This window comes from Coregonus clupeaformis, chromosome 15, assembly GCF_020615455.1.
Source record: "Coregonus clupeaformis isolate EN_2021a chromosome 15, ASM2061545v1, whole genome shotgun sequence".
In the NCBI taxonomy this organism is placed as follows: Eukaryota; Metazoa; Chordata; class Actinopteri; order Salmoniformes; family Salmonidae; genus Coregonus; species Coregonus clupeaformis.
The window spans coordinates 43,325,830-43,397,918 of NC_059206.1; the positions used below are offsets into that span (position 1 = coordinate 43,325,830).

Sequence of the window (72,089 nt, forward strand, 5' to 3'; positions counted from 1 at the left end):
CTTTTCTTTGTGTTTTCTTTCTGATCTGGAAAGCAGTATTTAGGGTCAGCTGATGCTAGCTGCTGCTACAAGTCGAAATATGCGCAAGAAGTCCTCCCAATGTTATGCCCTCCTGCTTTGCTGCGAAGCAATTACATGTAGGCCGCGTTCCAGACCGTATACAAAGCAGTCGTGTTGCACAAATAAGAACACTTCACTTTTTTTGGCATGATGTGAGGTATTTGTTGTAAGAATAGTTTTTTATTTCATGTATTTAACCTTTATTTAACCAGAGAAGTCACATTGAGATTTAAATGTATTTTTCAAGTGAGCCCTGGCCAAGAAAGCAGCATACATAAAGTTACACATGAGACACAACACAACATAAAACATAACAATGAATGCAAGTTTAAACAGTGCAAAGTGCATCAGATAACTTAAAAGGTTTAAAAACATGTGCAATCTGTGGTCAACAGCCATCCAATCTGGGATTTTAAATCATCAATCAGAATAAAATGATCTAGTTTTATGTCCTTTTGAGAAGTGTTCCAAGATGATGGGGCAGCAAAGCTAAAGGCTCTTACCAAACTCAGTTATTGTGTTGGGAACATTATATAAAAATACTGTCCTGTGTCCTCAGATGGTAATGTCCATGATGCTGTAGGGTGAGTAAAGTGCTTAAATATATTGGCAGCTGCCCTAAGATGGCCTTATAGACAACCATGTACCAGTCTGTGGACCTACAGTTAAGGATGGCCATCCTGCTAACTGATAGAACGTACAGTGATGTGTAAGAGGTCTTGTGTTGGTTACAATTCATAATTGTATGGGACTGGATAATTTTGTTTTCAGCAATAGTCAGGTATTTTGTTAAAAACTAACATTTTGTTAGACTTGGGTTGATCAGAAATTAGGAATTGAATCAAACATAAACAAGTTCTGGATTGAATTTAATGACGATTGATTTATTTTCTTATTCTCTCCACCCCAGTTTAGTATTTCCATGTGTAATAACATTCAATCTACTTCATGTGCACTACAAGTTGACGGGCATTGGCACATTTACACTTTGGCCACTAGATGTCTGTATTCTGCTTGTGATTCAGTGGTAGGCTATGTGCAACAAAAGGAATGGAGGGTGTGTTCGTAAATTCACTCTTGAGTGCCACAGTGCGCTCAGAGTGTGCTCTGGGTGTTCGTAAATTCAGAGCATTGTCAAATTGTCTGTTTTTGTAAATTCAGAGCGTTTCGCTCTCGAAGCGTTCAGAGCACAAACTGGACGCTCTGGCCAAGGAGTAGGGTTGATCCGAGCCTTTGGACCTCACAACGTCAGTCAAGCACCCAAGCAAACTGGCTAAAGTTGGCTAGCTTGCTAGTTACTTCCAGATACAAATAAGAGACCACCTCACACTGACAATTATACTCGCCCTAGCAGAACTGGTTAGGCTGTTTTCATGTTATCTTACTACAACTCGCTGTTGGCTGGGTTCCCTGCCTGTGCCATTAAACCCCTACAACTTATCCAGAACGCTGCAGCCGTCTGGTGTTCAACCTTCCCAAGTTCTCTCATGTCACCCCGCTCCTCCGCACACTCCACTGGCTTCCAGTTGAGGCTCACATCTACTACAAGACCATGGTGCTTGCCTACGGAGCTGTGAGGGGAACGGCACCTCTTTACCTTCAGGCTCTAATCAGACCCTACACCCAAACGAGGGCACTACGTTCATCCACCTCTGGCCTGCTAGCTCCCCTACCTCTACGGAAGCACAGTTCCCGCTCAGCCCAGTCAAAGCTATTCGCTGCTCTGGCACCCCAATGGTGGAACAAGCTCCCCCACGACGCCAGGACAGCGGAGTCACTGACCACCTTCCGGAGACACTTGAAACCCTACCTCTTTAAGGAATACCTGGAATAGTATACAAGTAATCCTTCTTCCCCCACTCCCCCATAAATATTTTTTAAAAAGTGGTTGTCCCACTGGCTATCATAAGTTGAATGCACCAATTTGTAAGTCGCTCTGGATAAGAGCGTCTGCTAAATGATGTAAATGTAAATCTACAGCGTTCTTGACTAACTGTGCTGCTGGCAACAATTTAATAACGTTTTTTTTGCCGAAGTTTACTGACACCGGTCATATCAACATTATTCTGCGCTCTGGCACACAGACGAGAGTGCTCTGAAATCGGAGCACATAGCCAGAGGGAATTTACGAACGCACCCTAAGTTATCCTTTGTTTACGTTTACGTCATTTAGCAGACGCTCTTATCCAGAGCGACTTACAAATATTTGTGACATCACAGAAGGCTGAGACACTTCAGTTGACACAGTGACACGATTTCATTAACATCCCCACCAACAAGGTAAGTCATTTTTTGGGAATTCCCAATATGGACCCATAATTGGTAGATAATCAATTACCTCCATACTTTATCACCATTCTGCAGAGTGCCTACTAGGCTAAAATAAACATGTCTTTTCAAGGACACATCCCACAACCCCCTCTCCAGGAATGGCATTGCCCAGCTTGCAGCACTATGTGGACATGGTGATGTTTGAGGGCCAGTGTGCAGACTGTGCATTGGTGAACGTCCGTACCCACAGGGTGATTGCGGCCACCCCAGGGGATCACTGGAACATCTGACCCGGCGTGAGATTAGGAGGCTGCTGGCCAGGGAGAGAGAGGCCATCCAGACCCATTGAGTGAGCCTGGGGGGTTGCGCTGTGCTCTGGTGAGGGACAACATGGTCACCCCTAGGGAGAGGTCCATGGACCTGCGCACCAAACAGAGGCCCAGCCGGGGTGTGGCCGTGCGCCGGACATGCTATCTCCTCCTGGTTCTCCTCGGCAACAGAGGGATCAGCAGTGGAGTCCTCAACCACAATGTAACGATCCCGGCGGTCTGAGTCGGGTCCTGTCTGGTGACGAGTGTTTCTGGTCGTAGCTCCTGTTTCCCGAGGGTTCGGGAACGCTCCGGGGAGCGCGCTTGTTTCCGCACCTGCTTCCCATCAGCAATCGGCACACCTGGGCCTAATCATCACCCTTCTTAGGGTCTGGCCCAACATCCAGTTCCTGCCGGATCGTTAGCCATGAACAGTATGTTTTGCCGGCGTATCAGCCTCAGTACTAGAGTTAGTTTTTGTTGTTTTGTTGCACCCTGTTGACCTGCCTGGTACTTACCTCCGTTTGTGTTCTCCCCCACAGTCACTCGTCCGGAACCTCTACCCAACCTCTGCCTGATGGTCGGCGGCTGCCGAGCCATCATCGGATCAACCACTGGACCCTCTACAACTCCTCCACGCCGCCGCTCTGTTCCCTGGATTATTTCCCTTCACCCTTGGTTCAGTAAATAAACACTCACCTTTTGACACCACTTACCTTGTCCTGGTCTGCTTCTGGGTTCTGGCTTAGTAAACCGTGACAGAACGATCCGGCCAGTAATGAACCCAGCGGACCTGGACTCTGTTCGCCATGCTATTACCCAGCAGGAGAAGATGTTGGGTCATCATAGCACGGTACTACAGGAGATCGCGTTGTCAGTTCGGAACCTTTCTACCGGTCTGACGGAGGTCCAGAACCAACGCAAGTGGCCGGTGGAGGATCCACTACCGGTTTCATCCATCTCGCCTGCCGCTTCTGAAGCTGTGGCCATCCGTGAGCCCAAGGTTCCGACGCCGGATAAATATGAGGGGGAGCTGGGAAGATGCCGTTCCTTCCTTATGCAGTGTGGACTAGTGTTCGATCTACAGCCCTACTCTTATGCCACAGACAAGGCTAGGATAGCCTTTGTGATTGAGTTGCTGCGTGGTCGTGCGCTGGAGTGGGCTTCAGCCGTTTGGGAACGACAGGATCCCTGCATGGCTTCATACCAGGGGTTCACGACCGAGATGAGGAAGCTCTTCGACCATTCCGTCCGAGGGAGGGACGCAGCTAGGCGCCTGTTTTCGCTTCGCCAAGGAACTCGCAGCGTGGGCCGACTTCGTGATTGAGTTCAAGACGTTGGCTGTGGAGAGTGGGTGGAACGAGGAGTCTCTGCAAGCGGCCTTTTACCAGGGTCTGTCGGAGCAGCTCAAGGATGAGTTGATCTCCTATCCGGAGCCTAGTGACCTGGACAGCTTGGTAGCCTTGTCCATTCGGGTGGATAATCGAGTCCGAGAGCGAAGGAGGGAGAAGCAATGGGGGTCCGTCCAATCGATCAGTTTCTCAGTTCCCAGTCGGGTCGGGTGGTGGACCAGAACACATCGATCATTCTCCACCACAGTGGATTAGTGGAGAGGTCCTCTCTCCCGATTCGGAACCCATGCAAGTGGGGCGGCACGGGTTAACCAAGGAGGAGCGTCAACATAGACGTAAGACCAACTGCTGCCTCTACTGTGGTAGCTCGGGACATTACATCTCCACTTGTTCCCGGCGGTCGTCAAACTGCCCGGCTCGCTAAAGTTGGGAGGACTTTTAGCGAGCCAGTTTCAACCTCTCAGTACCTCTGTCAGACCCCGCTTCCCGGCTACCCTTGTGAACAGGAATCAGAGCTTAGCGCTTAACGCTTTTATCGATTCAGGTGCCGATGGAAGCTTTCTTGATGCCGAGTTGGTGGAACAGCTGGGGCTTTCCAAGGAGCAATTGCCGGAAGCCATTGAAGCGACCACTCTGAACGGCAGTAGTCTGGCACGTATCACGATGAGGACTGAACCGGTTAAGATGCGGTTGTCAGGGAATCATTCTGAGATGATTTCATTTTTCATTCTGCCGTCTTCCCATGTTCCTCTGGTCCTTGGATACCCCTGGCTGAAGGAACACAATCCCACGTTCGATTGGGTGACGGGCAAGGTAACGAGTTGGAGCCTGGATTGTCATGCTAACTGTCTCAAGACTGCCTGCCCCCATTCGGTTCCCAGTCAGGTGATTGAGGCTAAACCTCCAGATTTGTCCCTGGTTCCCGAGACATATCACGATTTGGGGGAGGTTTTCAGTAAGCAGAAGGCTCTGTCACTCCCTCCCCACCGACCATATGATTGTGCCATCAACCTGGTCCCTGGAGCTGTCTACCCCAAGGGAAGGTTATACAGTATCTCCCGACCTGAACGTGAGGCGTTGGAGACCTACATCAAGGAGTCCCTAGCTGCTGGTCTCGTTCGTCCCTCGTCATCACCCCTGGGGGCAGGATTCTTCTTTGTGGGTAAGAAGGATGGCTCTCTTCGACCATGTATTGACTATCGGGGGTTGAATGACATCACGGTCAAGAACAAGTATCCCCTGCCCTTGATGAGTTCTGCCTTCGACTCCTTACAGGGTGCTACGGTGTTCACCAAGTTAGACCTACGCAATGCGTATCACCTGGTCCGGATCAGAGAGGGGGGACGAGTGGTTGACGGGTTTCAATACACCGATGGGGCACTTCGAGTATCAGGTGATGCCGTTTGGACTGACCAATGCTCCAGCGGTATTCCAGAGTATGGTGAACGACGTCCTGAGAGATATGATCGGTCTCTTCGTGTTTGTTTACCTGGATGACATTCTGATCTTCTCGAAGGAACCTACCGACCACGTCCAGCATGTCCGGCAGGTTCTGCAGCGATTGTTGGAGAATCGCCTGTTCGTGAAGGCCGAGAAGTGCGAGTTTCACGCCCACACAACATCCTTTCTCGGGTACATCATCTCCAGGGGAGAGATTAGGATGGACCAGGAGAAGGTTAGAGCGGTTCTGGAATGGGCCCAGCCCGGTACGAGATTGCAGCTCCAGAGATTTTTGGGGTTTGCGAATTTCTACCGCAGATTCATCCGGGATTACAGCCGTGTGGCCGCTCCATTAACTGCCTTGACTTCCAGCATCAGGACCTTCAAGTGGAATCCGGAGGCGGATCGAGCGTTTCTGGATTTGAAGAGGCGATTCACCAACGCACCGATTCTCTCTCAACCGGACACGGCCCGTCAGTTCGTTGTTGAAGTGGGACGCGTCTGATGTGGGAGTTGGCGCCATCCTGTCGCAGCGATGCTCCACGGACAGTAAACTCCATCCCTGCGCCTACTACTCTCGTCGCCTTTCACCTGCGGAGAGGAATTACGATGTGGGTAACCGGGAGCTTCTCGCGGTGAAACTTGCCTTGGAGGAGTGGCGCCACTGGTTGGAGGGGCGGAGCAACCGTTTATTGTCTGGACTGACCACAAGAATCTTGCTTACGTGCAATCGGCGAAACGTCTCAACTCCCGTCCAGGCCAGGTGGGCGTTGTTCTTCGGACGATTCAAGTTTGTCCTGACGTTCCGACCTGGGTCTAAGAACGGCAAGGCGGACGCCTTGTCCCGGATGTTCTCCAAGACGGAGGAGAGTGGGTCCAAGACCGAGACTATTCTCCCCGGAACTGCGTCGTGGGAGCAGTCATGTGGAAGATTGAGGAGGAGGTGCTGGCGGCCCTTCGGACTCAGCCCGGTCCCGGTAACGGTCCACCCGGTCGGTTGTTTGTGCCTGAGTCGGTTCGTCCTGCTGTTCTCAAGTGGTCCCACGCCAGTAAGATGGCTTGTCACCCTGGCGTGGCTCGGACTATGGCGTTTCTTCGCAGACGTTTTGGTGGCCTGCCATGGCCGAGGATACTCGGGGTTTTGTTGCTGCCTGTCCAGTGTGTGCGCAGAATAAGAGTACCAATCGGCCCAGCTCTGGACTACTTCACCCCCCTTCCTATTCCCCGGCGTCCATGGTCGCATCTGGCCCTGGACTTCGTCACGGGGTTGCCCGCTTCTGAGGGGAACACGGTCGTTCTGACTATCGTGGACAGATTCAGCAAGTTCGCCCACTTTGTGCCGATTGCCAAGCTTCCCTCTGCCTCGGAGACGTCCGAGATCCTGGTTAGGGAGGTTTTCAGGGTCCACGGTTTGCCCAGTGATATCGCTTTCCGACCGTGGCCCTCAGTTTACCTCTGCTGTCTGGAAGTCCTTCTGTTCGGCCATTGGAGCTACAGTCAGTCTCACATCTGGTTTTCACCCCCAATCCAATGGTCAGGCGGAGAGAGCCAACCAGAAGATGGAATCCACGCTACGCTGTCTGGTCTCTTCCAACCCCACCTCCTGGGCCTCTCAGTTGCCTTGGGTTGAGTATGCCCACAATACTCTCCCTACATCTGCCACTGGGATGTCTCCCTTCCAGTGCCTGTATGGCTACCAACCTCCCCTGTTCCCTTCTCAGGAGAAGGAGCTCTCAGTGCCTTCTGTTCAGGCCCACATTCGTCGTTGCCACCGGACCTGGCATCGGGCCAGAAAGGCACTCCTTAGAGGTTCGGACCGGTATCAGCTCCAGGCGAATCGTCGCCGGATCCCCGCTCCCACCTATACCATCGGAGATAGGGTTTGGTTGGCCACACGGGATCTTCCGTTACGGACTGAGTCTAGGAAGTTGTTACCGAAGTTCATTGGTCCGTTTGTGGTGGAGAAGGTGATCAATCCAGTGGCAGTTCGACTCAAACTACCGAGGACGCTCAGAGTCCATCCCACCTTTCATGTCTCCTGCCTCAAGCCTGTCCTCCTCAGTCCTCTGTTGCCTCCTCCGCCTCCTCCTCCTCCTCCTCGGATGATCGGAGGTGGTCCTGCCTACACGGTGCGGCGCATCATGGATTCCCGACGGCGGGGCCGGGGTTTCCAGTATCTCGTGGACTGGGAGGGGTATGGTCCTGAGGAGAGGAGTTGGATTCCGCGGCGACAGGTCCTAGATCCGGATCTCCTCAGGGACTTCTACCGCCTCCATCCTGGCGCTCCGGGAGTCCGCCCGGTGGCGTCTCGTCGGAGGGGGGGTACTGTAACGATCCCGGCGGTCTGAGTCGGGTCCTGTCTGGTGACGAGTGTTTCTGGTCGTAGCTCCTGTTTCCCGAGGGTTCGGGAACGCTCCGGGGAGCGCGCTTGTTTCCGCACCTGCTTCCCATCAGCAATCGGCACACCTGGGCCTAATCATCACCCTTCTTAGGGTCTGGCCCAACATCCAGTTCCTGCCGGATCGTTAGCCATGAACAGTATGTTTTGCCGGCGTATCAGCCTCAGTACTAGAGTTAGTTTTTGTTGTTTTGTTGCACCCTGTTGACCTGCCTGGTACTTACCTCCGTTTGTGTTCTCCCCACAGTCACTCGTCCGGAACCTCTACCCAACCTCTGCCTGATGGTCGGCGGCTGCCGAGCCATCATCGGATCAACCACTGGACCCTCTACAACTCCTCCACGCCGCCGCTCTGTTCCCTGGATTATTTCCCTTCACCCTTGGTTCAGTAAATAAACACTCACCTTTTGACACCACTTACCTTGTCCTGGTCTGCTTCTGGGTTCTGGCTTAGTAAACCGTGACACACAAAGCCTATCAGATGGCTGCATGCCTCCGCAAAGTAGGATAATAACTTGCATGAATGTACTGCTTACCTGAGCTCTTGCTTTTCTCCTGGGAGGACATTCCAGTGTCATCGACAGTAAAGGATCTATAACAGAGTAAACTGTGTTAAAACTGTCCAAAACGGGCTACACTGTCTCCTAAGGTTACTGACATATTTGTGCTTCTTTAACTGCAGTGACCTGGTATGCAAGTACTCACTAGTCTGTATGGTCATGCTCCACATTGTTATTACATTATTATATGTCACCCACAGAGAGACCAGTATAAACACGCAATGTGACAATAACTGACAGTTTAAGGGCTAAGAGTCAGACACTCAGTTTATCAAGTAGTAGGCTAATTATTCTTGTTGTTTGGAACACTAGACACCAATAGCAGAGTAAATACGTACCCTGTCAAGCGTCTTGGAGAAATGGTTGCATATTGTGCTCATAACCTGCATAATAGCATAACCTGAGTCTAAGGTAGATACACATTCAGAACAGAATGTATTAGAGCCGTGAACAATGAAGGGAGAAGTATGACTCATGCATGCTGTGCTTAAGGTAGTAGAAATAAAAAAGAGCATGCTCAAAGTATGAAATCAACCCATAGTGTTTAACAAGATGTTTGTCTACAGTGGAGTAAATTTAAAGGCCCAGTGCTGTCAAAATTGTGTTTTTCCTGTGTTTTATATCATATTGTACAACAGCTGATGAAACTAACACTGAAAAAGTGTGAAATAATTTGATCAGTGTTATTTCCTGATAGTTGCTTGTTGAAAATACAATCTACACAGGACCTTCTAATCTGCTGGTTTGCATGGGCAGGAGTTTTGGCTTTCCATCGTGACATCACCATGCGGTAAATTGGTTAAGAGTTCCCAACCTCTTTGTCAATAACAGCTAGTTTTCTGATTTCGCTCCCCACTTGGACCACTCCCAAACAATCCTAGCAAAATTCTTGCTTGAGAAATAGTTTTTTGCTAAAAAAGCCATTTTTGCCCATTTTCTATTACAGTAAGGTACTTAATTGTTACCCAGAAATGATTTTATATTGATATACAGTATAAACGGCTGCATTGGGCCTTTAATAGAAAGTAGCTAGCGCAGGCTGACACTGTACTGGTACTGTAATTGAACATTATTGCTTTGAACTAGACTAATAACGTCACACACTATTGGAAACTTAAACATTTTCTGTGAATAGTGATGGCTGTTTTCTCTACATTTAATTTCATTTCATTTCAGTCATTTAGCAGACGCTCTTATCCAGAGCGACTTACAGTTAGTGAGTGCATACATTTTTCATACTCTACAATCTCATTGTGCAGGAGTTGGCTGTAGCTGCATTCTCCAGGAAGTTACCCAGCCCTATTATCTTGGCATTGTCATAGCCATGTCAATAACCATTTGCGGTAATTGGTGTTTTGATTATTATTTTTTCAACCAGCTAAAGAGGAAATAGGGCACATCTGTTTTGACTCACATTTTGCACATAATGTAGGCCTAAACACAAACACACACACACCCACACACACACCGCCCTAACTTCTGACTGTTTTTCTGACGTCAGAGGGGGAGTTTAGAAGGGGGCCCACAAATCACCCCTGCCTTTTTGGGACGGAACAAGAGACAGAGGCCGCCTCCTCACCAGCCCCTTCCTTTCCCACAGTCAACAGGAAGACTGAGCCAAGTCAGACCAGAGACCAGAGAGAGAGGAGCCAAACACTCAGGAGAAGGAGGACGTCTCAACAGCTGCAAATCCAGCACAAAGAAAAGAGAAGTCTGACAAAAGGAATGAACATAAGGAGTAAGAATCACAGAGAGGTGGAGAAACTCCAGTTAACGTCTCAACACAACGTTGAGGTGGAGAAATCAGATAAGAAAAGTTTTAAATACAGGGAGGGGGAGCTTTCAGAGCAAACTACAAAGGAAAAGCAGAGGCCGTCTACTATGGCTGGGCAAGTATCCAAGAGCTCAGCACAGCGACTCAGCCGAGACCTGACCTGTTCTATCTGCCTGGACCTCTTCAAGCAGCCTGTCTCCCTGCCCTGCGACCATACCTTCTGCCAGGTATGCATCGCTGGCTACTGGGCGGGCCCCAGAGGCCAGGTCCAGGGGGGGTCTGGATCCTGTCCCCAGTGCAGAAAGGTGTTCCCTGGCCAGAGCTACCGGCCCAACCGCATCGTGGCCAACATAGTGGAAAGCTACTGCCAGGGCCTGGAGGAGAGCGGGGGGCTGCTGGGGGACGTGGGGGTAACAGAGAGGACCCCTGCCCCTGCTCCTGCCCCACGCTGTGGGCGGCACCGAGAGGAGCTGAAGCTCTACTGTGAGGACGACCAGGAGCTGGTATGTCTGGTGTGTGGACTCTCTCAGGAGCACAGGAACCACACCATGGTGTGTGTCCAGGAGGCACAGCAGAGATACAGGGTAAGTCCACATTTTAATTGACTTGTTTTGCCTTTTTACACTGTTAAATTTCCCAAAGAATGCTTGTAAAAAGCTTAGCTCAGGGCAAAAAAATACAATAAGCCAAAGGGTCACAGACGCAGGAGAAATTGAGGACAGGAAAAAACATTGAGGGGCCATGAATGGAGCAGCAGTATTATGCGTGGGAGGAATTGAAGCAAAACATTTTGGGGATTAAATATGGCACAGAAAAACTTGAAGTGACTTGGCATCAACAACTAAAATGTCAATGATTTGTCACACCACTTCAGGTGTCACTTTATTTCTGTACGACAAACCGCTCATTATCTTCCCCTCTTCGTCTGGCTTGAAGTTGCATCCGGCTCTTTTCCTGTAACATTGTTTTTGCCAGCCTCATTCCCAGGGCAGATTACTGTATTTACTGTGTATGAGCTCTGGTGTACTGTAGAGAACAGAAGGCTGATGACGACTTACAGTAATGCTGCTGCTTTGTTCTGGCTATGCAGGCGTCTCTCAACAGCTCCATGGACTCTCTGAAAGGGGAGTTGAACATGGCCCTGCAGTGTGAGAGAGAGACTGAAGAAGAGGTCAACAAGCTCAAGGTAAGAAAAACTATAGTATCTCATATCTACACCTGGTAACAATCTATACATCGCACTTAAACCTTGATCTTCTCAAACTAGGAGCACACGGCGGACCTGAAGCAACGCATCGAGGCCCAGTTCAGTGACCTGCACCAGTTCCTTTACCAGGAGGAGAAGCTGCTGCAGGTGAAGCTGAAGACAGTGGAGCGCAGGGAGCTGATCAGGCTGGACGAACACAAAGCCCTGCTCTGTGTGGAGGTCTGCCGTCTGCAGAGGGCCCTGAACGAGATCGAGGACAAGCTGAAGGAGCAGGACCCCTTTACACTGCTGCGGGTGAGAGACAGGACAGGGCTACTGTTTACCTACTGGAGAATTCTTGAACGATTACACTGAACAAGTTTAGGTCAGATGTAGTTTTTTTGCATGTGCTGTTTGAAAAAAATATGGATGGGAGGACAAACCTAGCTTGCACACCTCTGGACATTTACATCTGCTATAATAATGCAGTAAGTATCTATTCTAGACATCGCTGTAAGCAATGGACCCCAGAGTGCAGGGAGGAACCCTTTAGGGTGGAGCACAGGCAGAATGTGCGCCCATGACCTCACTCCTGGTCGATGGTGAGGATAAGGAGATTATAGGGACAGGCTCAGACCCAGGGACTTTCCCCCAACTATGGGGAGATCCCAGATGGAGGGATAACGTCAGCTCAGACATTGATGTCATATGGAAAACTGCTTTTCCTCTTTTTAACCACTGCCAAAACTAATGATCACTCTCTCCCCTCTGTTTTTCCTGTCGTGTCCCAGAATATCAAGATCCTGCTCCAGAGGTGAGAGCGTGGCGGGACGTGGGTTGTTTTAGCTTTCAACATGTTATTCCATAATGGGGTTTTCCTGTTTCTGATATGTCTTGTCTAAAGCTTGTGTTGTCTTTGGCAGGCCGTCTCCGAAGTTTGAGAAGCCTACTCTCACGGCTCCCAGTCTGTGTGAGGGCCGGTTCGCAGGGCCCCTGCAGTACCGAGTGTGGAAATCACTGAAAGGAAGCATCTACCCAGGTACTGTAATTTAAATAACTAATCTTTAATAGAGTGAATGTCGATTACAGCACGCAGGAGCTGCAATTCAGGAGCTTTCAGCTACTATTCTTGCTCTGCAACATAGGTGATTTGCAGTGTTGTAGTACAGTCTCGAGACCACATATTGAGTGTCTCGGTCTTGTCTCGGTGTTGGACACATTTGTATTCTGTATTAACTCGGTTCTCGGACATTGAGGACTCACCATTTCTTCCCGAGGTCAGCCGAGACCAGCGGAGTAAAACAATTTTAATTATCAGCTTCCATTCAGTCAGCGCATAAAAGCGCTTCGGCAGGCCAAATATATACACTACTTTCTTGAAACATTAATATCTTAACAGCCTTTATATCTATTATAGACATGTTTGAGCAGTGGCGAACCTATAGGCCTTCAGTGTGTGACAGGTTCGTGATTCTGAAAGGACAGCAACCGTAATACCAGCGCACTCATGTAGGAGTGTGTACTTTTTGTAAAACACAAAGGGCCAGTGGTGTAGTGGAGGGCATAAACCGTATACCCACTTTTATTCAGTGGGCATTGCTTATACTCACTTCTTAATCCCTACTGATGCGTATCGCACACATAGCCTAGTTTCAACGGAATATAATCTGCAGGCAGCAAGTGTGTGCACCTCTTACCTGGTTTTGGCATGGAGCAGCTCACAGAAGAATGACATCGGTAGCTGGTAGGGTATAGGAAAGGCATTTCAATTGATGATATCTACCAGTAAATGCTATCTAAGGCACCAATGGGTATGCAAACCAGGTATTGAAAAAGTTTAGTCTAAAGTGTTGGTTAGTAGGCTATTTGTGATGCGCAATTGTCATCATGAGCTGTTTGCATCAGGGGCGTAGACATGGATGGGCCTGGGTGGACAGAGGCCCACCCACTGGGGAGGCAGGCCCTGACAGATTTGAAGTGATTTTAGCATTGTTTAAGCATTGTGATGGTTTAAGACCATCACATTTTTGTATTTTTTTCACACAAAAAGAAAAGTGATTTTGAGAGTGAAAATCTGAAAAATCTATAGGAAAACTAATAAAAAAGGATTTTTCAAACAGGGTGCCTTTCCTTCGCTGAGTGGGCCATTTGGGAAGTTTCTGGCAAAATTAGAGTATACCTACTTCTCCAGGCACCACTACACCACCGCATAGGGCCGATGGAAAGACAGCAGTCACACACAGCATGATGTTAAAGGATAAGCAGTCCATAAACTCGAACATATTAAGCCAAAAGGTCCAAATCATAAGAATACAAAAACACAACCATTAAGCATTTCCCAATCGAAATGTACAACTATTACTTCCCATTGCACGTTTAGCACACAAAGTAACCAGTGACTTAAAGTTTAAAGTGGAACTGACAGCGTTTTAACTACTTTGCAGATATGAAACAAACAGACAATCATAATTTCAGTCAAAAATATATATATATTTTTTTAATAGTTTCTATATGACTCAACGTTCCATGACGTACATGAAGGCATTAATGGCAGAATAGATGGATGCAGTTAAATGCATGATTAATATAATTCACCAATACATTTCTTGGTAGTCGAAAATATACAGTGGGGAAAAAAGTATTTAGTCAGCCACCAGTTGTGCAAGTTCTCCCACTTAAAAGATGAGAGAGGCCTGTAATTTTCATCATAGGTACACGTCAACTATGACAGACAAAATGAGAGAAAAAATATCCAGAAAATCACATTGTAGGATTTTTAATGAATTTATTTGCAAATTATGGTGGAAAATAAGTATTTGGTCAATAACAAAAGTTTCTCAATACTTTGTTATATACCCTTTGTTGGCAATGACACAGGTCAAACGTTTTCTGTAAGTCTTCACAAGGTTTTCACACACTGTTGCTGGTATTGTGGCCCATTCCTCCATGCAGATCTCCTCTAGAGCAGTGATGTTTTGGGGCTGTCGCTGGGCAACACAGACTTTCAACTCCCTCCAAAGATTTTCTATGGGGTTGAGATCTGGAGACTGGCTAGGCCACTCCAGGACCTTGAAATGCTTCATACGAAGCCACTCCTTCGTTGCCCGGGCGGTGTGTTTGGGATCATTGTCATGCTGAAAGACCCAGCCACGTTTCATCTTCAATGCCCTTGCTGATGGAAGGAGGTTTTCACTCAAAATCTCACGATACATGGCCCCATTCATTCTTTCCTTTACACGGATCAGTCGTCCTGGTCCCTTTGCAGAAAAACAGCCCCAAAGCATGATGTTTCCACCCCCATGCTTCACAGTAGGTATGGTGTTCTTTGGATGCAACTCAGCATTCTTTGTCCTCCAAACACGACGAGTTGAGTTTTTACCAAAAAGTTCTATTTTGGTTTCATCTGACCATATGACATTCTCCCAATCCTCTTCTGGATCATCCAAATGCACTCTAGCAAACTTCAGACGGGCCTGGACATGTACTGGCTTAAGCAGGGGGACACGTCTGGCACTGCAGGATTTGAGTCCCTGGTGGCGTAGTGTGTTACTGATGGTAGGCTTTGTTACTTTGGTCCCAGCTCTCTGCAGGTCATTCACTAGGTCCCCCCGTGTGGTTCTGGGATTTTTGCTCACCGTTCTTGTGATCATTTTGACCCCACGGGGTGAGATCTTGCGTGGAGCCCCAGATCGAAGGAGATTATCAGTGGTCTGTATGTCTTCCATTTCCTAATAATTGCTCCCACAGTTGATTTCTTCAAACCAAGCTGCTTACCTATTGCAGATTCAGTCTTCCCAGCCTGGTGCAGGTCTACAATTTTGTTTCTGGTGTCCTTTGACAGCTCTTTGGTCTTGGCCATAGTGGAGTTTGGAGTGTGACTGTTTGAGGTTGTGGACAGGTGTCTTTTATACTGATAACAAGTTCAAACAGGTGCCATTAATACAGGTAACGAGTGGAGGACAGAGGAGCCTCTTAAAGAAGAAGTTCAGAAATCTTGCTTGTTTGTAGGTGACCAAATACTTATTTTCCACCATAATTCGCAAATAAATTCATTCAAAATCCTACAATGTGATTTTCTGGATTTTTTGTCTTCAATTTGTCTGTCATAGTTGACGTGTACCTATGATGAAAATTACAGGCCTCTCTCATATTTTTAAGTGGGAGAACATGCACAATTGGTGGCTGACTAAATACTTTTTTTCCCCCACTGTATTGCTATCAGGATGTAAATCACAGCTGGCCTGGTACATTGTTTGCTGCCTCCATTCGGGATGCACTGTTTCAGTTTCAATGACTCAATATTCTGGACAGAAACTGACTAATGTAACTAAGGCTGGGAATGTCAATACAATCAAACTAGCAAGGGCAATGATCACAAGTCAGTCATAACATATTTATGTAGCAAGCTAAAAACATATAGCCTAATGTTACCTATATAGCTAGCTGATAGAAGGATGTCATGTCATGCCATTGGAGGAGTGGGTGAGTGACTGACTTTTTCCCCTCATATCGTTTTTTGTTGGCTATACACAGCTAGAGATGCAGGTGTCATTTGGTTAGCTAGCAAGAACTTGAACGACTGTTATACAGTTAGCATATCTCTTGCGTTCGCAAATTCACTCTGGCTATCTACTACGATTTCAGAGCACTCTCATATGAGTCTCAGAGTGCAAAATAACTGATGAATTTACAAACACACAACACCCGCTGAATATGACCGGTGTCAGTAAAAGTAGGCAAAAAAAGTAATAGTTAGTCAAGAATGGTCTAGATAACATGTAAACAGCCTAACCAGCTTTACAATGGTGAGTAAAATGGTCAGAGTGAGGTGTTTTCTCATTTGTGTCTGAAAGTAGCTAGCTAGCAAGCTAGCCAACTTTAGCCAGTTAGCTTGGATGGTTGGTAGGGACAAGCATGCATTGGCAGGCAAGCTGCAGAAGGACAAAGAAGCTACAATTCCCCATTGTTTATCAGTGCAAATTTGACGGCCAACAAGCTGAAAAGTTTGAGCGGGTTTACAGTATCTCAAATCAAATCAAATTTTATTTGTCACATCCGCCGAATAAAACAGGTGTAGACCTTACAGTGAAATGCTTACTTTACTTACAAACCCTTAACCAGCAATGCAGTTTTAAGAAAATTAAGTGTTAAGAATGTATTTACTAAAAAAGTAAAAAAAGAAAATAAAAAATGAAGAAAATAGAAAAATAACAAATAATTAAAAAGCAACAATAAAATAACAGTAACAAGGCTATATACAGGGGGTACCGGTACAGAGTCAATGTGCGGGTGCACAGGTTATTCGAGGTAATTGAGGTAATATATACAGTACCAGTCAAAGGTTTGGACACCTACTGCACAGATCCTAGCTATATGGGTCCCTGCATTGTCATGATGAAACATGAGATGACGGTGGCGAATGAATGGCATGACAATGGGACTCAGGATCTCTTCACGGTATCTCTGTGAACCGAGTTTGGGAAACCCTGTGTTAGTGGAAGGGTTAGCTACCATGCTAAGTAGTTGCATAGTAGCTAAAAAGTAGTAAGTAGTTGAAAAGTTGCTAATTAGTTAAAATGCTAAAGTTGTCCGTGATGAGATTCGGGTTGCTAGTCGTTCACGTTATAAGCCTACCCATCCACCCCAACCAACCACTCTACTTTCGTTTTTGCTGTAGCCCTTTCCTGCAGTCAATGACAAAAAGCGCCCTCTTTGGCCTCATGGGTGGAATTAATTAATATTTCTCATAATTAAATGTTTTTTGTTTTTTTCTTAAACAACGAAAATCCGGTGTCTCTATGTCAAACAGTTTTGCTATACTGTATTTCAGTCTTCTCTGATGTACAGTACAAGTCGAAGGTTTGGACACACCAACTAATTCAAAGGTTTTTCTTTATTTTTACTATTTTCTACATTGTAGAATAATAGTGAAGACATCAAAACTATGAAATAACACATATGGAATCATGTAGTAACCAAAAAAGTGTATTTGAGATTCTTCAAAGTAGCCACCCTTTGCCTTGATGACAGCTTTGCACACTCTTGGCATTCTCTCAACCAGCTTCATGAGGTAGTCACCTGGAATGCATTTCAATTAACAGGTGCGACTTCTTAAAGGTTAATTTGTGGAATTTCTTTCCTTCTTAATGCGTTTGAGATAATCAGTTGTGTTGTGACAAGGTAGGGATGGTATACAGAAGATAGCCCTATTTGGTAAAAGACCAAGTCCATATTATGGCAAGAACAGCTCAAATAAGCAAAGAGAAACGACATGAAGGTCAGTCAATCCGGAAAATTTCAAGAACTAGTGCAGTCGCATAAACCATCAAGCGCTATGATGAAACTGGCTCTCATGAGGACCACCACAGGAATGGGAGACCCAGAGTTACCTCTGCTGCAGAGGATAAGTTCATTAGAGTAACCAGCCTCAGAAATTGCAGCCCAAATAAATGCTTCAGAGAGTTCAAGTAACAGACACATCTCAACATCAACTGTTCAGAGGAGACTGCGTGAATCAGTCCTTCATGGTCGAATTGCTGCAAAGAAACCACTACTAAAGGACACCAATAAGAAGAAGATACTTGCTTGGGCCAAGAAACACGAGCAATGGACATTAGACCGGTGGAATTCTGTCCTTTGGTCTGATGAGTCCAAATTTGAGATTTTTGGTTCCAACCGCCATGTCTTTGTGAGACGCAGAGTAGGTGAACGGATGATCTCCGCATGTGTGGTTCCCACCGTGAAGAATGGAGGAGGAGGTGTGATGGTGTGGGGGTGCATTGCTGGTGACACTGTCTGTGATTTATTTAGAATTCAAGGCACACTTAACCAGCATGGCTACCACAGCATTCTGCAGCGATACGCCATCCCATCTGGTTTGCGCTAAGTGGGACTATCATTTGTTTTTCAACAGGACAATGACCCAACACACCTCCAGGAAGGAGAGTGATGGAGTGCTGCATCAGATGACCTGGCCTCCACAATCACCCAACCTCAACCCAATTGAGATGGTTTGGGATGAGTTGGACCGCAGAGTGAAGGAAACAAGTGCTCAGCATATGTGGAAACTCCTTCAAGACTGTTGGAAAGCATTCCAGGTGAAGCTGGTTGAGAGAATGCAAAGAGTGTGCAAAGCTGTCATCAAGGCAAAGGGTGGCTACTTTGAAGAATCTCAAATACACTTATATATTTATTCTAAATGTCAGAATAATTGTCAGTAGCTGAGTGTAGATGCGGTGAGGAATCAAGCGCAGGAAACACGGGCATTCGTCAACAGACTTTAGTAACAAAAATAACAGCACCAAACAGGCGAACAGCCAACCCAACCGGGAGGCAAAATACAAAGTACGCACAACACACACAGTGCGTAAAAATGACGATAGCGCACACAGTGCGGACTCTCGGAAAAACAACAATCCTGAGAGTAATACCAAAGAGCAACAGCTTGACAAATAAACAATACCACATAACACCTGCCCCCACACACGAAAACTAAATAGGCAACCAAATCAAACACTAACAAGGGACAGGTGTACAAACAGACAAAACCAAACAAACATGAAACATCGAACGGTGGCAGCTAGTACTCCGGGGACGACGACCGCCGAAGCCTGCCCGAACAAGGAGGAGGAGCAGCCTCGGCCGAAACCGTGACAATAATAGTAGAGAGAATGATTTATTTCAGCTTTTATTTATTTCATCACATTCCCAGTGGGTCAGAAGTTTACATACACTCAATTAGTATTTGGTAGCATTGCCTTTACATTGTTTAACTTGGGTCAAACGTTTCGGGTAGCCTTCCACAAGCTTCCCACAATAAATTGGGTGAATTTTGGCCCATTCCTCCTGACAGAGCTGGTGTAACTGAGTCAGGTTTGTAGGCCTCCTTGCTCCTTGTGGCAAATTTTCTATAGGATTGAGGTCAGGGCTTTGTGATGGCCACTCCAATACCTTGACTTTGTTGTCCTTAAGCCATTTTGCCACAACTTAGGAAGTATGCTTGGGGTCGTTGTTCATTTGGAAGACCCATTTGCGACCAAGCTTTAACTTCCTGACTGATGTCTTGAGATGTTGCTTCAATATATCCACATAATTTCCCTTCCTCATGATGCCATCTATTTTGTGAAGTGCACCAGTCCCTCCTGCAGCAAAGCACCCCCACAGCATGATGCTGCCATCCCCGTGCTTCACAGTTGGGATGTTGTTCTTCGGCTTGCAAGCCTTCCCCTTTTTCCTCCAAACATAACGATGGTCATTATGGCCAAACAGTTCTATTTTTGTTTCATCAGACCAGAGGACATTTCTCCAAAAAGTACAATCTTTGAGAACCATAGTCTATCTTTTTTATGGCGGTTTTGGAGCAGTGGCTTCTTCCTTGCTGAGCGGCCTTTCAGGTTATGTCGATATAGGACTCGTTTTACTTTGGATATAGATACCTTTGTACCTGTTTCCTCCAGCATCTTCACAAGGTCCTTTGCTGTTGTGCTGGGATTGATTTGCACTTCTCGCACCAAAGTACGTTCATCTCTAGGAGATAGAACGCGTCTCCTTCCTGAGCGGTATGACGGCTGCGTGGTCCCATGGTGTTTATACGTGTGTTCTATTGTTTGTACAGATGAATGTGGTACCTTCAGGCGTTTGGAAAATGCTCCCAAGCATGAACCAGACTTGTGGAGGTCTACCATTTTTTTTCTGAGGTCTTGGCTGATTTCTTTTGATTTTCCCATGATGTCAATCAAAGAGGCACTGAGTTTGAAGGTAGGCCTTGAAATACATCCACAGGTACACCTCCAATTGACTCAAATAATGTCAATTAGCCTATCAGAAGCTTCTAAAGCCATGACATCATTTTCTGGAATTTTCCAAGCTGTTTAAAGGCACAGTCAACTTAGTGTATGCAAACTTCTGACCCACTGGAATTGTGATACAGTGAATTATAAGTGAAATAATCTGTCTGTAAACAATTGTTGGAAAAATTACTTGTGTCATGCACAAAGTAGATGTCCTAACGGACTTGCCAAAACTATAGTTTGTTAACAAGAAATGTGTGGAGTGGTTGAAAAACAAGTTTTAATGACTCCAACCTAAGTGTAGGTAAACTTCAGACTTCAACTGTAGGTAGAGGTAAATTGACTATGCATATATAATAAACAGAGAGTAGCAGCAGCGTAGAAATGGGGTGGGGGGGTCAATGCAAATAGCCATTTGGTTAGCTGTTCAGATTTCTTATGGCTAGGGGGTAGAATCTTTTAAGAAGCCTTTTGGACCTAGACTTGGCGCTTTGGTAACGCTTGCGCTGCGGTAGCAGGGAGAACAGTCTATGAGTAGGGTGGCTGGAGTCTTTGGCTATTTTTAGGGCCTTCCTCTGACACCGCCTGGTATGGAGGTCCTGGATGGCAGGAAGCTTGGCCCCAGTGACGTACTGGGCCGTACGCACTACCCTCTGTAGTGCCTTGTGGTCGGAGGCCGAGCAGTTGCCATGCCAGGCGGTGATGCAACCAGTCAGGATGCTCTCGATTGTGCAGCTGTAGAACTTTTTGATGATCTGAGGACCCATGCCAAATATTTTCAGTCTCCTGAGGGGGAATAGGCATTGTCGTGCCCTCTTCATGACTGTCTTGTTGTGTTTGGATCATGACAGTTCATTGGTGATGTGGACACCAAGGAACTTGAAGCTCTTAACCTGCTCCACTACAGCCCCGTCGATGAGAATGGGGGTGTGCTCGGCCCTCCTTTTCCTGTAGTCCACGATAATCTCCTTTGTCTTGATCATGTTGAGGGAGAGGTTGTTATCTTGGCACCACACTGCCAGGTCTCTGACCTCCTCCCTATAGGCTGTCTCATCGTTGTCGGTGATCAGGCCTACCAATGTTTTGTCGTCGGCAAACTTAATGATGGTGTTGGAGTCATGCTTGGCCATGCAGTCATGGGTGAACAGGGAGTACAGGAGGGGACTGAGCATGCACCCCTGAGGGGCCCCCGTGTTGAGGATCAGCGTGGCAGATGTGTTGTTACCTACCCTTACCACCTGGGGGCGGCAAGTCAGGAAGTCCAGGATCCAGTTGCAGAGGGAGGTGTTTAGTCCCAGGGTCCTTAGCTTAGTGATGAGCTTTGTTCCTTCGTTAGATTTTAGATCATCTTGCTCTGGCTATCATTAGTTGTTGATCTTGTTGTTGTTGAGGGAGAAAATGCCCACCTTTTCATGGTTGTTGATCAATAGGACTGTAAGTTCCCAAATGTAAGACTCCTGTGGTGTTTACATATTTACAGAAATCCATTCAGGTGTATTTTGTGGCTTTTGGCGAATGCGTTCTAATGTTCTAAATTCGGGCTGTTGCAACTGCCTGTAAACACACAGTCCAGTTCAAAGTGAATGATGGTGGGCCCGTATGGAAAATGGCTTGTTTGTATAAAGATCTACTGTAGCTCTGATTGGCTGTAGCACACCGGTTTGTGTAGACTCCTGTCCTGGACAAGACAGATGTTTTTATGCAGTTTTATTTACTGCTGTGTCTATTAATTGTCCAAACGCACGGCCGCTTTCCCACTTTATATTTCCCAAACATTCTAAGAATTTATGAAAATGACCATATCTAAGTGGTCGCTTGTCAGATTTTGTAATATTCTTCCTGGGGGTGTATATTAACAGATTTTAATATAATTTCATGTTGCTAAAATGCTGTCAGTTCCACTTTAAATGCAGCAATGTTTTACACACATAAGTTATTTTCAAAGAGATGGCTAACAACAGCAAGCGCGCTGCAATAAAAAACACAGTTCCACTCACCAGATGATGATCATTTGAAACGTAACTTCTTGTTGAAAGTTATTCTTGAAAAGGGAGAAGCTAACAAATTAGCAACAACATCATCTTTGATAACACCTGCTGCAGCCGCTGCAAACTAGCCAACAACAAAAGCTAGTTAGCTGGACCGTGGGAAAACTACTGCTCGCTATGGCACAGTGACCTTTTGGCCTTCAAGTTTTCATAAGTTTTTGTAAAAATGGTCCCACTCATTAAGTCAAAATGTGATTGGTTGATTCCACTGTCACTCCAAAATGTTGCCCTAATACAGTTGAATGGCAGATGCCTTTATCTAGATTCTGATGGCCTAGCCAATGGCTGATTTAGCTAGCTAGATTTATCTCCCCAGAGTCCAGCAAAGAAAAATACTGATTGGATCTTTTGTTCTCTTTCCAACAAAAACTGAAGAGATTAAATCAGAACATCATTGAAAATAATAATATTATTATTATTATAATTATCATAATTTTATAAATCGTTAGCCCTTCTCTGAAGGCGGAGAAGGCCCATTGTTCCCCACTGTGTTTGGGTTAATAATTTGTAGAGTGGCTCTATTTTCCCACAGCATGCATTTTTTCACTATTCTGAATGTCTAAAGAATCCATATTTTGTTCTGAAATATGAACACAGAAATACTGGACATTTTAAACTCTTATTAGGGTGGTGATTTGACAAAATTACAATCATGGTCTTGAATTGGACTCGCATTCTGCTAGTCTTTGTCTTTTTTATTTTATTTTATTTCACCTTTATTTAACCAGGTAAGCCAGTTGAGAACAAGTTCTCATTTACAACTGCGACCTGGCCAAGATAAAGCAAAGCAGTGCAATAAAAACAACAAACACAGAGTTACATGTGGAATAAACTAAACGTACAGTCAATAACACAATAGAAAATCTATATACAGTGTGTGCAAATGTAGTATGTTATGGAGGTAAGACAATAAATAGGCCATAGTGCAAAATAATTACAATTTAGTATTAACACTGGAGTGATAGATGTGCAGAAAATGATGTGTAAATAGAGATACTGGGGTGCAAATGAGCAAAATAAATAACAATATGGGGATGAGGTAGTTGGGTGGGCTAATTTCAGATGGGCTGTGTACAGGTGCAGTGATCGGTAAACTGCTCTGACAACTGATGCTTAAAGATAGTGAGGGAGATAAGTGTCTCCAGCTTCAGAGATTGTTGCAGTTCATTGCAGTCATTTGCAGCAGAGAACTGGAAGGAATGGCAGCCAAAGGAGGTGTTGGCTTTGGGGATGACCAGTGAAATATACCTGCTGGAACGCATACTACGGGTGGGTGTTGCTATGGTGACCAATGAGCTAAGATAAGGCGGGGATTTGCCTAGAAGAGATTTATAGATGACCTGGAGCCAGTGGGTTTGGCGACGAATATGTAGTGAGGGCCAGCCAACGAGAGCGTACAGGTCACAATGCTGGGTAATATATGGGGCTTTGGTGACAAAACTGATGGCACTGTGATAGACTACATCCAATTTGCTGAGTAGGGTGTTGGAAGCTATTTTGTAAATGACATTGCCGAAGTCAAGGATCGGTAGGATAGTCAGTTTTACAAGGGTATGTTTAGCAGCATGAGTGAAGGAGGCTTCTAGATTTAACTTTGGATTGGAGATGCTTAAAGCCTTGGCCAGGTCGATAAAGACGGCTGCACAGTACTGTCTTTTATCGATTGCGGTTATTATATTGTTTAGGACCTTGAGCGAGGCTGAGGTGCACCCATGACCAGCTCGGAAACCAGATTGCATAGCGGAGAAGGTACGATGGAATTCGAAATGGTCGGTGATCTGTTTGTTAACTTGGCTTTCAAATACTTTCGAAAGGCAGGGCAGGATGGATATAGGTCTGTAACAGTTTGGATCTAGAGTGTCACCCCCTTTGAAGTGGGGGATGACCGCGGCAGCTTTCCAATCTCTGGGGATCTCAGTCGATACGAAATAGAGATTGAACAGGCTAGTAATAGGGGTTGCGACAATTTCGGCAGCTAATTTTAGAAAGAAAGGGTCCAGATTGTCTAGCCCAGCTGATTTGTAGAGGTCCAGATTTTGCAGCTCTTTCAGGACATCAGCTATCTGAATTTGGGTGAAGGATGCTTATTGATAAGAATAGAATAAGCATACGGCTAAAGGCTTTAAGAACTGGTCTTCTAGTGCGTTGGGTACAGAGAATAAAAGGGGCAGATTTCCGGGCGTTGTAGAATAGATTCAGGGCATTATGTACAGACAAGGATATGGAAGGATATGAGTACAGTGGAGGTACACCTAAGCAGTGGGTAACGATGAAATAGGTAGCATCACTGGAGGTACCGATTGAGCCGGTCTCCGCGTGTATGTGGGGTGGGACAAAGGAGCTCTCTGAGGCTGGTTGAGCGGGACTGGAGGTTCTACAGTGAAATAGTATAATAAGAACTAGCCCAAACAGCAATAGGCTAGGCATATTGACATGGGAGAGAGGCATAACACAATCACAGGTGTTATTCGAGAGGGCTAAGACAACAACTGGTAATGGCGACGAAAGTTAGGGCTGAGGCTAAACAGATAAACAGGACAGGGTACCGTATAAAGGAACAGTCCAGCAGGCATCAGCTGTGTAGCTGAGTGATCATAAGGTCCAGTGAACAGCAATAGCTAAGTCCGGGAGCAGTTTGTAGGCTGCTACAGCACAGGCGAGCAGGAGGCATGGCTGTTGATTGCGCGTGCTAGCGGGCCGGGGCTAGCAGATGGATCTTCGTGGTCGTCGCAAAAGGAAGCCTGTTGAAATCACATCAGACGATTACGTCGGCAGACCAGTCGTGATGGATCGGCGGGGCTCCGTGTCGACACTAGGAGGTCCCGTCTGGTTGACAGAGAGTTAGATAGCCGGGAGATGGGCCTGGCTCGAGGCTAGCTCAAGGCTAACTGTGTGCATCGGGACAGTGGTGAATTAGCCAACAACAGCCATTCGGTTGCAGCTAGCTAGTTGCGATGATCCGGTGTTAAGGTCCAGTGATTCAGTGATTCCGGCAGAAAATCTGATATGCTCTGGGTCGATAGCACGCTGTGTAGACCGATAATTGTCCAAGCTAGAGCTGGCTGGTAGGTAGTGCAGGCCACGGACAGTGGTGAAGACCGCTAACGGTGGCTAATAGCAAGTAGCTAGTTAGCTGGCTAGTATCAGCCGTAGGTTCTTGATAAAAATAAAGAAATAATAGAATCCGTTCCACATTGGGTGAGGCGGGTTGCAGGAAAGTATATTTGGTTAAAGGATGGGAAGTGAGATAGAGAAATATATACGAAAAAAAGACAAAAAACAGGGCTATTTACACGAGGACACAACAGAAAACACGACCACACTGCTACGCCATCTTGACTCTGTCTCGGACCCCTTGTCCCCCTCCCGGTCTTGGTCTTGAATCGGTCTCGCTTTAGTTGGTCTTGAACACAACACTGGTGATTTGCACAGAATTCACTACTTTACTACACAGAATTCTCTACTTAACTGTTGTTTTCTTATTTTAGATAGAAAGATGAAACTGTTTAATTGAGAATGACACTGCTGTACCACTTTTATCTGTATTATGGAATGTTATACTTGTTTTCCTTGCTCAGTTCCGGCTGCCATCACCTTAAACTCGAGCACGGCCAACCCCTGGCTCAGCCTGACCTCCTCCCTCACCTGTGTCCGCTACCAGACCTTCAACCACTCTGTCCAGGACAACCCCCACCGCTTCAACGCTGCCCTGTCCCTGCTGGGCAGTCAGGGCTTCACCCATGGCCGCCACTACTGGGAGATAGAGGTCTACAGCAGCACTGTGTGGACCGTGGGGGTAGCCAGAGAGTCTGTATCCAGGAAGGGGGTCATCAAAGCCCTGCCAGCCAATGGCTTCTGGACCCTGTCCCTGTCCTATGGAATACAGTACATGGCCTGTACATCGCCCCCTACTGTGCTGTCACTTGAGGAGCCTCTGGCTAGGATAGGGGTGTATCTGGATTATAAGAGGGGTCTGGTGTCTTTCTACAATGCAGAGAGCATGACTCATCTCTATACCTTCCGTGAAACCTTCACAGAGACGTTGTACCCCTACTTCAATCTGGGATTCCTGGATAAAGTGCATGAGAATGAGCCCCTCAAAGTTTTCCTTCCCAAAATCTGACAACCGCAGCACGCATCTACACATCGCAAAGCCTGTGGCAAGCCTTATACTGGTGCTAAACCTCCCTCAGAGTATAACTGTCAGATAATAAGCGACATAAAAAACGAGCACAAAATGCTACCATATTGTTTTGAGATGTTAAATAGTAAGTAGGCCAACTGTTCAACTTCAGAAACATCTCAATATCTTACTAAAGTCATCTTGATGGGGGTCAGTGAGCTTCACCATCAAGGATTGTTTAATGTTTTTGTCATCTTTATTATTAATGCGCAATAACCTTTTGCAATATTACAGCATAAATTGTACCCGCCTGGCGTTAACTGAATGATGAATACAAAATTGCCTTATCGTCTACAATGTACGGCAGTTCAGTATTTTGAGACAAAGGTGCGCCAACTATTTGGATAAGTAATTTTCAATGCATAATTATAATTTTCATACAAATATTGGATATCATCAGTATTTCAAATGTATACTGCAAGATATCGTTCTAAATAAATACACATTTGTTTTGTGTCTCTGTGTTGAAATATAACCCTTTTTTTGATCTGGACAGTCTTAGCAGGAACAGCAACAAGCATGAACACACTTCTGTTTGTGAATATCAGAGCACAGGAAAGAAAAAAAAACTAATTAAGAGGTCATTTGAAGCGAGTTTTGTGGTTGTGTCACTTTCTTACTGAGCTGAGTATTGGGTCAAAATGATTGTAGTAAAATTTAAGATGTGGACCATTTCCTAGAAATCCCTGATAGTGCAAGTCAGAGAAGTGCTTGTCCATAATGGAGCTGTCACTGTCTCATCGACAAGTGTTTTTGTCAGTGTGAGTCATTTTGGAAATGAAAATAGTACATAGAGCTACTATAGATAACATTATAAAGTCTCTATCAGCATCCAGGAGCAGAAATGGAGATGGATTGGCCACACGGTCCGCAGAACATCACACAACATTAATAGAATGAAAGCCTGCAAAGCAGAAGAGGTTAAAACACAACAACTGATGAATAACTGTTTTGTTTCTTTAGGATAGCACCATACTAGGATAGCACCACTATCGCCATTCAAGGTACCTTAGAAGTACCTGTGGACACAGTACAGTACCATAACATTGTGCTACCCACGTTTTGCCCAGGATTAGCAGGTCAGACTTAGAAGTTACGGTTCTGAACAATCTCCACAAGAGTACATTTCATACGCTTTTTCTTCCCTCCCATTCCACCCTTGCACTTACATAATTAAAAAAACAGTTATTTTTGGAAGGAAACTGCACTCAACGTAATGGCATAGGCCTAGGCTATTATCAGTGGAGCGAGAGGGAGAGAGAGAGAGAGCAGTTCAAACCAGCACATTGAAATGTTGTATATCATTAGTAGCACTTTAAGGAAAGCATTCTCTATCCACCATGCAGGCTGATACAACAACATAAATCAGTAATTGTTTAATGGATTATGGATTAATAAAGATAGAGAGAGATAGAGAGTGAGTGAGCGGGCGAGCTAGCGAGAGAATAAAACTATGGTTTCAAACCTGCACAGTGAAACACCCATTAGGAGCACTTATTGAGGACAGCATGGGAATTATGAAAATGTTGGTCCTTCTGTGAGGTATATATTTGGGCCAAATCATCTAAACAAATGGAAAAGAACAGACCACTACCTTACACTATATTCATTAGCCTTTGAAAAGAATAACAACAAACGTTGTTTTTTCTTGTCCGGCTATCATCAATCATGAGTGGGGAAAAAATCATCCCTGTTCTACATTGGAGGACCATACAAATTACATCTGTGTGCTCAAAACAAATTTCCCCGGTTCTATCTGTCTTTCCTAATCATCAACGTGCACCCGTAATGATATACAATAGTTACAGTGCCTATAATTAAAATTCAAGAGTAAATAGTCATATTTAGGAATCAATCTTTTATCAAAGACACACCAAGGCAAGGTTGGAAGGTTAACTTCCCAAGAAGTTAGGGCTCAGCTGGGCTTCAAGTTACGAGGTGGTCAGGGCACTGGGGAGTAGTCCCTATGACATTTACATTTTAGTCATTTAGCAGACACGCATATCCAGCGCGACTTACAGTACTGAGTGGATACATTTTTTTACTTTTTTCCCCCGTACTGGTCCCCCATAGGAATCGAACCCACAATCAATCAAATTGTATTTATAAAGCCCTTTTTACATCTGCAGATGTCACAAAGTGCTATACAGAAACCCAGCCTAAAACCCCAAACAGCAAGCAATGCAGATGTAGAAGCACGGTGGCTAGGAAAAACTCCCTAGAAAGGCAGAAACCTAGGAAGAAACCTAGAGAGGAACCAGGCTCTGAGTCCCCTTCTGGCTGTGCCGGGTGGAGATTTTAACAGTACATGGCCATTAAGGCCAGATTCTTCTCCAAGATGTTCAAACATGTGTAGCTCAGTGTTGCTGACGCTTGCAACCCTTGTGTTGCAAGCGCCATGCTCTACCAACTGAGCTACACATGTACCCTGACCTTAATCTATCCTGTACAGTAATACCACCCCTGTCTTGGAACTTTGTGTTGGTGTACCATTCATGGAAGCCCTTCTTATTGATGGTGACATCAGAATGGAACTTTATAACGATGGCGTCCCCAGCAGAGTAGGATCTCCTCAGGGGATGAAAGAAAGAGAGCGAGAAAGAGGGAGCGAAAGAGAGAGAGAGAGAGAGACAGAGAGAGAGAGAGAGAGAGAGAGAGAGAGAGAGAGAGAGAGAGAGAGATAATCTTACACCTCTACATTTTAAAAGTATGCAAACACCCCTGGCATTTTGTGAAGTGCTACATACAGTAACACTATGTACAGTAGCTGTTACAGTCTAGTAGATGTACTGAAACCTTTGGTCGTCCTTACCCCAGATCCACAGCCTTGACATCAGCACCATCAAATAGCTCCATGTATTCCTAGCCTCTTCCTCAATCTCAAAGGTTTGGAATATGAGCTCTACTCCGTGGCCCTTCTCAGCAGAGACCACCCACTGGTAGTCAGACAACCCTGGGTAGTTGTTATCCCCTAACTGGGCGTGGGAGTAAAGATCTTTGGTCTTGACCTCAGCTTTAATGCTTCCTGCACACTCTGAGAACGCACAGCCACAAAATTAGAGACCGAGGCTCAGAGAAGGAACTCATTCAGATATGGAATGTGCAATTTAGCAACAAATAATTCTCTGAGCGCAGTTATTTTCCCCCAAAAAAATCCACTACACTCCCTGTGGTATTGTGTAACTTTATACGCGTGAGATGAAAGAGACCACTAATCACAAACCCAGATGGCAACATGGCCATTGTAACCCCCAATTTATGCAGGATTAATTCCTTGAGATGAATCCTGTCATTATTCAAGGGTCTTGACAAAACAACATATGTTGTTCACGCATTACTAACATAATGTACTGTACCTTAGTGATAATATAATACAAACAAAACAAAAACCAGAGATAGTGTCATCAGCATACAAGAAGACATTTGCATCAGTGGACACATAACTGATCATTAACGATGAAGGAGGTTAACAATGGTCCCAGGATCAAACCCTTGTGGCCCATCCTTTTCGACCTCCCAGTAATTGGAGTTGTCTTTGGGAAAACGCAAGCCTTTTTGATTGATCTAAGAGACAAAATGAGCCCAACTGGATCAAAGGCATTGGTAAGATCAATGAATACCACTTAACTGGTCTGCTGAGATTTATGGATTATTTATCATTATTATTATCAATATTTTAAATAGGCTATGGCAGTGGATTGACCAGACCTAAATGAAAAAGGTTGAATAATTTATTATACAATCAATATTAGTTGAATATTCTATTTTCTCTGAAATCAAAACAACATGATAGCAGTTCGCCCATCTCCCTGTGAACAAATAAGAATTATCCATTTCAGTCCTTTTCTTTCTGGTATCACAAAATGCTAATACTAGTGCTAATTCCAGTGTACGTGTCTCAAAGCCTCTCTTCTGGACTGAGTTGTCAGAGAAGAAGCACAGGAACATCTTGTTGCCACTGGAGATGACTGGCGAGGGTTTCTTGGTGCCACAGAAGCATCCAGACTGGGGGCCCGCTGCCCCGCCCATCGTAGATCTTCAGGTGGTCGTAGGCACACTCCAGATGAGCCTCCATGTCGATCTCTTTGAAAACATGAAAATTGTATGTAGATTAATTGAGGTAGGTGGTAAGAATCTACATTAACCTTCTTCTGCTGACTATGTACTGTTACAATGTAAATTATAAGCATGACATAACAGGTGTCATTAAAACTATTCCAATCTTGTCACGAGCAGTTAACATACAATTTCGATGAGGTGGCCTGGGGTAGTGGAGAGGGCCCCGGTACAGGCCTTCTTGCTGGGGTACTTGTCAGGCCAGTAGTGGCTGGTGATGGTGCCTGACACACTGCTCACCACATGATCACAGCCGGCTAGAAAATAAACATTGCTGAATAGCTCAGTAATCCAAGAGGACAGATCATATCCCCAGCTCTTTGATTTCATGAGCCATGTAAAATAGGATGTCAAGGGCTTTATGTAATTCCTGGATGGATGGATATGGATAGCTACAGTATGATCTGTAGGTAAATGTAAGGATAAATCCATTAAGATAGGAGACATCCTGTACCTTCCTTGCATTCGTGTTTATTGTCATGCAGCACAAAGCCACTGAGACACTGACAACTGTAGCTCCTGAATATGTTGACACACTCGTGTTGGCAGCCTCCATTCTCCTTAGAGCACTCGTCCTTGACTGCATAGGAACAGAACATTGTCAGACATTGTTAAACCCACCTAAGCCCTTTATAACACTCAAATCTTTGAGCATTTATTGTGTTAGTGCTTATATGTACATTTTGTCTCACAATTCTTTTTTTAAAGACTTACCCGAGAAGAATTGGGCTTTGAAACCTTTTTCGGACACTGTGTTGTTGTTTTGGGAGGTGATGGCCTCTGGTTTCTCTGTTCCACAAAACTTCCCATGAAGCCTGGTATCAGCGGTCAGTCCACTCCTCACCTCCACATAATCATATTTACACACCTGAGGGAAGAAGAGACCACAGAGGACAGGTCAGACAGTGTTGAAGAGGAACTGGAACATGTACTATGGAATAAGTCAAGGTAAACCACTACACACAGACACCGCCTTACTGGACTAGACAATAATTTCCCTCATGAGGAGAGACATCGGTGGCCACTTTCACTGGCCATTGTAACTGCCCATTCCTTCCCACTTACAAAATGTGCCCTCTCTGATAATTCAGGGTATAATGCTTACATCGTTGCCCTCGGTCTCGAAGACATCAAACAGCAGGGTGATGTGGTACTGTGTAGGGGCCACCAGCTGCCAGACACAGTTCTTGTTGGGGGGTATTCTTTGGGCCAGCCAGGGGTGGTGATGGAGCCGTTAAGCTTGGTAATGAAGCCTCCACACGCAGCTGCTGGGGAGGATACAGAGCGAACATTAGTGACAGACCTGTGGCCATGAGGCAACACACCTCGTACCACATCATAACTGTTATAGTGTAGAGAAGGTGGAACGGGTTCACAGTACAATACACTATAAAGCAGATTAATGTGATTGTTGCTCTGTTGCAAGAATATCAACATTTAGTTTGAAGACAGGGGCTGATGAGTGTCGTTTTTTTTACTACAATGGTGTCAACATTGGGATATTTATCTCCTGAGAAGCTCTTTATTACAATTATGACAATTGCACAGATGGTTATTTTGTGAAGTTAGACTGTGGCTTGAGTTTTCTAAAGCCTTGAGACTGTCCAGTGAGTGGGATGGTGATGTTATGTGATTCATACAACACTGAACAACAATATAAACGCAACATGCAACAATTTCAAAGATTTCAGTTCATATAAGGAAATCAGTCAATTTCAATAAATTCATTAGGCCCTAATCTATGGATTTCACATGACTGGGAATACAGATATGCATCGATTGGTCAGAGATACCTTAAAAATAAAGGTAGGGGCGTGGATCAGAAAACCAGTCAGTATCTGGTGTGACCACAATTTGCCTCATGCAGCGCGACACATCTCCTTCGCATAGAGTTGATCAGGCTGTTGATTGTGGCCTGTGGAATGTTTTTCCACTCCTCTTCAATGGCTGTGCAAAGTTGCTGGATATTGGCGGGAATGGAACATGCTGTTGTACACGTCGATCCAGAGCAAACATGCTCAATAGGTGACATGTCTGGTGAGCATGCAGGCCATTGAAGAACTGGGACATTTTCAGCTTTCAGGAATAGTGTACAGATCCTTGCGACATGGGGCTTTGCTTTATCATGCTGAAACATGAGGTGATGGCGGTGGATGAATGGCACGACAATGGGCCTCAGGATCTCGTCACGGTATTTCTGTGCATTCAAATTGCCACCGATGAAATGCAATTGTGTTCGTTGTCTAGTTTATGCCTGCCCATACAATAATCCCACCGCCACCATGGGGCACTCTGTTCACAATGTTGACATCAGTAAACCGCTCACCCACAAGACACCAAACATGCTGTCTGCCATCGGCCTGGTACAGTTGAAACTGGGATTCATCCGTGAAAAGCACACTTCTCCAGCATGCCACTGGCCATTGAAGGTGAGCATTTGCTCATTGAAGTCAGTTACGACGTCGAACTGCAGTCAGGTCAAGATCCTGGTGAGGACGACAAGCACGCAAATGAGCTTCCTGAGACAGTTTCTGACAGTTTGTGCAGAAATCCTTCGGTTGTGCAATCCCAGAGTTTCATCAGCTGTTCAGGTGGCTGGTCTCAGAAGATTCCGCAGGTGAAGAAGCCGAATGTGGAGGTCCTGGGCTGGTGTGGTTATACGTGGTCTGCAGTTGTGAGGCCAGTTGACGTAAAGCCAAATTCTCTAAAACGACGTTGGAGGCGGCTTATGGTAGAGAAATTAACATTAAATTCTCTGGCAACATCTCTGGTGGACATTCCTGTAGTCAGCATGCCAATTGCATGTTCCCTCAAAACTTGAGACATCTGTGGCATTTTGTTGTGTGACAAAACTGCACATTTTAGAGTGGGCTTTTGTTGTCCCCAGCACAAGGTGCACCTGTGTAATGATCATGCTGTTTAATCAGCTTCTTGATATGCCACACCTGTCAGGTGGATGGATTATCTTGGCAAAGGAGAAATGCTCACTAACAGGGATGTAAACAAATTTGTGCACCAAATTAGAGAGAAATACGTTATTTGTGCATATGAAAAATGTCGGGGATAATTTTTTTAAGCTCATGAAACATTGGTCCAACACTTTACATGTCTATATATTTTTGTTGAGTATACATTGGTGTTTTTAGGAGATGGATAAGTAAGCACCCCCTGCACTCACCCTCACAGATGCACCTGTCTGAGGCGAGCTCAAAGCCAGGGTCAGAGGCACATCGGTAGCTGCCCAGGGTATTCACACAGCGCTGCTCACAGAACCCATTATCAGGCTTGGAACACTCGTCCATCTCTACCACCCACAGAAGCTGTTGTGTTATGTCATGAAGAAGAAAGGAACCAGAAGAAACCATTCGTTCCTCTGCACATTGTATAAATACTTCCACTTCCTTCCCATCTCTTTCATCCAGAGAGGCCGTTGTGACATCCCATGAAGGAAGAAAGAGAGAATGGAGTAAAACATTTCTAAGAAACCATCAGTTCCACTTCCCTCCCATTGAAGTAGTGTACCCTATTTTCAGTACACTGAAAAAATGAGATTTTTTTTGTGTACACACAGGTGGACATCCAGCCTTCCATGTAAAGCATATCAAATTAACTGATATTCGGAGCAAGGAGCAGCTCTAGCTTCAATTCAAAAGTCCTCTTTTATTCCATAAGTCAGCCATCATCAGATAATATGTGCAACAATGCAGAAATATACAGTTGAATAAAATATGACATTTTATTTAAAGTGACAAATGAGAGTTGTGCCTAATTCCCCTCATTTCTACTCAGGGTCACTGTCTCACCCAAACACTCACTGTATAAGAATAAACAAAAATGCTCATACCTCGGAAGCTTTTCAAAATAATTTATACTGTAGCCCAAATGTACCAGCAATTTGTCAAGTCAATGTTAAAGGCCCAGTGCAAATGTTTTGCTTCATTTATTCTTTCTTCCCTCATGCGATGTCACAACGGCCTCTCTGGATGAAAAATTGAGTATATTATGAACTCTTTATTTCTGTCGACTGAAAATACAAAGGGAAGGAAGTGGAAGTATTTATACAATGTGCAGTAGAACGGATGGTTTCTTCTGGTTCCTTTGTTCTTCATGACATATCATGACGGCTCTGTGGGTGGTAGAGCTGGACGGGTGTTCCAAGCCTGATAATGGGTTCTGTGAGCAGCGCATCTCTACCACCCACAGAGCCGTCGTGATATGTCATGAAGAAGTGTGACGCGTTCTGAGTATACGAAGAGGCAGGACGCAGACGCAGGAATTAACAAGGTCAAGGTTTACTTAAGAATGACAATGAGAAATAACAAAGATAGAGTAAAACGACACGAAGCTAAACAATCACACACAACATCATCCAGAACAGTCCAGGGCTATATACAGTGGGGGAAAAAAGTATTTAGTCAGCCACCAATTGTGCAAGTTCTCCCACTTAAAAAGATGAGAGAGGCCTGTAATTTTCATCATAGGTACACATCAACTATGACAGACAAAATGAGGAGAAAAAAAATCACATTGTAGGATTTTTAATGAATTTATTTGCAAATTATGGTGGAAAATAAGTATTTGGTCAATAACAAAAGTTTCTCAATACTTTTGTTATATACCCTTTGTTGGCAATGACACAGGTCAAAGGTTTTCTGTAAGTCTTCACAAGGTTTTCACACACTGTTGCTGGTATTTTGGCCCATTCCTCCATGCAGATCTCCTCTAGAGCAGTGATGTTTTGGGGCTGTCGCTGGGCAACACGGACTTTCAACTCCCTCCAAAGATTTTCTATGGGATTGAGATCTGGAGACTGGCTAGGCCACTCCAGGACCTTGAAATGCTTCTTACGAAGCCACTCCTTCGTTGCCCGGGCGGTGTGTTTGGGATCATTGTCATGCTGAAAGACCCAGCCACGTTTCATCTTCAATGCCCTTGCTGATGGAAGGAGGTTTTCACTCAAAATCTCACGATACATGGCCCCATTCATTCTTTCCTTTACACGGATCAGTCGTCCTGGTCCCTTTGCAGAAAAACAGCCCCAAAGCATGATTTTTCCACCCCCATGCTTCACAGTAGGTATGGTGTTCTTTGGATGCAACTCAGCATTCTTTGTCCTCCAAACACGATGAGTTGGGTTTTTACCAAAAAGTTATATTTTGGTTTCATCTGACCATATGACATTCTCCCAATCCTCTTCTGGATCATCCAAATGCACTCTAGCAAACTTCAGACGGGCCTGGACATGTATTGGCTTAAGCAGGGGGACACGTCTCGCACTGCAGGATTTGAGTCCCTGGCGGCGTAGTGTGTTACTGATGGTAGGCTTTGTTACTTTGGTCCCAGCTCTCTGCAGGTCATTCACTAGGTCCCCCCGTGTGGTTCTGAGATTTTTGCTCACCGTTCTTGTGATCATTTTGACCCCACGGGGTGAGATCTTGCGTGGAGCCCCAGATCGAGGGAGATTATCAGTGGTCTTGTATGTCTTCCATTTCCTAATAATTGCTCCCACAGTTGATTTCTTCAAACCAAGCTGCTTACCTATTGCAGATTCAGTCTTCCCAGCCTGGTGCAGGTCTACAATTTTGTTTCTGGTGTCCTTTGACAGCTCTTTGGTCTTGGCCATAGTGGAGTTTGGAGTGTGACTGTTTGAGGTTGTGGACATGTGTCTTTTATACTGATAACAAGTTCAAACAGGTGCCATTAATACAGGTAACGAGTGGAGGACAGAGGAGCCTCTTAAAGAAGAAGTTATAGGTCTGTGAGAGCCAGAAATCTTGCCTGTTTGTAGGTGACCAAATACTTATTTTCCACCATCATTTGCAAATAAATTCATTAAAAATCCTACAATGTGATTTTCTGGATTTTTTTTCCTCAATTTGTCTGTCATAGTTGACGTGTACCTATGATGAAAATTACAGGCTTCTCTCATCTTTTTAAGTGGGAGAACATGCACAATTGGTGGCTGACTAAATACTTTTTTTCCCCACTGTAGGGGTGGTGATGAGATGATGAGGTGCAGGTGCGCTGGAGGTGATTAGGGTGCGTTGAGTTTCCATTCCGGTGTTGCCGAGGTGGTGCGCTCAGACCGGTGGCTCAGTAGACCGGCAAATCAGAGCGCCGGAGGGGAGCAACGGGAGGAGACGTGACAAGAAGAAAGGAACCAGAAGAAACCATCCGTTCCTCTGCACATTGTATAAATACTTCCACTTCCTTCCCTTTGTATTTTCAGTCGACAGAAATAAAGAGTTCATAATATACTCCATCTCTTTCATCCAGAAAGGCCGTTGTGACATCCAAAAAGAGAAAATGGAGTAAAACATTTCTAAGAAACCATCAGTTCCACTTCCCTCCCATTGAAGTAGTGTACACTAACCTCAACATCATAAGGCAAATGGCCAAAGTAAAACTATTCAAACTTTTTTGGTATACATCCTGCCATCCATCTAAAGCCCACAAATACTAAGTATATCAAATTAACTGATATGGGGAGGAAGGAGCAACTCTAGCTTATCAATTCAAAAGGTCTGCTTTTATTCCATAAGTCAGCCATGTTGGCCATCATCAGATAATATGTGTAACAATGCAGAAATACACAGCTGAATTTTGATTGAGAACAATTACAATAAGGTACTTAATTGTTACCCAGAAATGATTTGATATTGAGATAAAAATGGCTGCATTGGGCCTTTAATGTAAATGTGAAGGCCTGAGATACAGTTGAATAATCAGAAGATGGTTCCACAGATATTAATGTGAACTACTATATTACGACAAATTCTTCACTGGTAGCAAATTTTGTAAAGGATTTTTGTGCAAAATATTACCCAATCCTGTGTCATATCATCATTAACACTAGTCACAGATGGACACTATTCTTGACCTCTGAAGAAGTTCGCAGCAAATCCGGCCTTGTTCACTGACCCATCAGACACAAACTTCATCCAGAGCTGGTTGGAGCTGGTCTTGATGTCATCTGGTTTGTCGTAGCCACAGAAGCAGCCCAGCAGTGGACTGCTTTCTGAGTTCCCGCTTCTCACCTCCAGGTAGTCATAGGCACAGCTGTCATGCCTCTCAATCTATGGTAGAGACAGGCAAGGAACATTGGAGGATGTTGACACATGATGTCCAACTGTCCTACAAATTCACATCTACTCTGCTATGTCGGTTATAAATATGATTACTTCAAACCAACATAGCAGTATCCTCCTATCAGTAATAAAGAAGAAGTCTCCATCACATCCATCACCTAAAAGTGTCTGGACTTTATGATTGACATCAAGATGTGCTGCGGTCATCCCAGATTTAATGCAGATTATTCTTGGGGCTCTCACAGGGTTCCATTCACATACAAGAAGTTCTTCACTTGGGCAGGAGCTCACCGGAGCTGAGTACCGGCACCTCAAATGTTCTACTGCTTGAGCTCCTGTTCCTCTTATAGAATATTAGCTCAAGAGTATTGTGGAGCACCTGCACCTAAATATAAACAGTACAGTCACCCAAAATGAGTACCGGCACCTATTTCAGTACAAGTCAAGCACTGCATACAAGTACATGATTGAGTGACAATGATATTCCACTTCCCTTTCCGCTTCATAATCTTTACCTCAAATGACTGGAAGGAGAGGCCCACATGGAAATCCTGCGCTACTGTGATCTTCCACACACACACTTTGTTGGGCCGGTAGTCGTTCGGGTAGTTAGGTGACTGGATCTGGCCATTGTCCCAGTTCACCTCTCCCCCACAGTTGGCTGGTGAGAGAGGGAGGGGGGTACACCTTCCATGAATTCTTCCAACAACAATATCAACTTCCCTCTTTCTTTTGAAATCAAGGGAATATAGTGGCAACACATGAGTTTTGTGTTTAGTGTTTATAGAGCTTCTGTAATTTGAATGTTGCAGAAAACTAAGGCTTTTCAGACACTAAAAGAAGGACATTAATACTATATATAGACAATATGGTCTATGGTGAAACGGCTGATGTTACCTTCATACACGGCTGAGAAGCCCTTGCCCACCCAGTTGCTGCTGCTCCTGGACTCTATCCATAGCCGACTGTCCGTGGAAACGATGGGGCCAGGTAGACTGTCCCCACAGTAACGGCATGATACGAAAGATAAACAAATAAAAACACAACAGCAACAACTCCAGGGTAATGACTAATAACAACACTGAGGCAGGCAGCTTTCAGTTCATCTCAGTTACACAGACAGCTGGTGAAGTCTGATCATTGTGCATCAGTGTATTATTCTGAACATATTGTACATTCTATTCAAATTCTAACCATTTACATAAACTGCTCTGCTCTAGGAATTCAACATCTCAGGTGAACATTGACTTAGGGACAGATGTTTTCTAAATAAGTTATTGGCAGATGTAGACAGCAGGCCTCTCTGGAGAGTTCTCTATGGATGGGTTCCACTCTAAATCTTCCATGTAAAGACCTTTCAGAAGGGCTTTTCTCCAGAACCCATCTCGGACCTCCACATGGTCATACCAGCACAAGTGAGTCCTGTAGAGGTCCATGGAGGTAAGGTTCAAAATTATCTGTGAGAGACAGGCAGACAGACAGGCAGACAGACAGACAGACAGACAGGCAGACAGACAGACAGACAGACAGACAGACAGACAGACAGACAGACAGACAGACAGACAGACAGACAGACAGACAGACAGACAGACAGACAGACAGACAGACAGACAGGCAGAAATGAAGATGGGGAGAGAGAAAAGGAAGGAAGGAGTAAAGTTTGTTTGTTAAGGGCAGCACAGGACATTTTGGTCATTTAGCAGACACTGTTATCCAGAGCAACTAACAGGAGCAATTAGGGTTAAGTGCCTTGCTAAAGGGCACATCGACACATTTCTCACCTATTTGGCTAGTCGGTAATCAAACAAGCGACCTTTCGGTTACTGGCCCAATGCTCTTAACCACTAGGATATCTGCTGCCCCCAAGAAATCCACAAATAAACAGGTTATTTAAACTTACAACCCATTGGCTGCAAGGCAGGGATTCAACCCCAGAGCCAAAGACGCTGAGGCTATTAAGAGGCTATTTCTGAACAATTCTAAGCACAAAGACCGTAGCCAATGCACCTCACTTGAATTCAACCAGAACTCTCATCCCCTTTGGTTATAGGATACGATATGTTTGTTGTCAAGTGAACTGACAGAACTCACCGAGAAACTCAATGCACAGATGTGAACTGAGTTTGACGGCTAGCCCTTGGATGTTTTCAACCTACCTTATCTCCAGGTGTGACAGAGATCCTCCAGATACAGTGGACGTAGACTGCATATCCATTGGGATAACCAGGAGTGGAGAAGTTTCCACTACTGTTGTGATGAGGTGGTGATGAAGGAGTCAGGCGCAGGAGGGTAAATCACAGAATAACAGGCTTTAATCCGCAAAATACAGGTTTACGCAGAAATGCGTCAAACACACTCCAGGCCACAAAACAGGCGCACTGGAAAATACAAGGCATACGGGTAAAATACTCCCGTCGATACACAATACACAAGCTCCACCGTGCTTCACTAACCTCCACAAATAAACAATCACCCACAAGGACAAGGGGGCAGAGGGAACACTTATACACTGACTAATTAGGGGATTAGAACCAGGTGTGTGTGATTGACAAGACAATTGTGATGATGACTGGGGCGGCAATGGTTAGTACTCCGGTGACGACGAACGCCGAAGCCTGCCCGAACAAGGAGGGGAGGCAGCCTCGGCGGAAGTCGTGACAACTGTCCTGTAGGCGGTCCCCACACCCTGCCCACAAAACACAACACAGCACACAGTGAAAAAGAAACACACTCTAAACACACCACAGGAATGGCGAAAGAAGACAAAAACAAAACATTGCTGGGTTACAAAAGACAAGCTTTCGTTTCAGCTGTCTCAACATAGATTTTCCATAGCCTGAAAAAGGAGGCACAATACCAAGCACTTGATGGTTGCTGATTGATTGGTTGTAGACTTGTAACAACTGTGGCCCGTTCCTGGGGCTTGAGTTCTCCGGATTACAACAATAAACTGAATTCCAATTTTTGGAAAATAAAGAATTAATCAATCTCCTTTTGACAATTAATCTACTCATGTTACGGCTTTGTCATTACAGCTTTGTCATGGCTTCAGAAAGGTAAACACAGTAATCATCAATCGTCATCTTTTGAATGGGCGGGGGTGGTAGGAGTCAGACCTTATGCAGGGTTTATCCTCATGTTCTCTCTGACTTTTCAAGTGGTGAAAAGCCTACATGAGTCAGGGGGTCTGCCAAGTTGGATATGTCTTGTACACTTGTAAAGTTTGCGAGCTTGTGCGATGTCCCCTTTGCTCCTCTGCCCAACGGGTGGCCTGACTCCATTGACATCATAGCGGGGCAGAATGGTGTCTAAGAAGATGCCGCTGAAGTTCAGACACACACAGAGGAGCATTAAAACTAACATCTGCATAAAGGGAAACAGCGCCACACTTCACCTCCAGTGCATTTGTTATTGTTCTTGTTTTGTTGATGAAACGTGGAGAGGAGCATCCAGCATCGTGGTAAAAAACAAATTGCAGTACATGCTCTGCTGTTCTATTGCGCGTGCAAAAATGTGTTTGTTGTTTGAAGTAACTTCTTTGTTGTTGTAATTTCGCAAACGGATGTGGCAGTTTCACCATTACGGATCCAGCTTTAAGAGAAACCTCTCCTTATTCTCTCTTAGAAAAACAAAATGTTTAATTTGTATTCAGCTGACTTTTAAGACAACGAGTCTTTAACACTTTTTTTTTTACTGTCAAAACTCAAGAACCATTCATCCTAGATATCACCATCATTAACAACAGTTCCACCACTGGAAAATAACCATTCATCCTAGATATCACCATCATTAACAACAGTTCCACCACTGGAAAATAACCATTCATCCTAGATATCACCATCATTAACAACAGTTCCACCACTGGAAAAGCAGTCATGACTTAGCACTGCTGAGGAGCAGGCCATAATAAGACATTTTCACATGGGTTTCCGGTTTGACATTTTTCTACTTTATCGACCTCCCTTTCTGTCCCCCCAGCAGCCAGTTGTCACCCAGTTCCCATGGTGATGCACCCTTGAATGGCAGGCATGTGCAAATAAAGCGGTCTGAGCTAGGGCTTTAGGCTGTGCCAACGGGCTCTGTGGAGCCCATCCCTGAAAGCTTAGATTGTCCCAAACAAAGACCCAACTGACAGCCCTATATTTCCCCTGGCCCGCCTCCACGACCCTGGCCTGCAAAGTGTTGGTGGAGGTAAAAAAGCAAAACACAGAAAAAGCAACAGGGTAACAACATGCACGAGACAGAAATGAAAAGGCATCGGTTTTCTGTGAAATCATTCTAATCACAGTCAGGACCCAATCCCCATGGCATCCCAGGGTTCTTTGAAGTCAGATCTAGGAGCAAAGTGTTCGTTTTGTTGGAAGACAACCAGTTCCTGCCAGTGACATTGTTATTCTAATATGTATACTAATTAGAAGATTTAATGTTATCGTGCACAAGCGACCTGACTACAATGTGTCAGGTGAAAAACAAAGTACTTGAGTGAATAATACTCAACTGAAGGTTAGAACACATCAAATGTATACTGAATAAAAATGTAAACACAACATGCAACAATTTCAACAATTTTACTGAGTACAGTTCATATAAGGAAATCAATCAATTGAAATAAATTCATTAGGCCCTAATCTATGGATTTCACGACTGGGCAGGGGCGCAACCATGGGTGGCCTGGGAGGGCACCCACTTGGGAGCCAGGCCCACCCACTTGGGAGCCAGGCCCACCCACTGGGGAGCCAGGCCCAGCCAATCAGACTTGTGTTTTTTCCCACAAAAGGGCTTTATTACAGACATAAATACTCCTCAGTTTCATCAGCTGTCCGGGTGGCTGGTCTCAGACAATCCCGTGGGTGAAGAAGCCGGATGTGGAGGTCCTGGGGTGGTGTGTTTACATGTGGTCTGCAGTTGTGAGGCCGGTTGGACGTACTGCCAAATTCTCAAAAATGACATTGGAGGCGGCTTATGGTAAATAAATGAACATTAAAGTCTCTGGCAACAGCTCTGGTGGACATTCCTGCAGTCAGCATGCCAATTGCCACGCTCCTTCAAAACTTCAACACATCTGTGGCATTGTGTTGTGTGACAAAACTGCACATTTTAGAGTGGACTTTTATTGTCCCCGGCACAAGGTGCACCTGTGTAATGATCATGCTGTTTAATCAGCTTCTTGATATGCCACACCTGTCAGGTGGATGGATTATCTTGGCAAATGAGAAATGCTCACTAACAGGGATGTAAGCAAATTTGTGCACAACATTTGAGAGAAATACCCTTTTTGTGCGTATAAAGATTTTCTGGGATCTTTTCTTTCAGCTCATGAAACATGGGACCAACACTTTACATGTTTCATTTATATTTTTGTTTTCGTATAGATACTGAGGAGAAGAATGATTGACCTTCAAGACAATTTTATTGTCCAACCAGACAGTAACCAATTAACCAAATAGAGCTTATGAAGAATCAGTTCTTTGTACCAACCTGGAAAAGGTGTTCCGTGCATAATGAATGATGCTGTCAAAGTCGTACACTTCCCCAAGAGAGTCCACCTCCCCTGGCTCCATCTTCAGGAAGTTATACTCTTGTCCTGGGACAAATGGGAAGAATCAAGATTTGACCTGACAGACTAAAATCCGGTTTTATCAAATATGTGACTAAACAAACAGAGTTATTGACAGATGTAGAGAGCAGGCCTCTCTAGAGAGTTCTCAATGGATGGGTTCCACTCTAAATCTTCTTCCATGTAAATACCTTTCAAAAGGGCTTTTCTCCAGAACATGTCTCGGACCTCCACATGGTCATACCAGCACAAGTGGCTCCTGTAGAGGTCCATGGAGGTAAGGCTCAAAATGATCTGCGAGAGACAGGCAGACAGTCAGACTTACCTGGCTGGATGTTGTCTCTGATAATACTGACATGTTCATCGCGGTCGGGACGTGCATGCTCGTGCCAGAAGCCGATCGAATGGCCCAGCTCATGCACAACGATCCCAAACTTTCCTATTGAGATGGCCTGGGGACCCCCTACCCTCCTGCCCACGTAGGAGCAACACCTGTAGAGGGAGACACAGTCTTTCAGGGGGATATGCCCACTTGCAGGACTGTGGTTGATTCACATTTATTTCAGTCAATTCAGCACACGGAATAACTTGATATTACATTATTGAATCGAATGAATTGAAAAACTATCCATTGTCATTGAGTTCTACTCATTTTTTTTTCTTTTATAAGTTGACTTTAATTTGTCCCCTGAATTGACAGAATGAAAATGGAATTGACTGTTTACTGCACACACTTCAATAACTCAGTATGGTCAAACTCTACAACTGGAGAGCTCCAGCTCTGTGGTCAGTCACACATGAAAGCCCAGATTTAGAAAATGAATAAATACTTTGCTCTGGGGCAATGTTCCCGGTTTTCTTTTTTTGCCATGAATTCTGACAATAACACAGACACATGCAGGCAAACACACACTTACAGTAAACTGTTTACAATCAAATCCCTTTATAGAATAACTACCTCACAGCTTTGTTCCTAGTCTTTTCTTTCTTTCTTTTTTAAAGGAGAACAGATTTCAAACTCCTTTTATATTTGTATTTATTTGTGAAATGACAGGAGAAGAGAAACAGAAGGATGGATGCGGGGATCGAACCGGCTTCCGTATGTGGTTCCGAGGACAAGAGCATTACTGCTCAACCAGACAGTCTCCGGGCCCCTTTGTTCCCAGTCTTTATCAAAATCTTAAGCAAAGAATCTGAGAGAATAAAGAACAATTGGTCATGCAGTGTGCAGCATGAACCCTGTCTGAATGGCAGATATTGTGAAAAAGTTGAAGAGCAATGGAGAGGCATGTAGAGCTGCTGCTCATGGAGCGAATCATCAGGTTTGAAACCACAGGAGCCTAAGACAAAAGGCTAAAATGACAGTGAAGCGTTCCTGCCTGAAGTGCATTACCATCTATTTTCTGTCAAGGGACATAACTCTGAAGCAACTGGCAATGTTCTGCTGTGAACAGTAGGGAGCTGTAATTTACCAGCAGGTGGGCATAAGGGACTTCTAAGTAGTAAAGTAGGTGCATTGAGCTTTCCTGCTGGTAGCTCTCCTCCGTTGTCCTTTCAGTGAAGGTCCCAGTGACGCATGGCCTGAAGGAATTTTGCTTGTTGGCTGCCTAAAAGGGAGGGTTGTCCTTCAAAGTCAGAACTCACCAATGAAATTCCCACTGATCACGTATGGAATGACGCCGTCTGGTCTGGAGGTAGCTGTCCTCCTCCTGCGAAGGGAGCCCTGGGCCTGACTGTCTGGCGACGTGTCATTCCTACTGCTCTCACTGGACGACGAACCATTCACTGGAGCAGATACATGCAAACAGATATGTGGTCCATGCAGTTTTGAGGACATTCAATCAATTTCAACTCAATTCAGAGAACTAATGTAACCCCTCATCTCAAATTCATGCATGGATTTGCAACGGAGATGGCAGTCATGTGAAAACACCCTAAATTGACCCCAATGTTGGATCCTCCATGTCCAGCACGGCTCCCATACTGTACCAGCATCTGTATTGTTGAAGGTCTCGATGGTCCTACAAGTAAACCTTAAACATACGCAGGTCCTCCTCATCCAAGGCAATGTCTCCCAGGAAGGCAGCAAGAACAGTTACACACAGGCAGAAGTTATGCTGCAGCTGAAACATGGTTTGTTTTTTAATGTGATTCTTTCAATTGTTGCTTTTAGTTTCCTTAATTGGAAAAACACTTTCCACAGTTTGCTAAACAGTTTGTAAAACTAAAGAGATACTTAGACAAGCAATCATGAAGACAGATAGAGAAAATGAAAGGGAGAGACCTACTGTCTTCGCTAAAGCCTGACTTTATTTATTTGTACTGAAATATACAGTGGGGGAAAAAAGTATTTAGTCAGCCACCAATTGTGCAAGTTCTCCCACTTAAAAAGATGAGAGAGGCCTGTATTTTCATCATAGGTACACGTCAACTATGACAGACAAATTGAGAAAAAGAAATCCAGAAAATCACATTGTAGGATTCTTAATGAATTTATTTGCAAATTATGGTGGAAAATAAGTATTTGGTCACCTACAAACAAGCAAGATTTCTGGCTCTCACAGACCTGTAACTTCTTCTTTAAGAGGCTCCTCTGTCCTCCACTCGTTACCTGTATTAATGGCACCTGTTTGAACTTGTTATCAGTATAAAAGACACCTGTCCACAACCTCAAACAGTCACACTCCAAACTCCACAATGGCCAAGACCAAAGAGCTGTCAAAGGCAGTGGCGGCTGGCCGATAGAGGGCGCTAGGGCGCCGCCCCCTTAAATAAAATTATTTTTTTAAAAAAATAAAAAAATAAAAATAATAATAATAATAATAAAAACATCAGTATGTCAATATTTGTGTGTTTGAAATATGGAATGCACACAGTAATATGTGTAAGATATGATAGAAAATCATATTCGCAACCTTTCCTCTGCCTGTCAAACGCCTCGTCAGCTCTGGGCGATACAGAAAGTGCCCCGAGGAGGCGGGTCTACGTAGCAGTTAAGCCAATTGCTAATTTAAGATATGAATGTATGACATAAAATGTAGCTAATCAGCGATTTTAATTCGAATCCAAGGAGGGCGATTATTTTATCGCCCCAAGCTCGCCCCTGATAAAATAAGGACCGGGCTCCAGTGGCGCCATTTTTACTAGACGACAATGGCGAACGCAAACGTTACTCCTCCAAGACCCAACCCTAACTCGGTGAAATCTCTCCTCCAAGATCCGTTTGAGAGGAGAACTTTGTCAGAGAAAGTTCGGGTGAAAGAGCTGGGCCCAGATCAACCTGACCTCTCAATCAGACAGCAGGCTAGCGAGAAAGGGAAGCAGTATATGCGCGGCTTCTCCCGTAGCTGGTACACCAGGAAGGCTTGGCTAGCTGGGTGCACTGATGCTAATGCTTTATTTTGCTTTCCGTGCTTGCTTTTTAAAACGACGGGGTCAGATTCAGCATGGACAGGTACCGGAGTGAGGGATATGAAGCACCTGTCAGAGAAGGTAAAGAAACATGAGAACACCAGGGCACACATGGACAACTCTGTAAAGCTAGCTGTATTAGGAAGGGTGAACATTGCTACGCAGCTGGATGACGGCCACAGGATTGCGGTGAGGAAACACAATGAGGAGGTGGATAAAAACAGGCACATTCTATCCAAAATTATCGATTGTGTGAAGTTCTGTGGGGCTTTTGAGTTGGCCTTGCGTGGGCACGAGGAGACTCCCAGAGCCTCTACAACACGGTGGAACTTCCACAGTCGCGCTGTAAACACTGTGTACGAGTACAGGGATGACCTCCTAACGTGTTTCCAGACCATCAGAGACTCTGGGAACTTTGATGCCCCGACTGTCAGAGAGGCGGGGGGCTTTGTGAGGATGCTCGAAGACGAGGCTTTCTGTTTTTTCCTGGCACTGTTCCACAAGATCATGCCAAATGTGGACATGCTTTTCAGCCAGCTGCAGAAGAGGAACATCGACCCTGTCTTCATTAAAGCACTTGTCCAGAGGTTCACAGAAAGCATGCTAACAATCAGGTAAATAACTATATTTACTATTGGCTGATAAAGATGCTGTTAGAAAGATGAATAGTTCACTTACAACAGTTTAAAAGCCTAAATGTGTCTGGTCATCAAAGTGAGTGATTATCATAGAGCCGTCACAATTATATTTGTTTTAGTATTTTAAAAGGAAAGAGAAGACATTTACATTACATTTTAGTCATTTAGCAGACGCTCTTATCCAGAGCGACTTACAGTTAAGAGTGCATACATTTTTTCATACTGGCCCCCGTGGGAAACGAACCCACAACCCTGGCGTTGCAAGCGCCATGCTCTACCAACTGAGCTACACGGGACCACATTAGTTTTGGCAAGATCTGAAAAAGAAGTTGGTGGAGTGCAACCCTCAAACATTGAAGAATTACAGCAGTTTGCTGCTGAAGAATGGGCCAAATTGCCAGCAGAAAAGGTGCAGCAAGCTCATTGATGTCTACAATAAGCATATGTTGGCAGCTATCTTGGCCAAAAGCTGTGCAACCAAGTACTAGCTCCAGGGTGCCAATAATTTAGTCCATGACATTTGTCTATATTTTCTAAATTACAATTGTAAACTTAAGTTTACAGAAATATAATTAAAGGTGTGGAGACCCATTTTTTCCTCTCAAATTTCAACTGATTTTAGAAGAAATAGGGAATTATTTAAGAAAAGCCCAAGGGTGCCAATATATTTGGACACAACTGTATGCCTTCAGTCTAATTGGAATGTATGGCAGTAGAGTTGTTTGTATTTCTCCCTAACCAAAATGGCTGCCATTAGGATACCATTCAGGATTTTTTTTTCACCTGTGTTACCCACGACAATCACGCCAAATGAGCATTGCATTTGTGTGCTCCTTCAGTGTGAATGCGCAAATTTGATATGGGTCACATGTAAAACTGATACATAATTGATACAGATTTACGGTATGTTGCCTATATATTACTATATACCGGTATTGATGCACAGACCAGTTTGGGTTTTTACTTTACCTTCTATAACGGTATTTCAATGTTTGGTTTGTTAAATGTGGTAATGCCACTCCGCCATGTGTAACGTCCGTTTTTCTAGTTTACTCCGCAATTTGGGTCGTCTCTCTCTCTCTCACCAAGTACCACCCCGTCACTCAAGGAGCGCAGTTGTTGTTACTCGACCACGAGAACAAGTGTTTGTCCAAAAAGACACAATCAGACGTTGATAATAATGCAGGAAAGTACTACACAGTTTGTAATAATTATTCAGGTGTCCACCAGGTCAATTTCTAGAAGAGGCCTAGTTGTTATTGAAGATTAACTTTATTGCTAAGTGCACAGCAGAACAAAATTATGTTGCATCCCTCTCACAAATGTAATAGAAAAAGGCTTTAAAACGTAATAACATCAGTTAATTATGTACATCACAGGTTAAAAGCAGTTACTAGACATAGTTTGTGTGTATATACACACTATCTGTCTGTCTGTCTGTCTGTCTGTCTGTCTGTCTGTCTGTCTGTCTGTCTGTCTGTCTGTCTGTCTGTCTGTCTTACTGTCTGTCTGTCTGTCTGTCTGTCTGTCTGTCTATATATATATATATATATATATATATATATATATATATATATATATATATATATATATATATATATATATATATAAGTCACTGGTTGTGTGTTGAGGGGGATTACAGTGAGCTAAGAAGTCTGATTGCAAGTTATCAAATTAAACTTTATTTTTGGACCCAGGGCCTCAATTCCCTCTTTGTGTGGGGACAGCGCATCTGACGAGCAGCAACAGCCCATCAAGCGACGGAGGATGCTGGGACCAGGAGAACAACAGAGGTTGGCTATAGAGGTAAGTTGTGATGTAATTGTCAGTGTTTCCCCATAGAACTTTTTTCAGGCCTGGTAGTATGTAGCCAAAACCCTGAACAATCAGCACCTTGGTAATCATATACTTGAGTTGGACATAGGCATGTGTCAGTCAGGATCACTTGCATCAAAATAGCTTAATTGCAAATTAAAGCTGATGATGTATCTTTTACAGGTATGTGATACCATCCTGAGTCATGCCAAAGAGAGGTTCTCCTTCACCCAGCACCTCATCAGCGCAACACTATTGCACGGAGAGTTGTTCCCACAACACAGTGTGAAGTTCCCGATACAGCGCTTGAAACAACCGTGGAGGCGTACCCCATGTTGAACAAGGCCAAGCTCAAAACCGAACTGTCCCTCATCTATGAGAACAGTGAGTTCAAGGCTTGTAGTGGTGCAGTGCCCCTGTACCAGTTCTTCATGGAGAACAACCTTCAGAGCACTTTCACAGAGACTGCCAGCCTCCTCAAGATCCTCATCACTACACCCATGACAACTGCTGAGTCAGAAAGGTGCTTCTCTACACTGAAAAGGATCAAGACCTTCCTGAGAAACAGCATGACACAGGATCGCCTGAACGCTCTGGCCATGCTCTCCATGGAGAAGAAACTTGTCAGGGACATTCCTGACTTTAATCAAAGGGTCATTGAGAGGTTTGCCACTCAGAAGGACAGACGGGCAAAATTCCTGTACAAATAAGATGACAGACACACACACACAGAGCAGCTCTGCCGCATGTTTCTTTGTATATAGTTGACCTTAGCATAAAAAATCCAGTTATATATGGTACTCTAGAAAGTCTTAATAGTGTCTTTGCTAATATTACTGTATATATGTTGTTTTGTATCAATTAATTGTTGCAGTTCTGGAGCACATTAACAATTAGTCACATTTAGTATGATCATAAAATACTGTATGCTATTCTTCCAGTCAAAGGTTTGAGTTCATCCACTTGATATCCATTTCTATATTATACATCCTTTTATACAGTGTAAGATTTCCTATAAACTTTATAATAATTTCATGTTATTGTCCACTTTCCACTCTGTTCTGACAGCATGCCTGTTGCGTTGCCTGTTTACTACCAATGGTAAAAAGTTCACTTTAAATGCAAATGAAAGGCTTGGGTTTGTGTAATATGTTTTTGTGTAAGAATGCCTCAACTTTTTAATATTGGCATTAAATAATTACTGAATGTTTCACTGAGCACTGCTGTCCTGCAGTTTGTGTTAAAATATATCGCGATGGTTACAGGAAAAAAAAAGTATGGCACAGCCCCACCGAGAATATTTTTCACCAGCCGCCACTGGTCAAAGGACACCAGAAACAAAATTGTAGACCTGCACCAGGCTGGGAAGACTGAATCTGCAATAGGTAAGCAGCTTGGTTTGAAGAAATCAACTGTGGGAGCAATTATTAGGAAATGGAAGACATACAAGACCACTGATAATCTCCCTCGATCTGGGGCTCCACGCAAGATCTCACCCTGTGGGGTCAAAATGATCACAAGAACGGTGAGCAAAAATCCCAGAACCACACGGGGGGACCTAGTGAATGACCTGCAGAGAGCTGGGACCAAAGTAACAAAGCCTACCATCAGTAACACACTACGCCGCCAGGGACTCAAATCCTGCAGTGCCAGACGTGTCCCCCTGCTTAAGCCAGTATATGTCCAGGCCCGTCTGAAGTTTGCTAGAGTGCATTTGGATGATCCAGAAGAGGATTGGGAGAATGTCATATGGTCAGATGAAACCAAAATATATCTTTTTGGTAAAAACTCAACTCCGTCGTGTTTGGAGGACAAAGAATGCTGAGTTGCATCCAAAGAACACCATACCTACTGTGAAGCATGGGGGTGGAAACATCATGCTTTGGGGCTGTTTTTCTGCAAAGGGACCAGGACGACTGATCCGTGTAAAGGGGAAGAATGAATGGGGCCATGTATCGTGAGATTTTGAGTGAAAACCTCCTTCCATCAGCAAGGGCATTGAAGATGAAACGTGGCTGGGTCTTTCAGCATGACAATGATCCCAAACACACCGCCCGGGCAACGAAGGAGTGGCTTCGTAAGAAGCATTTCAAGGTCCTGGAGTGGCCTAGCCAGTCTCCAGATCTCAACCCCATAGAAAATCTTTGGAGGGAGTTGAAAGTCCGTGTTGCCCAGCGACAGCCCCAAAACATCACTGCTCTAGAGGAGATCTGCATGGAGGAATGGGCCAAAATACCAGCAACAGTGTGTGAAAACCTTGTGAAGACTTACAGAAAACGTTTGACCTGTGTCATTGCCAACAAAGGGTATATAACAAAGTATTGAGAAACTTTTGTTATTGACCAAATACTTATTTTCCACCATAATTTGCAAATAAATTCATTAAAAATCCTACAATGTGATTTTCTGGATTTTTTTTTCTCATTTTGTCTGTCATAGTTGACGTGTACCTATGATGAAAATTACAGGCCTCTCTCATCTTTAAGTGGGAGAACTTGCACAATTGGTGGCTGACTAAATACTTTTTTTCCCCACTGTATTTTCATATGTACTTCCATTAATTTCTTTAACTTGTACTGGGCTACCTTCATACAAGTCTTGTGAGGCTTTTGGGCATCCTAGAGCAAAATATGTATGTGTTTGTGAGAGTCTCACCTTTCCAAAGAGGGGTCATGTTAGTGTGTAGCACAAACTGTTCAGACCCATGGTCTGACAAACAGTGCTGTAGCTCGGCCACCTTCCATTTGATGGAGATCTCTACCTTAAACAGACTGATTTTGATGGGGATTGTTTTTATTATGGTAATAAGATTCCTGCTAATTTGATTTCCGCGGGGACATCGACTCTAGGGGGTTAAGGGATAATGTGACATTTTGGCAGCTAAGACCTTTTTTCTACTTACCCAGAGTTAGATGCTAGCTGCTCCAGTAGACTTCAAGTTCATTTGACTCTGGGTAAGTACAAAAAGGGGCTTAATTGCCACAATGTCTAAATATCCCTATTAAAAGGATGTTTGATTTAGCTTTTTTTAAACAAAATAGTACAGTTGCCTGAAAGATTGCCATTCACCTACAGAGTCAGTTTGCCTTCCTTTGGACCAGGCCTGGTTTCTAAGCTAAATAAATTCAGATATCTTTGGTGTGTATCAAGGATTTTATCTATTCTTGACTATGAGTTCTTTAAAAAGAGAAAGTTTATCTACCAGGGGAATAAAAATAAAGAAATGTTCCAGAGCTAACTCAGGGTCAAGCATACAGGAAACACAGGATAAATCACACTAGTACAAGTCGTGTATCAGACGAGGATACGATTTTTGTAGTTGAGTATCTCTAATACACACTATGGAGCGATGATCATTAAGATCATAGGTAAAGACTCCTCTAGACATGTTTTTATGTGGATTATTTGTAAGAATTACATCAATTAGAGAAGATTTTGTCAGAGTTTTCACATTAAGACGAGTAGGTTTGGAAATCAACTGTCTTGAATTAAATTCAGCTTTGATTTTACTTTATTAAACGAGCACCATTCGCCAGAGTAGCCTGTTGTCTGGGCAGCCAAATGAGTAGAGCGGAGACTGTGTGTAAAGTAGAGAATTCTGCACGTGCGCAGAAGCTTCAGGACCTTTAGCTGTTGGGAAGAAGGGTTCAGAAAAGTTGGGTCCGGAGCCACTCTGGAGTTAAAATCAATACAGAAGCTCTTTAAATGATCAAAGGCTGGGGATAGCCAGTCAAGATTTTAATTCCCCAAAATAACCGGCCCTGAGGACAGAGAAGGGGTTATCAACTCAGATAAAGCACTAACTGCACCCAAATGGGAACCATTCAATGACTGACGTCTCAGCATGTGTCTTCCTGTCAACCAGAAATACTCTCATCTGTGTGTGTGTGTGTGTGTGTGTGTGTGTGTGTGTGTGTGTGTGAGAGAGAGAGAGAATGAGTGCGTGCGTGCATGTGTTTTTAATAATTGTTTTTGGGGGGTAGATCAGCTTAATATTGCAGATAGATTGTAACTTCTATCAATGTAATTGTCTTCATCACTTCCAATCCCCCATGTTTTTTATACATATACTCCCCTTTATTACTTTTCAACCCCGCCATCCTTTCCCTACTTGGGGTAAATTTGTGAACAACAATGCCCAGGCCGCTACTTCCAGCCTATACTTACTATCTACACCTTATGGACACAGTCAATTTTACAATAATTCTATTTTATTAGTTTTTTTTTGTTTTTGCTCCTGAACTTCTTCTACTCTCAACCTCTCCAATCATTTTCATGATGTCCATCCGGTTTGCTTCTATATGCCATATCTTTCTAACTGTGCTCTTTCCCAAAAGCTCCCAACATAAAACCTATATACTTATTATGGACACAGTATACTTACATTATTAGTTATCTTGTTATTATTTGTTGTTATTTGTTATTAGTCCCATCCTTCAACTCCATTCAATACCTCCCATCTATCTCTTAACACCATCCATATAGGATTTCTATTTGCCATATATATTTCAACCGTACTGTGATGTTTTACAAAATTTCTGAACCTTTCTATTCTCATTGCTTCTACAGATTGTGAATTTAAAATAAAAAATTTTGCTAAAAGTATTATTATATTATTGATCGATTGACTATGACTTTTCAGATCACCCAGTAATGCTATCTGCAAGGTTAGCTCCAGGTAAATATTGCAATCCTTTAGCCATTCCTGGACCTGTGTCCAAAAACAAGCTACAAATGGACAGAACCAAAACAAATGATCTAATGATTCTGTCTCTTCACAGCAAAATCTGCAGAGCTGGGAAGATTGTATCCCCCATATAAATAACATTATATTGGTAGCAATAATTTTATATAATAATTTAAATTGAAAGATTCTAATTTTTGAATCCGGTGTCGTTTTGCGTGTCAGTTCATAAACACTATGCCATGGGATCGGTACGTCAAAAATCTTTTGCAATCTATATGGGACGGCTGTCAATCCTTTGGTCCTTAAGTGAAACTGATATACTTTTTTATTTATCACAGTTTTCCTTAACCAATTATGTTCTTTAATGCAAGGCCGACAGACAAGTTCCTTACTTTCTCACCCTTCCACTTTCCTCTTCCACTTTTGCGGTAAGGCTGCAATTATTTGGTTGTAATTTTGGATAGAGCAGACATTTCCATATGTTTTTGTTAGCTGCATGTGCGACATAACTCCACCAGTCCTACCGATGATATCATTTACGAAGATTATACCTTTTTTAAACATTCTGTCAAAAAATAAATGTTTTTTGTCAATTAGTATATTTGAATTTAACCACAATATTTGTTGCATTATTTGTTCTGTCATTTCTGGAGGATTAAATTGAAATTGCAACCAACTTTCTATGGCTTGTTTTAGAAATAGTGATATTTGGGAGATGGATAACTGAAAATGAGTTGTTGTAATCTGAATAAAGGGAAAAAGGCCTTTCTTGAACATTGGGTGAGACAATCTTACTAATTTGCTTGAGAACCAGTTCGGATTTAAGTATAACTTTTGTATGACTGAAGCTTTTAGTGATAGGTCTAATGCTTTAATATTTAATAATTTCTGTCCTCCGAATTCATATTCATTATATAAATAGGCCCTTTTAATTTTGTCTGGCTTGCCATTCCAAATAAAATTGAATATTTTTTTCTCATATAATTTAAAAAACTGTTTGCTAGGCGTAGGCAAGACCATAAGCAAATAGGTAAACTGGGATAATACTAAAGAGTTAATCAGGGTGATTTTTCCACAAATTGACAGGTATTTTCCTTTCCAATGTAGTAAGATCTTATCTATTTTTGCTAACTTTCTATTAAAATGTATTGAAGTGAAATCATTTATTTCCTTTGGGATATGTATTCCGAGTATATCCACATCACCATCAGACCATTTTATTGGTAAACTACATGGTAATGTAAAAATTGTATTTTTTTGTGATCCAATACGTAATATAGTACATTTGTCATAATTTGGTTGTAATCCAGAGAGGTTAGAAAATGTATCTAGATCCTCTATGAGGCTGTGGTGGGATTCTAGTTGTGGATTTAAAAGAAAACATGAATCATCAGCATACAATGACACCTTTGTTTTTAAGCCCTGGATTTCTAATCCTCTGATATTATTATTGGATCTGATTTTAATAGCTAACATCTCGATGGCCACAATAAATAGATATGCCGATAGTGGACAACCTTGTTTCACTCCTCTTGACAGTTTAAAACTTTCTGAGAAATAGCCATTATTTACTATTTTACACCTAGGGTTACTATACATGATTTTGACCCATTTTATAAGAGATTCTCCAAAATTGAAATGCTCCAGGCATTTATATATAAACCCCAGTCATACTTTATCAAATGCCTTTTCGAAGTCTGCTATGAATAGCAGGCCTGGTTTCCCATATTTTCCATAGTGTTCTATTGTTTCCAATACTTGCCTTATATTATCTCCAATGTATCTTCCATGTAAAAAACCAGTCTGATTAGAATGAATAATATCCGACAATACCTTTTTAATTCCATGCGCTATACATTTTGCTAGAATTTTTGCATCACAACTCTGAAGTGTAAGGGGCCTCCAATTTTTTTAATGGACTGGATCTTTATATTTTCCACTTGTATCCTGTTTCAGTAATAATGAGATCAGACCTTCTTCTTGAGTGTCAGATAATATACCATTTACATAGGAGTGGTTAAAACATGCTAATAACGGTCCTCTTAGTATATCAAATAAGGTTTGGTATACCTCGACTGGTATGCCATCCAACCCTGGAGTTTTCCCAGACTTAAAGTCTTTAATTGCATCCAGAAGTTCCTCCTCTGTAATTTCACCTTCACATGAGTCTTTCTGTATGGCTGTTAATTTGACATTATCAATAGAAAAAAAATCACTACAATTAGCTTCAGTTAGAGGAGATGGAGGCGACTGAAAAGAAAACATATGCTTAAAGTACTTTGTGAATCATGGGTGACTCCGTCAATTGTAACCAGTTGCATTAAGTTATTTTTGGTAGCATTCCTATGTTGAAGATTAAAAAATAATTTTGTGCATTTTTCCCCATATTCCATCCAGTTTACTTTATTTTTATAATATATTACACTTGATCTTTCTTGAATAAGTTTCTCCATTTCTTTTTGTTTTTCCTCAAATTTATTCTGTGCCTCTATGTTACAGTTTTTATTGCCATCTATCTGTTCTGTTAGACTTTCTATTTCCTTTGTTAGTATAAACTCTTTTGACCTAAATTGCATTATTTTTTAGATGAGTACTGAATTGCATGGCCTCTAAAGGCACATTTAAAGGTGTCCCATACAATAAGGGGATTTGCTGTACCTATGTTATGTCGGAAAAAGTCAGTTATAAATTCCTTTGTTCTAATTATAAATAAATTATCATCCAATAGGCTTTGATTAAATTTCCAATATTCTCGCCCACGTGGAAATTCAGTAAGAGTAATGTATATGCCAATTATATGATGGTCCAACCGCATTCTGTCCCCTATCAACACTTTTTTTTACTTTTGGTGCCAACGAGAATGAGATAAGAAAGAAGTCAAGATGACTAGTTTGATTCAGTCTCCGCCATGTACAGTGGGGAAAAAAAGTATTTAGTCAGCCACCAATTGTGCAAGTTCTCCCACTTAAAAAGATGAGAGAGGCCTGTAATTTTCATCATAGGTACACGTCAACTATGACAGACAAAATGAGAAAAAAAATTCCAGAAAATCACGTTGTAGGATTTTTAATGAATTTATTGGCATATGATGGTGGAAAATAAGTATTTGGTCAATAACAAAAGTTTCTCAATACTTTGTTATATACCCTTTGTTGGCAATGACACAGGTCAAACGTTTTCTGTAAGTCTTCACAAGGTTTTCACACACTGTTTCTGGTATTTTGGCCCATTCCTCCATGCAGATCTCCTCTAGAGCAGTGATGTTTTGGGGCTGTCGCTGGGCAACACAGACTTTCAACTCCCCTCCAAAGATTTTCTATGGGGTTGAGATCTGGAGACTGGCTAGGCCACTCCAGGACCTTGAAATGCTTCTTACGAAGCCACTCCTTCGTTGCCCGGGCAGTGTGTTTGGGATCATTGTCATGCTGAAAGACCCAGCCACGTTTCATCTTCAATGCCCTTGCTGATGGAAGGAGGGTTTCACTCAAAATCTCACGATACATGGCCCCATTCATTCTTTCCTTTACACGGATCAGTCGTCCTGGTCCCTTTGCAGAAAAACAGCCCCAAAGCATGATGTTTCCAACCCCATGCTTCACAGTAGGTATGGTGTTCTTTGGATGCAACTCAGCATTCTTTGTCCTCCAAACATGACGAGTTGAGTTTTTACCAAAAAGTTCTATTTTGGTTTCATCTGACCATATGACATTCTCCCAATCCTCTTCTGGATCATCCAAATGCACTTCAGACGGGCCTGGACATGTACTGGCTTAAGCAGGGGGACACGTCTCGCACTGCAGGATTTGAGTCCCTGGCGGCGTAGTGTGTTACTGATGGTTGGCTTTGTTACTTTGGTCCCAGCTCTCTGCAGGTCATTCACTAGGTCCCCCCGTGTGGTTCTGGGATTTTTGCTCACCGTTCTTGTGATCATTTTGACCCCACGGGGTGAGATCTTGCGTGGAGCCCCAGATCGAGGGAGATTATCAGTGGTCTTGTATGTCTTCCATTTCCTAATAATTGCTCCCACAGTTGATTTCTTCAAACCAAGCTGCTTACCTATTGCAGATTCAGTTTTCCCAGCCTGGTGCAGGTCTACAATTTGGTTTTTGGTGTCCTTTGACAGCTCTTTGGTCTTGGCCATTGTGAAGTTTGGAGTGTGACTGTTTGAGGTTGTGGACAGGTGTATTTTATACTGATAACAAGTTCAAACAGGTGCCATTAATACAGGTAACGAGTGGAGGACAGAGGAGCCTCTGAAAGTGTCAGGGCGTGCTGTAGGTGCAATGGTGGAATCAAACGCAGGACTCAGAACGATATTCCAAAGGCTTGTATTACTGCCCAAACTAAGGCAAAAGGACAACTTTGCCCGAAGGCGAAAAATACGCACGAAGGCGAAAAGTAACAGCGCACAAACAGGTGCGACAAATGGTAACTGCGCACAAACAGGTGCGAAAATACTCCAGCGCAGTGGAGAGAAGCTCAACCGAGCAATACACACAACTGACGGAAAATAATTACACACAACACTAGACAAACACAACGAGAAACTTATAGGACACTAATTACGCCAAAACAGAAACAGGTGTGGAAACAAACAGACAAAAGCAAACGAACATGAAACATACAGCGGTGGCAGCTAGAATTCCGGAGACGACGAACGCCGAAACCTGCCCGAACAAGGGAGAGAGGCAGCCTCGGCCGAAACCGTGACAGAAAGAAGAAGTTACAGGTCTGTGAGAGCCAGAAATCTTGCTTGTTTGTAGGTGACCAAATACTTATTTTCCACCATAATTTGCAAATAAATTCATAAAAAATCCTACAATGGGATTTTCTGGATTTTTTTTTCTCATTTTGTCTGTCATAGTTTACGTGTACCTATGATGAAAATTACAGGCCTCTCTCATCTTTTTAAGTGGGAGAACTTGCACAATTGGTGGCTGACTAAATACTTTTTTCCCCCACTGTATATCTCACTAGATCAGTATATTTAAGCCTCCATATATCTACTAGTTCTAATGTATCCATGACATTCACAATTTCCTTAAGAGCATGTGGGTGATTGTTTGTGGTGTGATTTCCTTTACGGTCCATTGAGCTATTTAAAACAGTATTATAATCCCCCACCATAATAATATTGTCTTGAATTGCTTGCAGGGTTGATAATTTATTATATTGTCAAAGAATTGTGGATCATCATTATTTGGTCCGTAAAGGTTAAATAGCCATATCTGTTTATGGTCCAATAACATATTTAAAATAATCCATCTACCTTGCGTATCTATTTGGACAATTTGCACATTCGGATTGAAATTACTATTAATTAATATCATCACCCCTTTTGAATTTCTTTGCCCATGGGAGAAGTATATCCCCCCCCCCATTCCTTTTTCCACACATCTTCATCTCGAATTGTTGAATGAGTGTCCTGTAGACTATAGATATTATATTCCTTCTCTTTGAGCCATGTAAATATTGTTCTTCTTTTGTTGTTATCAGCTAAGCCATTACAATTATAACTGGCTATACTTATTTCACCATACACCATAATGAGATACAAGTTTCAAGTTTATTTATCATTATATATGTTTGTAAATTTACCAATAAAAAATACCATAATGATTGAGTGTCCATATAGCTGTACCGTGATATTTGCATTGCTACGGAGTAACCCTTCAATTGTTCTCCACTAATTCCCCATGCGTGCATGTGTTTGTGTGATCCTATTTATATTGGTGGTATAAGGTTTAGTTTGTAGTTTGTATCGTATTTTAAAGTCAATCAACAGGAGGTATTACTCCAAAAGGGAAACCTCTAGCCAAGGGAGAGATCATGATATAAATGCAAACTGAGTCTGATGGAATCTGATGGTGTGCACTTGTCCAGGGTGCATCTCCAGGGTAATCAGGACATGCTGGGAATGAATCTGATATCCAGCATGGACATCTCATCAGCATACAAATTCCTCTGTGTAACCAGGGCAAAACTAATAGATTTGGCGCCCTCTAGCAGGCATTATCTGTACACTGGCAAATTAAAAGTTCCTTCTTTCCCTGATTTTCACTAGGTGGCCATAGCATGCTGCACAGTTTTATGAATAAGTAAATTAGCTATTTGGACTTGAATGAGGGTTAGCGTTCGGCTTAAGGTTAGGGATGAGGTTAAGGTTATGGTAAAGATGTTGTGATGAATACAAATGTATTGTATTAGATTTAGTGCTGGCTAAATTATCATTTAATCGTGTAACCAACAATTATGGGCAAAACTTTTTTTTTTTTACATGAAGTGGGTCATGTTGGTAATCATTTTACGAGCAGAACGGCACATGTCAAATTTGTTATTTATTTTTTTGTTCCTAATTTTTTGTTCCTGATGCTTTTTGTTCCTATCAGATGTATTTCAGACACCTCAAACCATACTTCATTTTTATTTATTTTTGGAATATGTTTTGCCATGTATGAATGTGGTATTCAATGTGTTTCTATGGGCTAATAGCAGTAAGGCCAAATTCAATGTTTCATCAAATAATTTGTAAATATATTTTCTATACCTACAGGGGTCCTACAATTCAGAATCAAATAGCTAAATGATCCATGGTATGACCATCTTAAAACAATTACATACATTAGCTTAGTAGAACCCCCCCCCCCCCCATAATTGTTGTCAATTATGACAAAAAAAAAAGACAATTTGCATGACAATAAATCGTTGCCCAAAATTCCATAATCGTCATAACCCTAATTACAGTCACTCCACCCAGGCACCAATCACCCTGTTGGAAGCAACATTCCTGTCATCCAGGAGGATTTCATTGGTTCCATGTGGGATAATCTTAGGAGTGCACCTGGAGCTGTGGCCTTTCTTCCCACCAGAGGACTCAGGGTTATCATTGAATACTCTGTTAGGGGGCGGGAAGTTAAAGCGTGTATTAACCACCACTGTTGTTGTTATTGTTGGTTGTGAACAGGACCTGCAGGCCACTGCAGCCTGGAATCCCCTGCGGAAGTTCTCATTGAAAAAGCCATAGATGATGGGGTTAATCCCGCTGTTAAAGAAGGCCAGCCAGTGGGCCACTGGGAACAGGTAGCTGCTGAGGAAGTTAATCTGCTGTGTGTCCAGATCCCTGTAGTCAGTCAGCAGCATTAGCGTCCACAGAGGTAGCCATGACACCATGAAGAGCACAGCCACCATGATCAGCATCTTGATCACTTTAGCCCTGCGTTGGGAGTGGACCCTCCGCACTTTTCCCAGCCTCACCTGCCTTAGGTTGATAGAGAGCTTGGCAGCGATGCAGCCATACATGATGCTGATGATGCCCAGGGGGGCCAGGTACACGTGAACGAAGATGACCATGGTGTAGACCCGACGCATCTCGGGTCGAGGCCAGTTCTCGAAGCAGACGAAGACAGGGTAGGTCTGGTTGTCCTGGACCATGTAGGTGTCCTCCAGGTGTATAACGGTCAGGTTGGCGGCCGAGGGGCAGATGACAGCAAATGCCAGCACCCATATGAAAAGGATGGTGAGAAGAGCAGTCACAGGCCTCGTCCGATGTCTAAAGGGGTACACAATACCTGTGAACCTGAGAAGGGGGGGTTAGGTAGAGAGAGAGAGAGATAGAGAGAGAGAGAGAGAGAGAGAGAGAGAGAGAGAGAGAGAGAGAGAGAGAGAGAGAGAGAGAAAGAGAGAGAGAGACATCACCCTTCCGATGGCACCAAGGGTATTGTGAATATTATTCATTGATTACTATCACAAAATGCAATATAGTCCCTGAATTATTTAAGCAGTTATATATTTCTCTGTCAACCATTACTTGATTCCCTATTATTTTCCAGTCCTTTGCCATTCTTTACCATCACTGAGATGGTAATAGACCATTATTTTGGTCACCATTATGTTGATGCCATTCTTTACCATCACTAAGGCTGCCCAATAACAAAACGCTGAATATGATGAAAGAGGACTCTTTACAAATGTATGGCTTGACAATTACAGCAATTGTTGACAAGATTACAAATAGATGTGGGACCAGGCTAGTGTGGTCCATCACACTAGCCCACTGGTGGTGTATTACCTGTCAACAGCTATGGCCACCAGAGTGAAGACTGATGCTGACACTGACATCCCCTGGACCAGGTTGCTCATGGTGCATGTGATCTGGCCAAATGGCCATCCTGAAAAGACAGAGTCCATTACACACAAGCAGTAGCCTGGTTGCCAGTCTGTTACTGCTCTCCCTCGCCAACTCTTTAAAGAATTGCCATGCCAAACACGTTTGGCTTAAGAATGACAGCAATGGAGTTAGCACGAGCAGATCTGGGACCAGGCTACACATGCATAGCTGGCAGGGATTATTAATCACCTTTACTGCAGTGGGCTAAATCAGGGTCACACAGAGTGTTTCTTGGTAGTCTTAAACAAATCTACTTTGAAACTAAATTAAACACCTCACACACATGATTATGGGCTTAAAAAAAAGAAGACACCTGTCAGATGTAGAGTTGAAATGTATTCAATTTTGATTTTGCATCCCAATATTACACTTTATATACATCACAGAAGACTGAAAAAGATCAAAACTGTTTGACATAGAAACACCGGATTTTCGCAGTTTAAAAAAAAAAGTTTATTAATGATTAAATTATGAAATATATTAAGAAACATTCAACCCATGTAGCCACTAGGTCATTTGACTGCAGGAAAGGGCTACTAATTATTAATACCTTATATTATTAGTCACAGATATGCTACACCAAATGTCTTAATTTTAATTAATCTGGCTTTTATTAAATGTGTGGATATACACTGAGTATACCAAACATTAGGAACACCTTCCTAATATTGAGTTGCAACCCCCTTTTTCTCTCAAAACAGCCTTGATTCATCGGGGCATGGACTCTACAAGGTGTGGAAAGCGTTCCACAGGGATGCTGGCCCATGTTGACTCCAATGCTTCCCACAGGTGTGTCAAGTTGGCTGGATGTGCTTTGGGTGGTGGACCATTCTTGATACACACAGGAAACTGTTGAGTGTGAAAACCCCATCAGCATTGCAGTTCTTGATACAAACTGGTGCGCCTGGTACCTACTACCATACCCCGTTTCAAAGGCACTTAGATTTTTTGTCTTGACCGTTCACCGTCTGAATGGCACACATACACAATCCATGTCTCAATTGTCTCAAGGCTTAAAAATCCTTCTTTAACCTGTCTCCTCCCCTTCATCTACACTGATTGAAGTGGATTTAACAAGTGACATAAACAAGCGATCACAGAGCTCATCTGGATTCACCTCGTCAGTCTATGTCATGGAAAGAGCAGATGTTAATAATGTTTTGTACACTCAGTATATGTACACCTCACTTTCATACAGTAAGACAAAAGAAGGACACTATATTTCAGAAATATGACTTGTTGTTTCACTGTGTATTTTTAGGTTTTCTTAATGTTTTGTATACTCAGTGTAAATATATATAAGGGCGCAAAGGGCTGAAAAGGTGTGAAAACGCATACATGTCATAGATATTCACTTTTTGATTCATATCAACACCAAGTTGATTGAAATTCAGCGTTTTCACTCCACTCCAGAGTGAAACCTTTGATAAAGCCACAGAAGTCCCATTTGAATCAAAATACAAGCACTATTACAATATTACACTAAATGCCCAAGAGGTTAAGAAAATGTTAAATCAAAGCCAAATGGGAATTTAACTGGCTGGATTTAATGATGCAGACAAAAGGACTGCAGGAAAGTTCTGAACACTCATTCCCAAAGCGACAAATTGATGCACCAGTAATAACTATAATTTGTCATGACAAGCGTCCCAATAATGAGTCCAGGCTATAACAAGCAAAACTCCCCACCTGATATCAGGTTGTCAATCAAAGTCGTCGGAACGCAGAACACTCCAATGAGCAGGTCACTGACGGCCAAGTTGAGGATGAATAGGTTAGTGACGGAGCGCATGTTGCGGTTCCGGAGGACCACCAGGGAGACCAGTACATTCCCCCCGACACAGAGCAGGAGAACCACCACATAGCACAGGATGTAGCTGACGGACATGCCGGTGGAGTGCAGGTAATAAGGCATGTAGGTGCGGTTGGCGCTGTCCATAGCGACGCTGTGCATGTTGCTGTTCACAGCAGTTACATTCAGTGAGGCAATCTCCATTTTCACAAGTCCCCTTCCAAGTGGAATCACATTAGAAAAATGAGTTAAAGTCTACATTTTGCCGTTAAAAACTTTGCAGATACAGACAGATTTCTTTAAAGGAAATAATAGAAAAAGAAAACGATCAGACCTCAAATACTATTGAAGGTATTGGAAAGGCATTTGGAAGTAAGTATTTAGATATTTTTTATTTGAAAAGACAAGTAGTTGAATATTGGAATGTATTTGGAAATACTCAAATACACTGACTCAAATACACTCCCATGCATTTAAACCAGGTATTTGAAAATAGTACTTGAAATAAGTATTTGGTAGTAGGCTATTTATAGGAAACTATTTGAAAATACACAGAAAAATAAGTATTTAAATAACAAATAATCAAATACACATGTATTTGAACCCAGTTCTGAAAACGATAAAGCCATACACAACAACATTCCCTCAACAACAAAAAATGTCATAACCATAGTCATTCAGGAAAGGTTGACATTTGGACAAATCCACTCCATCATGATTTATTTATCCATCATACGTAAAAATGTATGCACACATGACTGTAAGTCGCTTTGGATAAAAGCGTCTGCTAAATGGCATATTATTATATTATATATTATATTATTATTATTGTCATAATTTTTTACTATAACTTTATCAAATGGTACTTATGTTCTTACTGAAGCAATTGCTTTACTGTAAGAAATTAAAGTATAAACTCAGTGAGAATGGTGAGTGAAATTCATACGACTGAGAAGACCAAAGTTGCCATTTCATAGAAATCTGCAGGATGACTATTATCAGAGAGGGACTTACCTTTGGAAGAGCTCCACAATAGTTATTTTTTGTTCCAGTCTTGTCTGTGCAGCAGGTACGCTCTACTGTGCCTCGTAATGACTGCGGTCTGTCTCTAGACACAGATCAGCATCACTCATACTTTACAATGATTAGGCTACTGTACCACATGGTTGTGCAACCAATAAATGCAGCCTATACTCCAGGATGAAACAAATAATAAGAAACGCAATTTCATGCTTTCCATTTGATTTATAGTAAGCCTACAGAACAATTTAAACGAAATTCGATGATCAGTCTATAGTTCCTTGAAATAGCCTAATCTATTTTCCCCACCACTATAAGACTGTTGCCTATTCATTATCCTGAATAATCACACATCAATAAGTGAATTTGGCACTTCCAGATCTGTCTATTGACATGTAAAGCGAGTGTACGCTACTGTATGTATGATGATATACAAGGAGAGTTATAAGGAGAGTCCCAAGAGACTTCGAAATCAACGAGTAACATAGTAGTTAGAAGATGTGACTGTACAGTATAGGTACCAGCAGTGGTGTAAAGTACTTAAGTATAAATACTTTAAAGTACTACTTAAGTAGTTTTTGGGGGTATCTGTACTTTACTATTTATATTTTTGACAACTTTTACTTTGACTTGGACTGTCTACCAGTGGACATCTAAGAGGGTGGCATAATCCTGTTCTATTTAAATTACTTGTTTGGTCTCTCACTTATTGGTAGTGTCCCCTTTTAGGGGCAGAGTCAAGGAAGGTCCAATCACACAATGTCTGTCGTAGACAGACAGGAGCAACGGCCAATAGTGGACCACTCCACTTCCCATATATGGGCCCATAGTTCACTCCTATCTTCACTTCTTTTATCTCTCTTACGGATTCGATCGACTTGGACATCTGCTTTCCTGCTAACCTGTTCACAGGTGGACCGTCAAGGACTCCACCGAATGTAAGAAAGTAACTTCTCATTGAGCTCACAATGAAGAAAACGAAGACCCAACAGTGCACAGGGTGGGGATGGCCCTTCTGCTCCTGGGTACGGGCTCGTTGATGTGTGCAAACGGGCTGCAACCAAGCTCAAAATTGACTGGCCTGCTCCGTTGGAGGCCAGAACACTGAGAGGGACAGGTTCGAGGGAAAGAGGCTTCCGTCCCATACCACCCCGGGAAAACAACGTATACCAGCCATACCAGCCTGCTTGTTGTAGGCCAAATACAACTGGGAAAAGCCCATATCGGGCAAAGCCCTAGCCAGGGACACCGCTGCCATGGAATTGCACGATATGGAGGATCTGGGGTACTTCCAGCTTCCAGTCGTAGAACGCTCTCTGGACAGCCACCTCAACCCAGAACACCATGCCTCTGCTCTCTCTGCTCTGACTCTCCCTGAGAAGATGGAACGGTTTTCTGCCTCCATCGACCAGAAGGCGTATGTGCAGCACGCTCTGTTGGAGCATTGAACGTTACCGTTCTACTGATGGCATATCAGGGCGAGCTACTGGAAGAGATGGGCAACATCCTTGACAAGAACGAGCCAAACGCACTACTCTGGGAAGATATCTGTGTCGTCTCAGACCTCAACCTCCTCGCCTCCAGGGGAGCTATCCAAGGCTGTGGATGCGTCATGAGTGGTGGGGGAGAGAGCCCTGTGGCTGAACCTGTCCAGACTCACAGAGAAGGAGAAGGCAGACTTCCTAGATGCTCCCATTGAGCCAAAGGAACCATTTGGCCCCACTGTTGCTACTATGCGGCAGAGTGTGGAACTGCACAGAGCAGAAGGAGAGACTTTCAACTTCTGCCTGCCCGCCGACCCGGATCCCATCTGGGCACAACTTCCACAATCACGAGCCAGTGTGCCTACTCGGCAGGAAGAGTTCAGTACCAGCGGCCCAGCAGACTGTTAAACCACAAGTAGGCACTCAGAACAGAGGTCCCATATTGGACCTACGGGTCCTCAACAGCTATCTGAAAAAGTTCACAATTCCTCAAGACGATTGGTTCACCACAGTCGTTCTACAAAATGCCTATTTTGACATAAGCATTTTGCCAGCACACAGGAGATTTCTCAGGTTCGCGTTCCAGGACACTACCTACAAATATCTTGTTGTCCCGTTCGGACTATCACTAGCCCCAAGAACATTCAGCAAATGTGTGGAAGTGGCTCTGACAACCATGAGGTCCAGAGGGCTCAGAATCTCTGCCTACATACGTAGATGGCTACCTGATCTGTGCTCATACACGAGAGCAGGCAGTAAGAGACAGCTATCCAAACCCACGACACAGAGCTTGGGTTCAGGATAAATCATATAGAGAGCTGTTTGTTGCCCACACTGAACATAGAATATCTGGGTATCAGAATAAATAATATTTCCTTCTTGGCCACCCTTTCAGAAGGGCGAGTCCTATCATTCCGCCAGTGCCTCACCCTGTTCCAAACTTCTCCAAAGGCAAAAGACTCTCTCCTAGGGATAGTTGCTATGAGGAAGTCGGTGACTGATGACAGACGCAGTTTACGAAGGCAGAGTTGCGAATGGACTATGGCCCACACAACTCCACCTCACTCACAAAAACTACCTTGAATTGCTTAGGGTGCTTTTAACCGTAAAGCAATTTCTGCCTGAATTGTCATGTCCTGACCAGAACAGAAAATACAATACAATGGCATACATCAACCGCCAGGGTGGCACCCGATCTCTGCGCCTGCACAAACTAGCCCACAAACTACTGTTGTAGAGCAGCGCACATCTCCTATCATTACGCACAACCCATGTCCCAGGCGTAATGAATACAGGAGCGGACTTGTTGTCCAGGGAGAATACCCTATACGGGGAGTGGGCACTCCATCCCCAGATAGTGGCCAAAATATGGGAGAATTACAGACAGGCTTCCGTAGATCTCTTTGCATCGCGCAAAAACGCACACTGCCTGCTCTTTTCACTAACAGGCAACAATGCGCCACTAGGGGTAAATGCGTTGGCACACCAATGGCAAAGGGTGCAGCTTTAAGTGTTCCTCCCTCTCAGTTTAATTCTCGCCACTCTCTTCAGGGTGAGAGAACAACAGTTGTCTCTCATCCTCTGTGGCCAGGACGGCTATGGTTAGCAGAGATTACCTCTCTCCTATACGATCAGCTCAGGCAGCTACCGTTATGCAGATACCTACTGACCCAAGCGAACTGAGAGATTTTCCATCCCCATCCAGAGATGGTGGCACTTTGAGCCAGGGCTGTGAGAGGATGAATCTTATTGCGATAGGTCTACTGCTGAAAGTTGTGGAAACTATCAAAAGCGCTAGGGTCCCTGCCACTCGCTCACTATATGATAATGATTGGTGTGTGTTTGAAAGATGGTGCGATCAAAAACAAATCATTCCTTTTCTTTGTTCTGTCTCAGAGGTACTCTGCTTTCTGCAGGACCTTTTAGACAAGGGGAAAGCCTTTTTACACTCCGGAGGGCCTGAGGGCTTAATCCACCAGAGGTATGGCTACATCATGGGCATTGTTCAAAGGCATCTCTGTTCAAGAGATCTGTAATGTGGCATGTTGGGGTATTTGCCATACCTTTATGAGGTTCTACCGACTGGCCGTCACTGTGCCCTCATTAGCGCGGGTTGATCCTGTCTAGACTTGGCTTTGGTGAGTATATGAGCACTACGGGAGTTGGCTATATCCCCATAAGTGAGAGACCGAACGAGTAATTGAAATATAACTTAAGGTTACTTAACGTAACCCTGGTTATATGATATTATGAGTGAAGTCTCTCACTGCGTTACCCTTCACGCTTTGCGTTACCCTTCACGCTTTGCGTAAGGAAGACGAACATGTACTTAGAAGTGAAGATAGGAGCGGACTACGGCCCCTTATATGGGAAGTGGAGTGGTCCACTAAAGGCCGTTGCTCCTGTCTGTATACGACAGACATTGAGTGATTGGATCATCCTTGACTCCGCCCCTAAAAGGGGTCGGTGCCCATAAGTGAGAGACATCACTCATAACATCATAGAACCAGGGTTACGTGAAGTAACCTTAAGTTATTTTCACACATTCACAAATACAACATGTTCTCCCTACAAAAAAGAACCATGCTTTAGATGTGTGGATCTCTGTTACAGTACACAAAGCATATGAAAAGAGAGGCTCAAACCTCTCTTGATTGAATCTGTTTTTTTTGGGGTGCCGGTACAGATTACCCAGGTTTAAGACTGCTAGAACTGATTGCCCGAAGGCCATAGCTGCAGTAAATATAACCTGGCTGCTGTTGAGCTTGTATTTTTCACAACAGCATATTTGCACTTCTCATCATATAGTAACCTACTTGGATTTATTCCTTATGCATTTTAGTTGGATTATATGGTTTTATGTTATGTTGTATGTTTTTATATGTCTTTGTATGCTGCACTCAAATTTCCTTTCAGGGACAATAAAGATATACAGAACTGGAAAAAAAAAGACAATGGTCAGTATGACTCATGATGTGATTTGGAATGCTGGTATTCATCAACCTCTGGATTTATTGGTCATCATGTTAAAACTGCTAAGCAAACTGCTAAACATTCTGGTCCCAGATCTGTTTGTGCTCTTGCCAACTACATTGCTGTCTATGGAAGCTCGTTCCCACCACCCAAAAAATGAAATCTGACTACGAGTTATGAGATAGTAAGTCATAATTATGAAATAGTAAGTCATTATTATGAGATAGTAAGTCGTTATTATGAGGTATGTAAGTCATAATAATGAGATGCTAAGTCATAATTTTGAGATAGTAAGTCATTATTATAAGATATGTAAGTCATAATAATGAGATACTAAGTCATAATAATGAGATACTAAGTCATAATTATGAGATAGTAAGTCATTATTATGAGATATGTTTAGGCGATCTGTATTACATGAATTCAATGTGCACTTTGCATCAGGCCCTCCTCAACTTTCAAGGATAACCTTATCCTGATCTCCAAAAGTATTGGGACAGTGACATTTTTTTAATTATTATTTTGGTTCTGTAGTCCAGCATTTTGGATTTGAAATGATACAATGACTATGGGGTTAAAGTGCAGACTGTCAGCTTTTCATCCATATTGGGTGAATCGTTTAGCGATTACAGCACTTTATGTACATGGTCCTCACATTTGAGGGGACCAAAGGTATTGGGACAACTTCACTTATATATGTATAAAAGTAGTAAAAGTTAACTATTTGGTCCCATATTCATCGCATGCAATGACTACATCAAGTTTGTGACTCTACAAATTTGTTGGATGCGTTCGCTGTTTGTTTTAGATGTGTTTCAGATTATTTTGTGCCCAATATAAATTAATGGTAAATAATGTATTGTGTCATTTTGGAGTCACTTTTATTGTAAATAAGAATATAATATTTTTATAAACACTTCTGCATTCATGTGGATGCTACCATGATTACAGATAATCCTACATTAATCATGAATAATGATGAATGAGAAAGTACAGACGCACCAAATATCATACCCCCCAAAAAATGCTAACCTCCCCTGTTATTGTAATGGTGAGAGGTTAGCATGTCTTGGGGGTATGATGTGCTTCTGTAACCTTCTCACTCATCATTATTCACGATTCATCAGGATTATCCGTAATCATGGTAGCATCCACATTAATGTAGAAGTGTTTAGCAACATATTCTATAAATAAACAACATAATTAGCACCTTTAGGTTAGTCAATGCATATGATTAAAGGAACAATGATGTGGGAAATAAGATTCTGTTCTGATTAATGATTTATGTCTTTGAGTATGTAACAAGATAAACCTGTAATCACTACAACCTATTGGAAAACAATGACTTTTACCAATTTAGACAGACTTTGATTGATTGTGCCTGGTTTAAATTAAACTGCTGCTATTGACTAGTTCTAGTCTACGATAGATGTTTTGTTTCAAAACATGTGAAGCAACAAAGATGAAAGACATATCCACTAAAAAGTTTGCATAATTTAACATATTGTATATCAGACAGGATTTGTTACAAGTTTTTGCAATCGTAAACTTTACATAAAGTGTTTTGAAAAGTGTGCTAGAGTGGAAAGGAAAACGACTGCAAAAGACTAAAGGGGAATAATGATCACAGCAGTCATATCACACGTTCCACTAAGTGGCGCTATTGCTGAGTGAAGAAAGAAAATAAAGAAAGACAAAAGAAAGAGAGAAAGGAAAAGTATTGAGGGACAAAAGTGTATCCCCTCTGCCAGGTGTGTGTGTGTGTGTGTGTGTGTGTGTGTGTGTGTGTGTGTGTGTGTGTGTGTGTGTGTGCCCTGGAACAGTTCTTCCTGATTCAGGCCAAGCAGCTCCACTTTCCCTCTCCCAGCACAGGACTTCTGCTGTGGAGATGGGACGCTGATCCAGACTGGGAATATTTCACGCCTGGAATCATACATTTTAGAGCATCGTGAGGTAAAGGGGAACACAGGAACTACTTGAAACAATCTGAAAGGAGATTATTTGGACTTGCTTGGAATTTTTTAATGTGTTAATTTTGCCGTTGCAGCCTTCTCCTGAAGCTGGAATAATGTCTCTGTGCAGTTGCAGGCAGGCCATGCTTGCAGCAGAGATCTGCATACTGATGGCCATTCTGGTGGCAGGCACTGCAGGACAAAGCCATGACAGGAGGGAGGCAGGGTACTCCTGCTACGGGGGGTTTGACCTTTACTTCGTTTTGGACAAGTGAGTGTGCTCCTCTGTCTTCTTGCAAGCTCCCAGTCTCACCTTACCTTAGAAGCTTCCATTTATTCCCAGCAAGTCACCTACCACATGTTGGCAGTTTCTCTGCATTCTTATCATTATTACCCAGATAAATACACTGAGCAATTACATTTTTAAACAAAGGGTAGTCTAATGTTAATGTGTTGAAAGCCAGATTTGCTCATCAGAACCAGAGGCCTGTCAACACAACTTGCACACATGCTGTATCGCTCCGGGGCTAATTGGAAGTATGTTACTGCGTTAGTGGGGGGGGACTAAATCTGAGGAAGTAAATTTAGTTCCTCAGCTTTCCCCACCTGCTGTATGACGAGGCTCCATTCATTTCTACTGGAAAATAGAAAGTGGAAATTGAAAAAACTGCCCACAAAACATACAGTGCATTCGGAAAGTATTCAAACCACTTGAATTTTTCCACATTGTTACAGCCTTATTCTAAAATTGGTTACATTGTTTTTTTTTCTTCTTATCAATCTACACATAATACACCATAATGACAAAGCAAAAACAGGTTTTTAGAAATTTTTGCAAAAGTTAAAAAAAATAAAACAACTGAAACATCACATTTACATAAGTATTATAGACCCTTTACTCAGTACTTTGTTGACGCACCTTTGGCAGGAATTACAGCCTTGAGTCTTCTTGGGTATGATGCTACAAGCTTGGCACACCTGTATATGCGGAGTTTCTCCCATTCTTCTCTGAAGATCCTC

General features: G+C 43.3%; 2 protein-coding genes and 1 pseudogene across 2 annotated transcripts; 1 reads left to right on the forward strand and 2 right to left on the reverse strand.

Annotated features, from left to right (window-relative positions):
• The first annotated feature begins 9,960 nt into the window (after positions 1–9,960).
• On the forward strand, positions 9,961–26,825 carry LOC121582386 (zinc-binding protein A33). Its single transcript, XM_041898134.2, has 6 exons — positions 9,961–10,747; positions 11,254–11,349; positions 11,431–11,664; positions 12,141–12,163; positions 12,273–12,388; positions 25,765–26,825. Exons 1-6 carry the CDS (start codon positions 10,115–10,117, stop codon positions 26,307–26,309), a joined length of 1,647 nt encoding a protein of 548 aa, XP_041754068.1. The 5' UTR covers positions 9,961–10,114; the 3' UTR covers positions 26,310–26,825.
• A 1,003-nt stretch (positions 26,826–27,828) lies between these two features.
• Positions 27,829–45,262, reverse strand: LOC121583472 (annotated as a pseudogene).
• A 15,163-nt stretch (positions 45,263–60,425) lies between these two features.
• Positions 60,426–66,356, reverse strand: LOC121583471 (neuropeptide FF receptor 1-like). The gene is made up of 4 exons (XM_045225447.1): positions 66,225–66,356; positions 63,538–63,895; positions 61,750–61,849; positions 60,426–61,257 (listed from the first exon to the last, which is right to left on the reverse strand). Exons 1-4 carry the CDS (start codon positions 66,354–66,356, stop codon positions 60,426–60,428), a joined length of 1,422 nt encoding a protein of 473 aa, XP_045081382.1.
• Between the last annotated feature and the right edge of the window lie 5,733 nt (positions 66,357–72,089).

Coding starts and splice junctions, on each gene's coding strand:
- LOC121583471 (XM_045225447.1), bottom strand. CDS start 66,356: ATGGGAGCATCTAGGAAGTCTGCCTTCTCCTTCTCTGTGAGTCTGGAC. Junction 63,896..66,224: donor CTGGAGGCGAGGAGGTTGAG/GTCTGAGACGAC, acceptor GGCAAAATGTAG/ACTTTAACTCATTTTTCTAA. Junction 61,258..61,749: donor GTGGCCATAGCTGTTGACAG/GTAATACACCAC, acceptor CCCCCTTCTCAG/GTTCACAGGTATTGTGTACC.
- LOC121582386 (XM_041898134.2), top strand. CDS start 10,115: ATGAACATAAGGAGTAAGAATCACAGAGAGGTGGAGAAACTCCAGTTA. Junction 10,748..11,253: donor AGGCACAGCAGAGATACAGG/GTAAGTCCACAT, acceptor CTGGCTATGCAG/GCGTCTCTCAACAGCTCCAT. Junction 12,389..25,764: donor GAAAGGAAGCATCTACCCAG/GTACTGTAATTT, acceptor TTCCTTGCTCAG/TTCCGGCTGCCATCACCTTA.